Below are 70,334 nucleotides of genomic sequence, written 5' to 3' on the forward strand. Positions count from 1 at the left end.
TATTCTTTTAATGGCCATAGGGCTTAAAGGGTATTACTTGATATTGGGTAAGACCTTTAATGGATCAATTTGAATAGTTATTGGGGGAGCCAAGATTATGTGTCCCATACTGGTAGAAGAGATTGCCCACAATTGGTCAGGGAGTGCATTTAGGAACGGGGTGGCGGGGGAGAGGGGCGAGAGGGAGTGGGGGTGGGGGGGTGGGGGCAGTGGACTGACTGGGGGGTAGTGCTGGGCAGATCAGTTAGGAATTCTTAAGAGTGAGAAGGCAAATGTAACAGCACTTCATTTTTTTTTAGTCATAGGAAATATAGGCCTGATAAGCCTGCAAAAAATTTCTTCCTAACAAAAGTGCTGGAGGGTGATGTGCCTGGTTGGCTCAGTTGGTAGAGTAGTGACTCTTGATCTTAGGGTCCTGAGTTTGAACCCCACGTTGGGTATGGAGCTTACTTAAAAAATAAAAGAAAGTGCTGGCAATGAGGGTACCAACAAAAAAGAGTGGTTGCCTTGTTGAGTGCCAAGAATGAACTCTAGGGGTTGAGATAATGGGACAGTTGGTGGCTGATTAGGGACCCTGATCATGGTTAAGTGCTTTTGTATTCTTGAGGCAGGGGACTAGAAAATAGATCAGTGGTTGAGGATTGGAGGAGTTGCTCCAGTGTCTATAAGAATAAAACGTCTCGGAGGCGCCTGGGTGAGTCAGCATCCAACTCATGATTTTCATTCAGGTTGCCATCTTGGGGTGGTAGGACTGGGAGCAGAGTCTGCCTGTCCTTCCCCCACTGTTCCTCCCCCCGCTCACACTCTCTCTCTGAAATAAATTAATTAATCAAATTAAATCTTAAAAAAAAAAGAATAAAACCATCTTCACTCTGAATTGTTATGGGAGTTTCTCCATTGGGGTTTGCTAGGAGAAAGGGGGGAAAAAATCCCCATTTTGTCCTTGGAACATCTCTAATCTGATAGAGGAATTGGTTTTGAGATTTGTGTTTTTGTTTTTGAGAGAGAGAGAGAGTGCACACATGCATGCACATGTGAATGGGGTTGTGGGGGGTGGGGGGAGGGGAATGTGCAGAGGGAGAGGGAGAAAAAGAATCCTATGCAGGCTCCATGTCCAGCACGGAGCCAGACTCAGGTCTTGATCTCAGGACCCTGAGATCATGACCTGAGCCAAATTCAAGAGTCAGATGCTTAACTGACTGCAGCACCCAGGCGCTCCCAATTTTTTTTGTTCTTTTGGAGCCATCTTTTATATTTCAAGCATTCCTTTTTGAAAGGTCCAGGGTCCATGTCCAACGTGGGGCTTGAACTCATGACCCTGAGATCAAGAGTGGCTCACCCTACTGACTGAGCCAGCCAGGTACCCCTGTACAGGTTTTTGCAAAAGAAACAGGTTTTATCAGTTGAGTCAGATGTTTTAACTTATAACATGGATTTGGGGTTTGCCATTTGTAGAGCCGTAAGGTTAGCCATTTATTCTTTTTTTTTTTTTTTTAAGATTTTATTTATTTATTTGACAGATCACAAGCAGGCAGAGAGGCAGGCAGAGAGAGAGGAAGAAGCAGGCTCCCCGCTGAGCAGAGAGCCCGATGCAGAGCTCGATCCCAGAACCCTGGGATCATGACCTGAGCCGAAGGCAGAGGCTTCACCTACTGAGCCACCCAGGCGCCTCTAGCCATTTATTCTTTAAAAATCATCTTTGCCAATCATGCTAGCTCATGAGAAGTTTTGGTCTCCCGGCCAGGGTCACGTTGCCTGACCAGAGTTAGGACTGAATAAAGGAGGTCCTCTAAAAAGTTGGATTAAAATAATTTGATCCTTTATCCAATTTAAGAGTTCCAGAATTTTGGAGAAAAACGTTTTCAAAGCCATCAAAGAATTGTAAAACAAGTTCTTCCTTTTTTTGTTTTGTTTTGTTTTGTACTGCCTTCTAATTTATTTGAGGTGCCCACATATGGGGAATCATTTTGACTAAATTTGCAGCTGTATTAGAAGCTTTTTTCTAGGGCCTCATTATGGGGAAGTTCAAAATCCTGTACGGGGTCTTCCTACCCAGCTTTATTCATCCATTCTTGGTCCTGTATAGGTCCCACAAGCATGCATACTAGTTGGTAAAGGTCAGAAGGGTCTGGATTAAGGGCACTGATAGTCCAAATTAGTTGTCAGGTGAACTCTTTTGAATTTTCTTTTGGGTTAGGAAAGTCTTTTGCAAGATTAAGTTCTGTTTAGGACCAGGAGGTGAAAGAAAGGACCTGATTGTTGGGATTAGGGCTAGTAAAGGTGCTTTGGTGTTAGTTTTGGGAGGATGGATGGTGGCAGGACTGGGAAGGGAGAAATTTCAGAGGAGAAAGAGAAAGTTTGGAAAGATCTGCAAATAACAGAAAAAATAGAAGGCATGCAGTGGGGGACAGAGAACTGGAAATGGAAGATGTGGAATTATTTTTGATTCAGTGTTGAGTTGTTCTAATTGTTTTCATCTTTGACTTTTGAATTTTTTCCTTTTACAGCGGCTATGACCGAGTCGTTTCTTTTGAGGGTTTATAACCACCAACTGAAACAGGCTTCCACTGATTTTGTGAAGTATGATAGCTTTACCTTCCCAACGGTGTTCTTAAATACACCAATTTAGGGATGTCAAAGGTGCCCCAACGAGGCCAGTGATGTTTTAAATGATATTTAGTGATCTGAACCCAGGTTGAGGAAACTTACAGCTCCCCAGGCCATGGGTGTTTTTGTTTTTGTTTTGTTTTGTTTTTTTTAAAGATTTCACTTATCTGTTTAGAGAGCCAGTGAGCAGGAACGATGGAGGGCAGAGGGAGCGGGAGGGTAGCAGACTCCCCACTGAAGGAGGAGCCTGAGGCAGAGTTCCATCTGACAATCCTGAGATCATGATCTGAGCAGAAATCAGATCATTAGCCACCCCCATGTCCATGGGCCATAGTTTTTATCTGTACAATCAGCAGGCTGATCATCAAAAGCTGTTCCTGAGAGACTGGTACCCATTCTGTATCGGAGGAACCCTCCCCTGAAGGGCTAACAGTTCTGAAACGAGGAAATCTCCCCCCAGAAAGTCTCAGGGTGCCAGACTGGCTCAGTCCGTGGAGCACGAGATGCTTGATCTCAGGGTCCTGAGTTCGAGCCCCACCTTGGGGATATAGAGTATTTAAAAATAAAATCTTGGGGGCGCCTGGGTGGCTCAGTGGGTTAAGCCTCTGCCTTGGGCTCAGGTCATGATCCCGGGGTCCTGGGGTCGAGCCCCAAGTCAGCTCTCTACTCAGTAGGGAGCCTGCTTCCCCTTCCCCCTCTGCCTGCCCCTCTACCTATTTGATCTCTCTGTCAAATAAATAAATAAAATCTTTAAAAAAAATAAATAAAATCTTAAGGTGGGGGAGGAAAGAAAGAAAAGTCTCCTGAGCCCTACCGAGGTGGAACTCCCCCCCACCCCCCCGTAACCCCAATTGTAGGAGCTGCCCTAAGAGAGGCGACACGGGGCTGCGGTGCTCACTTCGGCAGGTCCAGACGTCCGCAGGAGGTGCTCAGGTGGTTTCACACTTTCTCCGCCGCTGCTCCACACTGTTAAGGGAAAAACCTCTGGAGCGAGCCTATGAGCGAGGAAAAAGGAGACAAGTCTTTATTGAGGTTTGCAAAGGGCGAAGCACCATCCAACTCAGTTGGTGTGCCCGACCCTGGAGGGGTTTTTAAAGCTTGTTTACCCCAGCGAGGGAAAAATTTCAGCTGGTATGGGTTTGCCCGGTGATCAGTTGCCCTCTTTTGCTCAAGGCTGCAGACGGAGGGAACCTTCCAGGGATTCAAACCTCAGCATGAGGGGCTGCTCTTCGGAGAACTCCACAAAATGGTGGCTGATGCAAGATGGAGTCAGGGTTGTCAACCCTTCCCTGACCCTTTTTCTTCTTCAGTGGGAACCAGCACACGCATTCTCTGAAGACACCAGCGTATAATCCGATTCCCAAAGTGAGTCTTGAGAATTGACAGTCCCGCCGCGTGGACAGATCCCTTCGCTACGGAGGGCGAGTCTGCTCCTCCCAGACGACTAACCGCACATTCGATAATCTTTCAACTCAATCGTCCAATCAAGCAATTTCTGTCGTCATGCAAAAAATTAGAAAAACGGAAAACTCCTTCTCTTCGGCGATGATATACCCTCGAGGCTCAATACACGTGGATTAAGTTTCTTAAAAGTAAAAAAAAAAGAAAAAAAAAAGAAAGAAAAAATATACACATTGCTTGTGGCGAATCTGCTTCTTCCAATATAAAGGTCTGTTCGGGCAAGCGCGAGGAATCTCCCGGCGCTTCGAGTCCGTGGAGTCTGCTGGCTTCCGTGCGAAGGGAAGCCGGAGCCTTGCTGAGGTGAGTGGGAGCGGCCTGGCGGCTGTAGGGCCCACTCCGACGGGAAGGACGAGGGAATTGGACCCGGACCTTGCGTCCACTCGTGGAGGGGCCGCCATGTTGAAGCCTGGCAAAGTCGGGGGAAGCCGTTCTGGGGTTGTGTTGACGAAAGCGGGGGCGATAGCTCGGGTGGAAGAAGGGCCCCTTCTCCCACTCAGAGGGTGAGAGATTGGGGGCTTTGGCGGGGGGGCAGCCTCGAGGGCCAGCGGTCAGGACTGAGGTGCGGCGGGGCTACTAGGAGTATAGGCTTTCCCACCCAGACTTCCGCATTCGCGGCCGCGGCGCCACTGGGCATGCGCGGGAGGGCTCCGTGGGTCCCGCTTCAGTTTTGTTTCGCGCTTGGATGCAAAGCGCGGGAATATTCTAAACTCGGGGGATTTAGAAAGGGGAAGCACACTTTTCCACGCTTTATTGGACGGTTTCGTAATAACTGATCTTCATAATGATTTCTAACTATAAAGCACATTCACGGACACTGTCCTAGCTAATCTTCACCATAACCTAGTGAAGTGGCATGTAGCTACGTTTTTCAGAGGATTTAAACTTTGGACGGACTAGGTCTTAAACCTGATGTTCTGTCTCAGGATCCCGTGTTCTTGTTCCCTTTCCACTCTTTTGTCTTTAATGATTAATTTCCCCATCTACCTTCATCCCCCGCCACTCATTGCTCGCATCTCATTTGAGATTTATGAATGTTTATGAAATGGTGACATTTACCTAAAAATCCAAAGAAATTGGAAATCTCAACATAATGCAGCGGAGGAGGGGATATTCCCAGGAAAATGGATGAGAAATCGTGAAGCTAGCTGCTCTCTTGGTACTTGGTTTTAGTTTTCTTCCTCTCCTCTCCTCTCCTCCCCTGCCCTCCTCTCCCCTCCCTTCCTTTCTTTTTCGTGCCACTTAGTATTTTTTAAAAGATTTTATTTATTTAAGAGAGAGAGAGAAAACTAGCAGGGGGGTAAGGGGCAGACTCCTCACTGAGCAGGGACCCCCATGTGAGGCTCCATCCCTGGTCCCTGAGAGGGTGACCTAGTCAAAGGCAGAGGCCTAATGGACTTAGCTACCCAGGCACCCTGGCATTTAGTAATGATAGAAGTATACCCATGAAGGAGAAACAAAATTCAGACTATCCCTTTGTAATTCTCTTCAGATTTTAATTTGAAGAATGATGTGGGAAACAAAGGCAGAAGAAAAAATTATTAAATTTCCTTACTACCTACAACTCACTGACAAGTCCTGGAAACAGGCAGGGTGACATTCCTCTAGGGACCCAGCTGCCTTGATGCTGATACTTTGCTAAGGGCAAGAGGCAATCTTAGCCCAAACCCCAGGATCCTGTGAGTCTACTTTAACATATAAAAATTCCTTTGGAAACTCCCTTTACCTCTGTCCCCTCAAGATCCGTGTTGGCAGTCATCCCCCAAGCATATGACCCACCGATATACATCAAGGATCTCATGACTAAGGTTTTATTGGACAGTAATACATGACCTTTTCCCAAAAATAGCCAGCCCCCTGAAGGTCCTGGAAACCTTGTTTCCAAAATTCCTAGAGACTTACACGATCCCTAACCCCCTTCCAACTTGAAAGTTGGGAGGGTGCAGCTCTTTTTGCCCTCAGGTCCTGTCCCCGTGCTTTAATAAAACCACCTTTTGGCGCCGAAACGTCTCAAGAATTCTTTCTTGACTGTAGGCTTTGAACCCTAATGTCTTTCATACATTAAAGAATTCTTAAGGCTTTGAACAGGAGTTCAATGGAGAATAATATCAGTTTTATTTGATGGATCTTTTATGACCTTTCTTCTTGGTTGGGGAAGGGATTCTTCCTCAGCCTCAAAAACACAGAATCCTCTTGGTTTTCGTTGTTGTTTTTGGTATCCCCACCTTCAAAGTTTTCTATTTTATGACAGCCATCTAAGGAAATACTAAGAGCTCAAGTCCAGCTCTTGAGTGGTAAAAGCCCTTGAATGTAACTCCCTGGCAAAGCTACTTCTTGGCCTTGTGATTTGGGGCAAAAGAAAGCTTTTTGTGTGTCTCTGTCTCACCTGAAATGGCACTAATAGTAGAACCTATGTCCTGACAGTGTTGGGAGGGGAGGGGAATTAATTGCTTAGCATGGTGCCTGGCACCTCCTAAGTCTTCGATACGAGTTAACTCTAATAAGTATGGTCCGTGTGTGTGTGTGTGTGTGTGTTTGTCTGTCTGTCTGTCTGCAACCCTGTGATGGAGGATAGGGAGTGTGGTCTAGAACGACAGGGCCAGTAGAATGGAATTGTTAAGAGACTAGAGCAGGGAGAGAGTCAGACAACATAGTGCTCTCTCTTACTTTCTTCTTTTTTTCATATGGAGAAGTTCCAGCCACAAGAGAGGAGAGAGACAATGAGTTAGAGGCAGCCCCCAGAGGGACTGAAATCCTCTCGTCTCGCCACTCCAGCTGTTTTTTTAATCCTTTTACGGATAAGGATACCAGAGCTGCCTTCTCCAAAGTTGCTGGTTAACGATGATGGGCATATATACTCTCCTTTTATACTGTGGTGGCAGACAGCATAAGGTGGTTTTGCCTCTCAGTTCGTAGTCCTCATCAGGAAGTATTCTAGAAGGGAGATAAAGTAAAGCATACACTAGACTAAAGAGTATTTGCTGTGCTTTCGGGGAAAATGTGCTTGGTATTACAGAAGAGGTGCCCTGAGCTGTGGGACAGATGAATTTGCTTCCTGCGGAAGAGGTTGGAAGCTGGGCTTGGAAGGACCAATAGAGTTTCTGTAAGTGGAGATGTGGAAGGGAAGACACTTCCCAGGAGAGGAAATTGCACAGAGGAGGACCTGGAGCTGGGGAATAGGATGCATTTAAGGAATGAGGAGCAGTCCTGGGTGAAATAGATCTTGCAGTGGGCTGTGGTGAAACGATAAGTGACAGTCAGAGGTCTTGAGTGCAGTGCCATTGATTGTGGATTTTATTCTGTGTTCGGTCTTCTTACTGGGAAAATAATCCCATAGTGCACCCTCCCTCCATGACCCATCAAATGAAGAAGAAGAAAAGTAAAAAGCTCCCTGAGGAAAATACAAGTAAGAGGGGAGAAATTATGGATATTTTAATAAATATCATGGAAAGATGTTATGAATAAGATTACTCTATCAATTTGACACAGCCCTCGTTTGTTTGTTTGTAAAAGTCAGCTCTGCACCCAACATGGGGCTGGAACTCATGACCCCTAGGTCGGGGGTCACATGCTCTGCTCATTGAGCCGGCCAAGCACCTGGAGTCCTGGTTTTAAGGTAACGAATCTCAGTAATGGCTCTCAAGTTTTACAGAGGCAGTCACGTGAGCAGTAGCAGTGTCTGAAATGTTGGCAAACTGTATTATTCCAGCAAATTCCCCAGAATGAAAAAAAAAAAAATTCCCCAGAATGTGTATCAGTTACCGTGTCAGCAGCCTCTCCTCTCAACTTAAACTTTCCCATCCTCTTTAAAAAAAAAAAATGCTCCTGTATCAGAATGAATCACAGTTGCAGTATGCTTGCGGGGCTAAAATTACCTTTGCAATCAGTTCCCAGGCCTTCAGGCATGAACAGATTATCAGCCAGGGGATTGGGAAGAAAGCCCATGTTGCTTTTGAACCGGAGTCGGTTGCTGCTGGGTTGCTGTAATTTCGGCTTTGCTACCTGTTGCAAAATACCACATCCAAAGCACCGTTTTCTCTTGTAGTTTTGCGTTTTACTAACAGTCCTTCCCTTTCTTATCTTTTAATGACGCATACCGAAACATTCATAGAAGAGCATGTAGGATCTAGAATTTCTTTGAGAGTCATCTAGGAGTGGGGATATAAGTGAGGCACAGATGAAGTAAGACTGGCCCTGTGTTGGTCAGAGTCAGGTGATGAGTTTGTGGAGGGCTAATGCCATTCTCTATGTGGGTACATGTTTGAAATACTTGACAGTAAAGGGCTTTTAAAAACACTATTTTTCGGGGCGCCTGGGTGGCTCAGTGGGTTAAGCCTCTGCCTTCGGCTCAGGTCATGATCTCTCAGGGTCCTGGGATCGAGCCCCGCATCGGGCTCTCTGCTCAGCAGGGAGCCTGCTTCTCCCTCTCTCTCTGCCTGTCTCTTTGCCTACTTGTGATCTCTCTCTCTCTGTCAAATAAAATCTTTAAAAAAAATAAAAAATAAAAACACCATTTTCCATAGCCGTTCCCAGGCTGGTTTTCCTATGACCATTTTAGTCTGAAAGGCAAGCCTGGATTTTGATCTGCGTTGCCATGTTGTAATGTAGTTGGTGAGTGTCCTGATGTGAGTAAATTGGATGGTTCATGGATGGTTCAAACTCAAGCACGTTGCCCTTTGCTTCTTCCTGGGATGGAGTATGGAGCAGCGGGTGACCACGTCTCGGAGCCCCACTGTCTGGCTTTTTTTTTTTTTTTAAGATTTTTATTTATTTATTTATTTGACAGACAGAGATCACAAATAGGCAGAGAGGCAGGCAGAGAGAGAGGAGGAAGCAGGCTCCCTGCCGAGCAGAGAGCCCGATGCGGGGCTCGATCCCAGGACCCTGGGATCATGACCTGAGCCGAAAGCAGAGGCTTTAACCCACTGAGCCACCCAGGCGCCCCCCACTGTCTGGCTTTGATACTGTTCCATCCGCGCTGTGACTGGGAGGCCTCTGGCTCTGGGTCCTGCTTCCTTCCCTACTGAAGGAGGGAATAACAGTATCTACTTCATGGGGATGTTCGTTGTAAGGATGAAATGAGTAGGTCATAGTAGGTGCTCCATAAAGGCTTGCTGTGATCCCTCCTAGAACATGAACGACTGGATGCCCATTGCCAAGGAGTATGACCCGCTTAAAGCAGGCAGCATTGATGGCACTGATGAAGACCCGCACGATCGCGCCGTCTGGAGGGCAATGTTGGCACGATACACCCCCAACAAAGGCGTCACAGGAGACCCCCTCCTCACCCTTTTTGTGGCAAGACTAAACTTGCAGACGAAGGAGGAGAAGTTGAAGGAAGTATTTTCCCGCTATGGGGACATCCGGCGGCTTAGGCTGGTGAGGGATTTGGTCACGGGCTTTTCCAAGGGCTATGCCTTCATTGAATACAAGGAGGAGCGTTCTCTGATCAAAGCCTACCGAGATGCGGACGGCCTGGTTATTGACCAGCATGAGATATTTGTTGACTACGAGCTGGAAAGGACCCTCAAAGGCTGGATCCCTCGGCGACTTGGAGGGGGCCTAGGGGGGAAAAAGGAATCCGGGCAATTGAGGTTTGGGGGACGTGATCGGCCTTTTCGAAAACCCATTAATTTGCCGATTGTTAAAAATGACCAATACAGAGAGGGAAAAAGGGAAAAGCGGGAGCGATCTCGGTCTCGAGAAAGACACTGGGACTCTCGGACAAGGGACCGAGACCACGACCGTGGCCGGGAGAGGAGATGGCAGGACAGAGAGTCAGCCAGGGTGTGGCCAGAAAGTGACTGGGAGAGAGAGAGGGACTTCAGAGATGACAGAGCCAAGGGGAGGGAGAAGAGGGACCGAAGTAAATAGAGGCTCACCACCACCACCACCAGAACCCAGACGAAGACACAGCATGAACAGAAGCACAGAGAGATCTGTGTTGCTTTTATATGGTGTGTATGTCCAGTGCGTGAATAAAACTTGCTGATGGTGATGGAATCTGGAGTAAGTTTTCTTTCCAATCTGGAACTGTGGTTTAAGCTGGACATGCTGATATTATGAAATTTCATCTTCTTGTTCCAGGGACCCATTATTTAATAAACCTGAGAAACAGTTTTGTCCTCACCAGCACTATAGAGAAGGGCATGTAGCAGTGGAGAACTCTCTCTTAATTTGGCAGTAGAGAATTTGTTTTTGTGACTATTTCTCCTTTCTGTTGGAATTGACTGTTTTGGGGGCTTGGCAAAAAAAAGGTGATGACCAAAAATCATTTGCATTGCTCTCAGACTCCTGGGAACCCAAATCTGGTCAGAGTACGTTGTATCTTTTCCATCTTTATGTCTATAGTCGAGCTGAAGTAAAGAAGGGATAGAAAAGTGAATTCAGGGAGAATGTCCAGAGCTGCCTAGCAAAGCCAGTGTGAGCAGTGGCCTAGGTCGGTAATCAGCTACTCTTGAACAAACGTAACTCCATTCTGGAGGCGAATGCTGACTGCCTTTCTCTCTTCCCTGTTTTGGGCAGGGAGGCTGGCGTTTAAAATGAAAAGCCCAAGTTGCAAGCCTCTGGGGCTCTGGTTTGTGAAGCTCCAAAGAAGAGAGTGTGATGGTTAAACATCTGCCTTTGGCTCGGGTCAAGATCCCAGGGTCTTGGGATCGAGCCCACATTGGGCTCCTGGTTCAGCAGGGAGCCTGCTTTTGCCTCTCCCCCTGCTCATGCTCTCTCTCTATCTCTCTGTCTCAAATGGATAGATAGAAACTTAAAAAAAAAAAAAAAAGCATGCAGTGGAAGTGAAATCAATGAAAGGCTGCTGTCTGGTTCTGATTGATTTGACTTCTCCCTCTTGGACATCCAGTCTCCCATCTGTTTGGGGGCTGGATATATTGACCTCAGTTTCTGAGGGCTTTGAAAATTACCATGCTCTTCACAGGACTTTCACAAAAGTGACACTTAGCATTTTTGTTTTACCCATGGCTGTATCTTTGAAAGCTCAGGTTCTTAAAAGTCAAGATGCTTCATGCAAAGTAAAGGACGACTAGGTTTTTGCATTCAGATTATGAATCTCGTTGTTACGCAGGGAACCTGCTCTATCTTAAAAGTGCTGTTAGGGGGCGCCTGGGTGGCTCCGTGGGTTAAGCCTCTGCCTTCAGCTCAGGTCATGGTCTCAGGGTCCTGGGATAGAGCCCCACATCAGGCTTTCTGCTCAGCGGGGAGCCTGCTTCCCCCCCCCCCCACCCCGTCTCTGCCTGCCTCTCTGCCTACTTGTGATCTCTCTGTGTCAGATAAATAAATAAAATCTAAAAAAAAAAAAAAAAAGTGCAGTTAGCTGTTTGAACAGTTTTCAAAAAATAGACTCTTTCCTTTGTAAATTTCCAGTGCAGAATTTTACCGTCTCCATCTCAAAAAACAGCCGGGCAGGGACACCCTTCTGATTTCACTACGGTTTCACAAAGCGCTCCCTCTTACGGCACCAGAAGTGTTTTATGGGCTAGAGTTGGTAGGTCCTTCAGCTAAAAAGAGCGGTCCACATCAAGAAAGCACGTGTGGTGAGACAGCATCAGAAGAAAGAAATCCACTCACGGAGTTTATGTCGTCCAAGCCAGCAGTTATCAACCCTGGGTGCCAGAACATGGATGGATTAAACAAATATGCCCACTCAGACCCTATCCTATTCAGGGTTCATCTCGTAGGGGTTCTGATAACTAAAAACAAAAAATTTGGTAGAGGCCCCACAAGCAGGGACCTTAGCAGTAGCCACGTGACAAAGGCATACACCTATCACCTAGCAAGTAATTCTTCTAGTTTATTCTGCAGACTGACGTACATGTATGAAAGTGTGTGGTACTGTTTTAGGCAGTAAAAGATTGGAAGGAAACTCCCTGTCCGTCGCTGGGGCATGGGCAAACGTGAACAAATTACGCATCCACATGGTAGACCAGGGGTCCTTCCATCTTGCACGATTACATGTGGTGCTTGAAGATTCTTTGTTGTGGGGTGCTGTCCTGACCAGTGTAGGGCGTGGAGCAGAATCCCTAGAGCTACACCCTGAATGACAGTAGGAGTTGTGACAACCAAAACACCGAAATCAACTCCAGACATTGTTAAATGTCCCTGGGGGACACTGAGACCCACGTCTTAGTACCGATGTGGAGTCATCTCCAGGGTATTCTAAGAAAAGAAAGGTACGGAATAGCACATATATATAGTTTGCTGCCATTTATGTTTAAAAAAAAAAAAGAAAAAATATATTTTGTTACATAACCGCATGTATATTTATAAGCTCTTTCAAGAAAGACACTCAAGAAACGGGCAACACTGGCTACTCCTGGGGAAAGGGCAACTAAAGGTGGCCTGGGGGAGGGGGTTCCTCCATCGCCTGCTTTTATACTCAGAATCAACTGATAAATCTCGTGGCCAATCAGATTTGAGAACCACCGTGCAAAAGTCACATTATCCTGTCTGATCGTTATTTTCAGCAGTCTGGAAAGTTCCCATCGACTCTGTAAACCAAACTGATGGTTTCTTAGCAATGTGTAGATTGCGGACCTGTCCGATGTACTTGTGTTCTGTTAGCAAATGTTATCTCTCTCAGTCTGTCAGCACCCAGCCTGTGCCCTGGGTCCTCTGTGGGTAGGAGAAAAACAGTGCTATTTGGGCAAAACCCCAGCTCACCAGATGCAGGCTTCTAGCTCTCTGTCTGCCACCCCAGCCCCATGAGTCAGCCCGACATGTGGTCCCCAAGCAATCGCTTCACCCACCGCCCTCGCACTGGCGAGCCTCCCCCCTTCCCCCCAAGTCCTGTATCCCCTAGGCACCTCCAACCCATTCCAAATCCACTCCGGCACACTTGTCTTCTTTATAGGAGACCAAGTGTTTGATACATGGAAGGCTACAAGGAAGAAAGAAGCCAAGGGGAAAAAAAATACAAATGAGAAGTGAGAAAGGTTGCAATGTCTCATCCTTAGCAACTTTGTTTGGTTAGTACTGCATAACTCAGCTGATTCCAAGGCACTCGCTACATGCTCTAGGCTGTGTCAGTAACAAGGTGTGAAAAGAGAACCCCTGGCTCTCTCTTGCAAGTCATCTCCAGTTTCTGGGCGGGACTGTCGTCCCTATTTTCTGTTGCTTTGCATCTAAGTGGGGCCAGCTCGCCTGGTGACTTCAGAGGCCCCGCTTATCTGACGGACGCATCCTATCTATTATGCTACCACCATGACAACTTCCTGAATGATCTAATGAGAATCTACCACTTCTCTGCCTCCCACTCGAGCATGACAAATGTGTTAATAAAACCTCTACACACAGAATTTCATACAAAGCAAGTCAAACAGCAGTTACAGTGCATGTGATGTATTTGGCTTAAAGAAGCTTGTGTTACTGAAGTTAATGCAAAAGTCTGGCCTCTGCTCATGGTATTATTAAATATATATCCTAAGGGATCAGTCATCTATTATAAACGGTGAGAGCCCTGGGTATAAATAAACATGTCTTTCGAGTTTGGCATCAGTTTTTCAGTGTGCTTCCTCAAAGCAGACAGTCTGTTTGAGGGATCAGTTCTGAGGGTGCTTCTGAACCCAGAGGTGTGCAAGGTCGAGACACCTGGGGCTGTCGGGTTCCGCTGCGGGCGCTGGCGGGGGACAGTTCCGGTCCGAAGGCGTGGGGGTGGGGGGAGGCGGGGGCTGCGGTCACAGGTGCTGCAGGGCTTCCTGTCCTTGCTCCGTGTAACCGTCATCACGGTGGGAGTTTGCCCACTGGCCGAAGGACTCCTGGATGTGCACGTTCCTCTGCGCGTTGGCCAGACGCTTCTTGTCTCGGGAGAAGAAGCTAAACCTTTAGGGAAGAGAAAGAACGAAATGAGAGCCCAGCCTTGGTTGTGCACTGTAGAGAGTTTTTGCCATGCCAGGAACATAGAGCAGCAAATGTGGAAGGAAGCAAATCAGTTCAAGGTGGGAAAGACAAAGTGGGGGCGCGGGTCAAAGTTATTTGAGAAAGCAGCAGGGTGATTCTGCCTGTCACTGTCCCCGAACCTGGGAGGTGACACAGTGTGAATGCGGCATGCACCTAGGTGATGTGTGATGTGTCTCCTCTCTTGCTTAAGCACTGCTGACGGTCTCTTCCCATTACCGGTGGAAATAAACAACGACTAGAAACAGACACCTGGAGTTTCTTTACCCTAATGATGCGGAGAAGGTAGTAACTGAAAGCCACATAGAGTTTAAGAGGATCCTGACATAAAGAGACGAATGTTTTTAAGTTGTTACGTAACATGACTCAGGAAAAGTACATATGCAGCACACCAAAGCCTGGATTTCGTGGATATTACTGCTAGAGAGGAGTCGGAAGTAGGTTACTTTAGAAAAATGACACAATTGAGAAATGAGTGAGAGTACACATGGTTCTGTCATTGGATCAACACTGTGACTATTGTATGCGAATGTAACTGGGGAAAACACCAACTTACAGTGTCAAAAACCAACTTAAGGGCGAAAGCCTTTAGAAGTTAGCACCATAACTTGCTACATGGCAGCAGCTGATGTAGACAAAGAGGGCTTTTTAAAACAGCTCTGATTCCTGGGGCACCTGAGTGGCTCAGGTCATGATCTCAGAATCGTGAGATCAAGCCCTGTGTTGGGCTCTGCTGGGCATAGAGCCTGCTTAAGAGTCTGTCTCTCCCTCTCCTTCTGCCCGCCTACCCCCACGCTCTCTAAAAAACCAAAAACCAAAACAAAACAAAAACCCTGAAAACAAAACCAGCTATGACAACTGATCGTTGATCAAAGTGAACCATCTGATGCCTCAAAGATGAAAGAAGAAATCACAAGCATAAAGCTTATACACTGGCCCATTAAAAAACTTTTTTTTTCTTTCTAAATTTTCCTTTAGGCTCCATACCCAATGTGGGGCTTGAACTCACAACCCTGAGATTAAGAGTCACATGCTCAGGGCGCCTATGGGGCTCAGTCAGTTAAGCGTCTGGTTCTTGATTCAGTTTAGGTCACGATCTCACGATCTTGAGAGATTCTCTCTCCCTCTGCCCGCCCCCTCCCCACCACCTTGCTGGCACTCCCTCTTAAAAAAAAAGTCACATGCTGTATGGATTGAGCCAGGCAGGACCCCTAAACTGGCCCACTTATTTTTTGAGAGAGAGAGAGAGAGAGAGAGAGAGAGAATCTTAAGCAGACCCCATGCCCAGTGTGGAACCCAATGTTGGGGCGCTCAGTCCCACAACCCTGAGATCACGACTTGAGCTGAGATCCGGAGTCGGCACATTCAACCCGGGACAGGAGCCACCCAGGCGCCCCAACACTGGCCCATTTCAAACAAGGCCGGCTTTGGCTCCACCTCCACGAAGACCAGGACCAAACCTGAGGTAGCCTGCCTTGAATTTCTGCTACTTTTGAATTTTGGTTTCTGACCTTGGTAGGACAGATAATAGCTATGTCGTGTTTCCCGGGGGGCAGGCAGGAACAGGGATGCACGGCTGAGAAACTAAAGCTTCCCATCAACTCGTTTTAGTTCTCTCTGCTCACCTATTAGCCTTTTTTTTTTTTCTTTTAAGTGTTGTGGCCCATCCAGTTCAGTTTTGGGTGAAAATGATTTTACTCTTCTGCAGTTACTGGACCCTATGATTACCTCCTACCAGGAATGAAGTGGTCTTTCTTTGAAACCTGGGGCCAGCCGAGGATATCTGGAGAAATTCTCCCTCCCGGCTCAAGTGTCTTTTCTCTACAGCAGACATGTACACTGACGAGCGAAGGCACAATGGTCCTCCTGGGTTACTTGCGAGCTCCTCCCATGGTGTCATTGGGGCAGTCAGTGAGCCCAAAACACAGCGGCAACACGTCACTGTTACTTTTCTCCTCTACCTGAGTCAAGCGAGAAAGCCACGTGCCACTCCCTGTCCAAGGGGACACAGAGAGAAACAAAGCATGGGTCCCCTCCTCTGCTCTTCCTCTTTTAAGGACAGCCACATGGCTTTCTGACGGCGGCTTGGCAAACAAAAGCGGTTTAGAAAGCTAGGGTGTGAAGGTCGGAAACACAGCATTAGTGTCACTCGGGGGGCGGGGGTCACAGTGGGTGTTGACTACTGACCCGTCACTTAAAGGACCTTCTTTACTGCATCATGGATAAGGTGGTTTTTAGAATGGAGACAGAAAGAAAGAAAAAAAAAAGACAAAAAGAATTATCGGTGACAGGGCCGAGAACACCACGGCTTCGCTCGTGCAGGTCGAGAGCCTCATGAGGGCACGTCTGAAATCACACTCGACACCCACTTCCGATGGGAACACGCAGGTGACGGCCATGCAGCTAAAGTGGCCAAGGAAGGCGGGCCAGCCTCAGCAGAGCCGCAGCACACACTGCAAAGGCACAGCTCCAAACGAACCCACAAAAACCCAGTGCCTACAATGGAAACAAGTCTTCGGATGGGCTGCAGCGTGGGGTCGTCTAAGATCAGTCCAGCTGCTACCATGGGCATTACGGCTGTAAAGATCCTGGTTAGAGAAGTACACATAGACACAGAGAAGATAAAAACAGGGAGGCATGAAAAATAAACACACCGCACACGCTGACAGGCCGAAGGGTTTGCCTACGGGAGATGTCGCGGGTGGAACTGTGTCCCCCTCCCCAAAACTCACGGTGCAGGTCCTAACCCCCAGTAGCTCAGAAAGCGACTCTTTGGAGATAGGATCCTTGTAGAGGTGGCCCGTTAAGACAGTTATACTGGAGAAGAGTGGAGCTTTTTAAAAGGGGGAAATCTGGACAGAGACGCGCCCCCCCAGAGGACCGCAAGGTGAAGGTGAAGGCTGGGGTCCAGGCGATGCCTCTGCGTGCCGGCAAAGGCCGAAGATGGCCAGCAAGCCCCCGAAGCTGGGAGAGGCACGAGCTGTTCTCCCTCACAGGCCTCACAAGGAACTGCCCCTGGCGACACCTGGGTCTGGGGCTCCTCGCCTCCAGAGGCACGCGAGACAAAGCGTTTGGCTTGTGGTAGCCCTGACTGCAGCGGCCCCGAGGGAAGACAGGGTGGCCCTCGGGGCTGAGAGGCAGGTCTGGGGTCTGGAAGGAAGGGGTCAAACCCACTGCGGGTGAGCGGCGATACCCGCGGGTGTCGTCCAGCGCATCTCCCCCGACTGCCACACGCTGCAGGCTGCGGGTCCCCGAAGAAGGTGGCCAGGGGGCGTGCAGGAGAGAAGATGAGGTGGCCCGGCTGGGCTGGGCAGGAGAATGGAGCAGAGAGCCTGCAGAAGCCACCCCCCTGCGGAAGTCAGAGCTGACAGTGACTATGAAGGAGACACTCCAGCCAAGCCACCAGAGCTGATTTTGAACAACTTTGATTTTTTTTTTTTTTTTTTTTTAGATGCTGGGAAGAGAGAGGCATGACTGTCTCAGATGAGGCTGGGGATTATCTGTTTGGATTTACCGCCGACACACTTCACAGAGTAGCTGGGAGCTGGCATCTTGGCAGAACCCACATGGATTATCTTCTCACGGCGACGGAAGAGGGGATACCTTTTGTCATACGAGTGGGCCCAATCCCCCGAGGCCAGGCTGTCAGGGGCTCCAAGCCACATGGTTCTGCACCGACCTCTGCCAGGACCCCTTTTAGCCTAGCAGCAGCCCCGGGAGACACAGTCATCGTGCAGGATGGCCCCAGACCCAGGGTGACAGGTTTGTCTGCCTTCATCTGGGGTCTCATCAGGGGTCAGGCCGGTGCCCAGGGCCTTGGGACACCTGGAGGGTTCTGGCCGAGTGACTGTATGTGTTGCTGGACGCACGGCCCCCTTCCTTCCCTATTCCAGGTGCCTCCCTGCAGGCACCCCGTCCTCTAGAGGGACAGCCCCTTCCGTGAAAAAAGGCTGACTTGTTTCGGGTTGAACATTTATGTCCCGGATATGGTGTAGCTGGTTTTACCTACTCCCTCCCCACTGGCGATTTCTAGAAAACTCAATCCAGATGAAGCTGCGGCAGTGGCATTTCAGGCGGTGCAACGCGCGGCTGTGAGGGAGCTATTTCTGGGCTGAAGCGAGGAGGGCGGTGGGTAGGAGGACAGGGACAGAATGCACTGTTGCCACGACTGTCTGAGGCTTCGGGGCCGCCTACTCCGAAGGCCACCCTTGCTGGCGTGTGTGACCAGCTGTTCTGCTCCTTAGCTTCCGTGGCCGTCCCTGTGTCCCCGCTGCCTGCCTCCTGCCTCCCGGCTCTGCAGAAAGCGCTGTGTGTGTGTGTGTGTGTGTGTGTGTGTGTGTGTGTCTGTCTGTCTGCAGGACTGTGGCCGAGAGTCGCAGGCCACACAAAGGGGGCGCTGGTGCCTGGTGGCCCCTGGGGACAACGCTGGAGTCACTCCGCGCTCCCTCGTGACCTTCCCAGGCGGTGCCAACCTGGACTCTCCGGCCAGCAGCTGCTGGGTCACAAGCTATTCTTGGACCGTCTTCTGGGTACAATTTTGACTGGCGGCAGGAGTGTCTGTTTCCCTTCACCAGTTCAGCCCAGAAACGTAGACGCTGACGTCCCTGGCTCGTGGTGCACTTGTGAGATAAGGAACTGGGCAGTCCGCCCGCAGCTGGTGACTTGGCGTGGGGTGAGGAAATGGGGGTGGGGTGGGGCGGGAGGCAGAAGGCATGGGTTCAAATCCCGAACTTTGACCCTTCTCAATGGTCTGATCTAAAGGAACGCAGTGGGCTTCTCCGAGCCCGTGACGCATCTAAGAAGTGGGGCTAATCGTCCCAGCTCTGAGCTTCTGATGGGGTGGAAGATACCTTAGTTCAGGTGGTGTGAGCTGACGAAGCCCCTTCAAACCTCCATGGTAGTTACTGCTCACTTGTTGGTGGACGGGGGAAACTGGTCAAGGGCAGCAAAGCAGCCATGACCTCTACTAGAGAAGCCGTGTGATTAACATTCTACAAAAGCAAGCCTGAAGGGACAAGTAGACCCCCAAGGGGTGCCAGAGGTGTGAGGGATGGAAGGGGAGGAGGGCATGGAACCGTCTGGAGAACTGCCATGCCCTGCCCCCAGCCCCCAGGGAAGATTCGTCCCTGCCCCTGGCTCTGGGCTCCTGGGCCACACTGATGTGGCTCCCAGTCAGCAGCCGAGGTGGACAAAGGCAACCACTGTCCTGCCTGGGCTGGTCAAAAGCCTTTTGTGCCAGCCTGATCTTCTAGTCATCCTCTAGAAGCTGGGGTGGCCACGGGACTGGCCACCTGCACCCTCCGGACGGGGGGATCCTGCTCTCTCTCCCTCTCTGTCTGTTTCTCTCTCCCTGACTCTCCAACGCCAGCTGCTTCTCCTGCCAGGCTCAGAGCCCTGGGTCTTGCTGAGCAGACGGAGGCCACACTAAAGGAGAGAAGGGCCGAGCATCCTTTGTGGGACAATCCAGAAAGGAGGATTTGACACCACAGCCTCTTCAGGTGTGGGTAGAAGAACCAGTGGGAAGAAGATTGCTGGCTAATTCTGATCACTTTCCTCTGGCTTTTACCCAGTTTGGGATTTGCAAAAGCCAACTCTTAATTGCCTTTCTGCAGGGAAAGGGGGCTGGAGCAGAAAACCACAAAATCAGGACAGCCCGGCTTTGGAAGGCAGGCTTAGAAACGCATATGTCTTAGAAGTCCAGTCCTGGCAGTGGTGCGTGCAGCACACGTGAAGATGCTAAAAAGACCAAAGAAAGTAGAAGCCTGAGGTGATGTCGGCCATGCTGCCACCCTCAGGGACAGCATCCAAGAACACAGCCCACCTATAGGAAAACCAAGCCAGACGTGGAGGGAATGAGGAAGAGGTCTGATGACAAGGCCTGGATCCAGCTGAGCCTGAAAGCCAGTCTGACCTGGGAATTTTGGGTTCCTTAGCCAACAGATTTCCTTGAGTTACTCCGAGTTGAATTTCAACGGCCAATTTTGGATTATTAACTAACAGGTGGCCAAATGGTGTTGGGATTCAGAGGAAGCCTTTCTGGTTCCAAGCTTCACTCCTAGTAAGTGCCAACCCCTAACCAGAACTGGGGACTCCACACAGAGATCGAAGACCAAGCAAACAAGCAACGTAGCCGGCGAGAGAGGCTGGGGAAGGAGCCACGCGTTCCTGGGCGCACTCTAGAGGGCAGCTACCCCCTCCCAAGAGGAGAGGCTCAGAGAGTCACAAGGCTGCACACATTCTCCACTGCCCTTCCCGTCACTTCACAGGGTCAGAGCTAGCCAAGAACTTCCCAATGTAACCGGTTTGTAAAGGTCGAGGCACCCAGGTAACATCCCAGTCGCTCTCCCCACATGCTCCTGGTGGCCTTCCAACCCACGCCACGCGCTTCCACAAAGCTCCTGCCAGAGTTTGGGAGAAAGAGAGGCCTCTTCTGTAATAAGGCATGGGTACAGCTGGAAGGCCAAGAGCCAGGAAGACCCTCTTGGAGGAGATAACAAGGCGACAAGACAAGAGCGTGAGTGTGCGCACCCGGCAGAGTCTGAAACGTGGGCTGTGGGGCCGGGCTGCCTAGGTTTGACCCCAGGCTCTGCCTCTTAATAGCTGAATGTCCTTAGGGAGCTGCCTCAGTTTCCTTAACTATAAAATGGGGATGACAGGGCCTCTACCTCCCAGGAGTATCGTGGGGACTCGAGGATATGGTACCTGGCCCACAGCAGGCTCTGAGTAGACACTAGCCGCCCACACCAGAGGTTTTCATCCTTTATCTGAAGGCCTGCAGGGGTCAGCACACCAGAAACTGTATGCATAGCTATACGTGAGGCTCTTCCTCCCCAGGGAGAGGGTCCACAAACTCCGAATCTCATGGGGGTCTTTGAGAACCACTCAAGTAGCTTCAAGTCTGGTTGAAGGCAATTCTGAGTTCTTTCTTATGTGTTCCCCACAGCAACCAGGGCCTGACTCTGCATGCATTATGTAGGAATAAATACTTCCTTACGGAAGGGTGGGGGGTCATCACAGAAATGCACAGATGGGGTGGACCAGGGGCCATTCCAGACCTTTGCCGGCTGGGGCTGCAGGCCCTTTGGGTGTGTGAAATCGCCTCCATCAGCCTTATTTGCTGCCCAGAGACACGCCCCCACCTGATACACTCAAGCCCTGAGCCTCAGCCCCAGGCCCCACCCCCTTAGCCTTACCCAAACCTCTCTGCCTGCGGACCCCCAGCTGGAACGTAGCGTTCAGAAGCAGAGATGAACTCAAACTCAAGGGCTAAGGCCCCACGTGCTCCGTGGTTAAGCCTGTCTCAGCAGGAGGGGGTTAGTGACAAGCCCGGCCCTGGAGCAGGTGCCCAGATGTGAAAGAGCCCGCGTGAACCACCAGGTCAGCTGTGCGCGAGCAGCCCCGCACTCTCGAAGCATATCACTTACAGTCGCTTGATCCCGGACTCTGGCTGGGGGGATATTCTCGGGTGGACCACCGCTGGAGGTTGGGGTATTCGATTTTCCTCTTCTATTTCTTCACTGGAAGGATTTGAGAGGCGTGAAATAAGAGAGTCAAAAATTCTGTGAGAGCTGGAATATTCCAGAAGGATATTGTCTGATGGTCTGGGTGGAGTTATACTGGGAATATGGGGGACCCAGGAAGATGGCAGAAGTGGCCTGTACCCCAACAGTCTCTTTGCTTGCGGCACTGGCCTCTTAGCAATGGGCACGGCCAGCTAAGAGAAGGGGTCAGCCCTGGAGGCAGTGAACGTGGGTGCCTGTGGTCTCTTTGGTCCAGTTGGTCAAATGTGAAGAATTTCAGGAAAGGAACTCACGTCTCAAAAAGGCAATTTTCAGTTTCCTTTGAGGAATCTAGCCACACAGAACTACTTCCTCTCTCCTTTCCTTACCAAATGCTGTCTCCATACCTTGTAGTTTCTTCCATCTGCAATATTCCTGAACATCTCCCATACCTGAACAGTACCCTATCCTTTAAAGAAAGCCCAGTTCAAAGGCCACCCCCTACACAAAGCCTTCCTGATTTCTACCCCACCCCTGAGAAGTGATCTTTCCCTTTGAACAGCCAGTGCACATAGTATCAGTAAAATTTTCTTATGTGCCAGGCATATAGGGGATTTTCAATAAAAATATGTGGCACTGTATTTTCTGTGCCTCTCTTATTTTCCCTACTGGATCAGGGACCACTTCTGGTGCATCTGTCCTCCCTTCTGGCTTTCCACTCAAGAAGTATTTGTTGCACATCTACTCACGCTAAGCCCCATTCTAAGACTAGGAAACCTAGCCACGAACAAGACAAATGTTTTCTGGTCTCCTGTTGTCATAGTCTGTTATGGAAACAGACAATAAAATATGTCCATAGGATCAAAGTAAGATGGTGAAGGGCCTTGAAAAAAGTAAAGCCAAGGGAAGTGACAGTGGCTAGAACTGGGCATTCCTTTGCATGAGTAGTAATGGGGAGGGAAAGCTCTCTGAGGAGGTGACCTCTGACCTGAACCCTGATGACCAGGGAGTCAACCATGGGAAGAGCCAAGGGGAACATATTCCCAGCAGCAGGACCAGCATAGGCAAAGGTCCTGAGGTAGAAACAAGTGGGGATGGTGTTTTTTTGTTTGTTTGTTTTTTTAAAGTAGGGACTGTTTTAAGAAACCCATAGAGGGGCAGTGTGTATGAAGCTGAACGAGCATGTGGCGGGCACACCCGAGGAACTGGATTTTAACTTTTATTTTAGCTCACTGAAATGTGAGCAGCCACACAGCTTGTGGCTACCTAGTGTCTGGCATACCAGACAGTGCAGCTCTGATAAATGCAAGTTCACTGGCCGTGGGCTGAATGAACAAATACTTAGGCCGTATGGCTCTACCATCTCTGATCTGCAATTCTAAAATCCAAAAAGCTCTAAAAATGAAAATTCATTTTTTGGTCCTTCATGTGGTGGCAGAATGTGACATGAGCCCTCATGAGCCTGATTATCATGGTTGTTTGTCCCATTTAGTATGCACATTCGCATCTTCCTCTGCGAAAACATTATTAACGTGTGTGATTTTGGGGAGCTGCCCTAGATGCTGGTGGTGTACGTTACGTATACACAGTCTGTGGACTACTCCTTTCTAACAGCTGGGAAGTTCTGAATTATACAATGCACCCGGGCCCCAGAGTTTCAAAAAGGGCTTGTGAGCGTGGCTGTAAGTCCTTCAGAACAGACAGGGACCCCAGAATGGAGACGGGGGCAATCCTTGTCTTTCCAAGACCTCCTGCAGCCCCAAAAAAGCAGCCCGCCAGGGCGCGCCCGGGGCCGCTCACCTCTTGTAGTACGCCAGCTCCTCCTGCAACAGAAACACTTTGGACTTGAGTTCGTTCCTCTCGTGGAGCACGTCCCGCAGCTCCTGCAGCGTGAACCGGGGGCGGTTGGGGTCCTTGAGATCCATGGCCACCTTTTCCGCCTCCGAGACGCACTCCTCCCCGCCCGGCTCTGTCTGGAGGAGGCAGAGATGCCGCTAATGAATTCCTGGCGGCCGCCCGCAGCTCCCACTCCACATCCTGCCAGAGCCCGAGTTTCCCACCCTCCCGGGGCCTTTGCAGCTATTTTAGGAACTTGCGGGCGGCCTGTGCTCACGTTCAGTGCAGTCAGCGTCCCTCTGGAGATGAAAGCCGGCGGCCACCTGTTCATTGTTCGCCTTCTCAATAGCTAGACCTGCCGTCCTGGCGCCTCCCCACCTGACTCAGGGTCTTATTACAAATAACATTAGAAGGAGTCCAAGGACAAGAAACAGCACGACTCCAATGCTGCCACCCTCCCTCATCAATCTGCTTTCCTTTTCCCACATCCTCTCCTCACATTCTTACTAAGACCATTGCTAATAAGACCACTGCTAATTTGGCCAAAACTGTCAGAGCTTGTGCACAATTTTCTCTTCTTTATCCATCAGGCATTAAGTCACATACGTTTTCCCATGTGTTACTGGCCTTCTGCTCAGGCCCTCAGCCTCCTCTGCTGTGTGCTGGAGGTCAGTGGAAGACGGGAGGGGGAGGGGCAGGGGAGATGGATCCTACCATGCTAAGTCACCAGCCTCAGGCCAGATCCAAGCCCTGTACTCCCTCTTTCTCACAGCAAGGGTTTTTGCTTCGGAAACAAAACTGTGGTAATATACACTTAACAGAGAACCGACCATTTAAAAATATACAATTCCGTGGCGTTTAGTACATCCACAACGGTGTGCAATCACCACCTCTGTCTACTTCTGGAACATTTTCATCCCCCCTCGAGGAAACTCCATACCCATTAACAGCCATTCCCTAGTTCCCCACCCCCACCCCCGCCCACCAGCCCCTGGTGGCCACCATCTGCCTTCTGTCTCTACGGATTTGCCTTTTCTGGACATTTCAAACGAATGGAATAGTACAGCATGTTTCCTTTCCTGCCTGGCTTCTTTTGGTTTCTGTGTTTTCACGGTTTATCCACGCTGTAGCGAGTCAGGCCTCTGTTCCTTTCGATGGCTGAATGCTAGTCCCACGTACAGATACGCCACGTTTTGTTCATCCTTTGTCCTCTGATGGGCATTTGGGCCGTTTCCACCGTTTGGCTAGTGTGAATGGTGCTGCCACGAACACCCATGTATGAGGATTTGTCCGAACACCTGTTCCCAGTTCTTCCGGGTGGGTTCCCGGGGGTGGAGCTGCTCGGTCATGTGGTGACTGTGTGTGTGACTCTGAGGAACCGCCAAACTGCCTCCCACCGGGCCGCCCCACCTGTCACTCTGCCGGAAGCACAGGAGGGGTCCACCTTCTCCACATCCTCGCCAACACTTGTGTTTTATTTTCCATTTTTTGAAAGCAAGGAAGTTTTTGCAAGCTGCCCCCAAGTCAGCTGGCCAGATCTGCAGGTGCCCCAAATTCCCCCCCACGTTCCTGAAACCCTTGGACCGCCAGTATCCCATCATCCACCGGAAGGAGTGGACACAAGTTCAGGACGACAACGGGGATGCTCTGGAATGGGGGGAAATGGGCTTGAAATAGAGACCTTCTGTGGCACCTGGGGGGGCTCCGTCGGTTAAGCATCTGCCTTTGGCTCAGGTCATGATCCCAGGGTCCTGGGATCGAGCCCTGCATGGGGCTCCTTGCTCGGCAGGGAGCCTGCTTCTCCCTCTCCGTCTGCCCCTCCCCCTGCTTGTGTGCGCTCTCTCTCTCTAATAAATAAAATCTTACAAAAAAAAAAAAAAAAGAAAGAAAGAAATTGAGACCTTCCCCTACCCAAACCCTCAGAGCAGCACAGGGAGAAAGGCACTTTGACCCAGATGGTGACGCAAGGCCAGGCTGTTGAAGGACCCAGGAAGGCAGAGCCGAGATGCCTGTGTCCTGGGAGAGGCAGGACAGGCTGTTCTGGGAAAGGACACTTGAAAGGAGACACCACCCTCCAGAGCAGGTCAAGTGACAGAAGAGTCACCCAGCAGGCACAGGCCGGGGGAGGGGGTCTGACCAGGAGTCACACGGAGCAGCAGGCAGTAGGGGAGGCGTGTGGCTGCAGCAGAAAATGGACACAGGACAGATGCCCCCTGCCCCAAGCCGTCTCTGAGCAGCGGAGTGGGGCTTCCCCCTACCTGAGAAGTAGGGGAGGAGGAAATGTTGGGTGATTTAACTTCCCAAGATGCTACTGTAGGCATCTGCTGATGCCACACCTTCAGGGGGTGCTATGTGCTCAGGGTCCATCTTCAGCGTCTGTCTCCTACAGGGCCACATGCCTGGACGGGGTCCTCTACCCAACATCGCGCATGGCAAGTGGCTGGTATACAGCTGGCACTCACTAGCACCGGTTCTCTTCTCTTCCCCTGCCCAGGTGAACCACAGAGCATCCCTGAAGGTCTATAATAAATATTCAATAAGTAAATGGCCGTCTCAGTAAATATCGGATGTCTCGATAAACATTCAACATTCACTGCGCATCAACTCTGTGCCTCCTGGGCCCCGAGCTGGTGAGATGAATCAGGTGGGAGTGGAGGGAAGAGACACACAGAGGGAAACCTACAGGGTCGTGTGGCAAGAGAGGAGCAAGGACATCAAACTCTAACTGGGAAGGATCACAGTAGACGTTACTGCAGATCTGGTCTCTGTGCATGGGGTCTTGACGACTGCGTAGGAGTTTCCCAGGAAGTCTGGGGCCCTCCCAAACTCCTCCCCCTGACATTTTGTTTGGCCTTCACGGTGTTCTAAAACTCTGGAATTAGTTCCCAACAGTTTTATATTGGGAGATTTCACACTCAAGTTTGGGTCTTGGGCTTCCTTTTGGAAAGAAAATTGGAGGATTGGGTCACACTGGATCTACATGCTTACACTGGCCTGGTCCTATGTGGCAGCTGTTGCCTTTTACGTGTTTTTTCCATGCCTGCTCAGCCCCTATCCCCTTTTCCTTCTACGTCTGGACCCCACAGGCCCCGGCAGCCCAGGCTGTGGGCCCAAATCTCAGGCTCACACACTCCCTCCAGACACAGCAGGTTCCTGCTCACCCCCACGGGTTGTGAGCACCCGAGACACCCAAGGGCTTCCTCAGGCCTGAGGTCTTTTTCTCTGGAGGAGGGATGGACGGCTCTTTCATCGGGGTAGCAACCCGATGCCCTCGAGCTTGGGGGATTCCCAGACAGGTTTGCAAACAAAGCCCCGACTTCCGGGACCATGGCCTGGAAATCCAGAAGAGGGAAGCTTGGGGCTCCGGCTTTCCTGAAAGCCAGCAGGCACTAATGCAGCACCCTTGGATGGGGCTGCCCTGGGGGAGAGGCTGAAAAAGCTCTTTCCAGCATGGAAATCAGGCCCATCGGCAGTAGGTCTTCTAGGCTTACTCCACAAGAGACCTCGGAGGTGGCTGGGGGTTATCGAGGATTGTCTGCTGGTCCCTGGAGGCACTTTGGGTACACAGGGAGCTGACCTGAGGTCCCAGGTGCTTCCCAGGGAGGCCCAAGAGGCCCACTGACAAGTCGGCAGGACCAGAGTGGCCGAAGGGAGGCAACATCCTCCACCAGGCCCTGCGTCCTGAGGCCTGGCCTCCTGAGCCCACTCCCCCTCGGCCTGGGCACAGCACGGCCACATGTTCCCGCAGCCCCTTGAACATACTTCTGAACAGCCCCAGGCCCAGCAAAGGGGAGAGTGACTGTGTCCTGGCCACCCCCGGTAACTCCTAGGCCCACCACGCACACATTCAGCCAAAAAACCCGGCCTCACACGCCAGCCATCGGGGCCTGTCTTATTTACAGCAACACACACACACTTATTAAGATACCAGAATTTGTAAGGCAGAGAGATCAAGTAGTAACTATTAATGTTAGTTTCCTTACTGATTTTATACGAAGTCCTTTAAACAGAGAGCCCACCATATCATTGTCTTAGGGGTTTCTACGCCTACCTGAGAAAGGCAGGGAGCTTCCAGTGAAAACATGAGGAGGGAAATGAGCAAGAAAACACAGAGTGAAGAAGGCGTTCAAGGACCACATGTCGCACGACTCCGTTTCCCTAAAATGTCCACAACAGGCATATCCGTAGAGGCAGAAAAATAGATTTCGTGGTGGCCAGGGGCTGGGGGAGGCAGAGATGGGGAGTGGCTCTTCGTGGGCACGGCGCTTCTTTTTGGGGTGATAGAAATGTTCTAGATGCTGGTGTTGGTTGTAAGACAGAGTGAATATACTAAAACCTGTCACATTGTATACATTAAGTAGTTAAATTGTATCTCAATAACTATGTTATAAAGATATATCAGAAGCTTTGTTTGCTGGACGTCACAGTGAAAGGACAGTGACATAGCTCAGAAAGGATCGTGTGAATTGGAGTCATCAAGGCATGATGAGAATGGACTCCTCCCCAGTTCCGGATCCCTCCATAGCTCCCATTTCCTCTTCCCAATCTTGTGCCAGGAGGAGCCCACCACCCCAGCTGCACCTGCTCATTCTCCAGTCTGGCTCGTGTCCTTCCTCCTGTCTGGAGCGGCCTACCCCACAGTCCACCCCAGACCTCCTACCCATCCCGTAAGACTCATCTCAATGATTTGAAAACCTGCACCACTCTCGCTTCGCACTGGGAATTCACTGTGTGCCCTCCTCTGATCCCAGGCCCTCTATCCCAGCCACACTATTTGATCTACTGAACCAAAGTCAAGCTCCTTCCCCTCATTTGTCCGATAGGAAACTGAGCACCAAAGTGATACATGAACCCCAGGTCACACTGCAGCACGTGGAAAGCCACCGCACCCTGCGGCTTCCCTATGTGAGTGACAAGCATCTTGAACTCCACCTAGCTCCGAGGGAGGGAGTCCAACCCAGCAAAGGTGTCCTGAGTTTGGGAACAGACTCTGCAAAACAGCTCAGGGGGTTAGTTATAACTGCGACCTGACTTTACTCTGTTTCTGTCCCACCCCCCTGGTGCCAGCAAGAGAAACTGAAACGGACAGGCAGGTGGGCCAAGGAAGTGTGACACGTCCCTGTCCTCGCAGCTGAAGAGATCTGGAGCAGGGCTGGAGTCTTGTGGCTGGGGTGGCGTCCTTAGGACCTGGGTTTGGACTGAGCCCTACCCGTCCAGGAGGAGACAGGCCTGAGCCCTCATGGGGCACGGGAGGCGAGAACGGGTACACCAAGGGACCGGGGGTAACAGCGCCAAGCTTCGCCTAGTGGCTGTTTTTGGCATCTGCCTCATCCCCTTCATCCCACTGCCACCGATTTGGTCCAGCCCTCACCTTTCTTGCCTGGATTATCTCACGGGGCTCCCACAGCCATGTTCTGCCATCAGCTCCCTCCTTGTTCAAACTGTCCTCCATAAACTCAGAGCTGATGCCATCACTCCCCTGCTGAAGCCTGTGAGGGATCCACACACCCCACTGCTCAGAGCTCTGTGTGTGGCATTCCTGGCACCAAAGATGACAGCTGCTGTCTCTGTCTGCCCTGCATCTGTTTCTGTACTTCTTGGGGCTGAGTCCTGGCAGTTGTCCTCTGGAGAAGCTCCCCTGGCCGCACTTCCAGCGCATGCGGCATGGACGGGCACCACGAGAGGTAGCCATGGGACTTGGGAACGGACACCATGCATATTTTAGACTTTGGGCCACAGTGACTGGTTCTGTGACGGGATGAGGAGAGGGTTGCCTGAGACTTGCTGGGAATTTGGGAAGGAGGCAACTTCTTTTCACTGGGGTTGCAAAGCTGAGAGAGTCCCAGTGGCCACTATATGGCATAGCCCACCTGAGAATACCACCAACATACAGGAAAGCAAAGCTGAGACATTGGAGAGCATCATTTGGGCACCTGGAACCAGCTATACCTGAAGCCAACATTAACACAAAGCTTTTAGCTATACAACCAAAAATTATTTTTTTAAATCCTTAAAGCCTTTTAACTCAGGTTTCTGTCACTTTGGGCCAAAAGCAAGCCCTAACCTCTCCCTTTTAAGACTTCTTTCCCTTACCTCCCTACCTGTATCCCAGATTCCTGCCCTTCAGAGAACCTAGAAGTATCTGGCCTGAAAGATGCTTAATGACTGTGCTGGCACTTGGGCCAACCTGATGGTGAGCTCATCTGTCTTACCTCCCCGACCTGTAACCCAGGAAACTAGCACAGTGTCTACAAACCAGAAACAGTCAGTAAATATTTGCTGGAAGAAAGAGTAAGCTCCGAGCTTTTCCCTAAGGGTCCACTATGCTGTCCTGAAGCAGCATAACCATCATCTTCATCCACCTATCAAAATCTTAGCATTGTGAACACTGACATCCAGCCAAAGGGACAGGTCTTCCATGAAACTGCACGCCACCACCTTCAGGATTAACTGTGCGTTGCTCGCACCCACACCCCCGGGGGACACAGTCGTGGGAGACACACCTCTAGCCCCCCGAGTCGCAGCCCTGGGCCCATCTGGATTTTCGCTGCAACTGTGGTGTGGTCCCGGCCACGTGATGGGGCCCCACCTCAAGCACACACTGCATGCCTTCCCACTCGGTCCTGAGCTCTGCTCTGTAAGTTCTGCCCAGGAATGTCAAGGAGGATTATAATACCCCCGGGAGTCACCCTTAGCCAACTGGGGGCAGGTGCGTGTGGATAAACGTTCCAAGCCTTTCTCCTCCAGAAAGATGGTTCTGGGACATGGTCTGTGGGCTTCTCAGAGGTCCCAGCAGGACTGAGCTCCCACCGCAGCCTCAGTAACACACATTCAAATTCACTTTTCCTTCGTCCCTGTCTCACGCCTCAGATCTTTGGGATCACAGCCCACATAAACCTCCTGCCCATTTTCCTTTTCTCAATTTCTGCTTCGAGGGAACCCAAAGACAATCTCTTACCGCAAAGACAATCCCCTTCCACCTTAAGTGCAACACCACTTGGAGGTGGCCAAGTCTGTCTCCCACACTAGATTGTAAGCTCTTTGAAGCTCCATAGTCCCCAGCACAGTGCTCCCAGGTAGAAGACCAAACTCTACTCTGTGGCTTACCTGGCCTGCAGGAGTGGCCCTTACCTATCTCTCTGACCTCACTCAGACCTTCTTCCTGCCCTTCATACTGCATACCAGCCACCCTCGCCTTCTTATCCTTTTGACTGCACTGCAATTTCTCCTGCCACAGGGCCTTTGCATGCGCCACTCCCCTGCCTGGAACCTACTCTCCATTTACTTGCTTATTCTCATTCTTTTAGTCACCTCTTTGAAAAGCTTTTTTGACTCTTCCAGATGATCATGGTAATTACAGGCAGCACTTTAAATGAACTAACTCATTTAATTCTCATAATAATCTGGCACCAAGTACTATTATCATTCCCATTTTAGACTCAAGGAAAACAGCCACAGAAAGGTTAAATAATTTATCCAAGGTCATGTAGGTAAGAACAGGCTAGATCTGAACGGAAGCAGACCAGCTCTAGCATCCATGCAGTTAACTACACAACATAGCTCCTCCCAGGTTCCTCCCACTCTCCCAAGTGTAATGGGGAAAACAAGACAGCCTTGCCCACCATGAGCCAGCTTACAGACCTACCTTCCCATTTTCTTCAGTGGCTGGTTTCCCACTTACCTCAGGCTCCTCCTCTCCGTTCTGGCTGAGTTCGCCCTGCAGCCTCTCTCGCAGCTTCCCAAGCTCTGCCCGCAGGCTGCCCATCTCCTGTTCCTTGGTTTGCAGATCTGCCTCTAGTTCCACCTTCTGTTCAATCAGGGCCTTCCCTTGGGCCTCTACCACTGTCACACGGTGGCGGAGGTCATGGTTGATCTTCATCAACCGGGTCTGCTGCTGCTGCAGCTGAAGAAAGAGGAAGGCCATTTATGGGGCTGCCACATACAGTAGCTCACGTTGTGCACTGCACAAGGGCAAATCTGCTACACGCGTGCCATCATACTGGAGACATTCTGACTCGTTTGAAGTTTGTTCATATTCTTACAACTGTTGATGCCAGAGATGGACAATTTATATATTTACTGTAATAATTTTAGGACAGATGGAAGGTAAGTGTTTCGTCAGTATAGTATGATGATTTCCCAACAGATGGAAGTAACATGCCTTGAGAAGGGGGTGTCTTTCTAATTTAGGTGGAGACACTGTATGGGGTTCTGGAGCAGCCTGGACCATGCTGGCCTACTCACAGAGGGGCACGAAGAGGGTGATTTGGAGGAAGCCTCGGGGTCAGAACGAAGCCAGGCTGGGCCTCGGCACCTCCCCAGGGTGTGGGAGCAGCAGGTCACCTGGCAGTGCCATGCTCCCTCCTGCTGTGACCATGCAGACCCAGCTGAGGGTCCTCCCCGTGGCCTCAGCGTCGGAGCTGCCGGGCCTCGGGCAGGACCCCTGCCCCACCGAGCCCACAGCATGAGGCCAAGGGAGAGAAGGGGAACCACCTGTGGGGAGGAGCCCGTTTCCCCTCGTTATCTGCTGGCAGGGAGGGTGGACATGGGGTCGGGGCTCCTCACTTACAGCTTCCACATCCTCATTCTTCAGACCGAGCTCCCTGTCCTTGGCGCGAATCTCGTCGCGCTGCTTGTCCACCACCTCCTTCAGCTTCTTCATCACTTGCCGCTCCCGCTCCGACATGCCTGGGGAGGGTGGGCGAGACCGGCCCGGTGAGCCCCTCCCCGCCCCCCCCACCCCCGTTGCCCCGGTCTGACCCACCCACCCCTTCCTCTGGAGATGCCCGACTCTGGGCCTTCTCCACGCCCCATTGCGCCCCATTCCGGGAGCCAGCACCTGCGTCCTGTCCCCGGGTCCCTCCGAACTCATCCCCACCTCAGGCCACGGGGCCGGCATTTCCCTTCCTTCCGACATCCCTGGGGCTCGCTCCCCTCGTTGTTCAGGCCTCAGTTCAACCGTCCCCTCCCCACAGAGGCCCTTCCTTCCCGGCCCCTCTAAGGGAACCCTGCCCCCCTCCCGTCTACTACCTTCATGGCACTTTTTACAACTGCCGTCTCATAGGTCTTATCATCCAACAAAAGACCATTCAGAGCAGAGGCTCTGAGCGCACACACCGGCTCTCCCATTTACGGCTGGTGTGGCTTGGGACCAGCCTCTCTGTGCCTCAGTTTCCACATCTACAAGACGGGAGTAACAGTACCTACCCCACACAGCTGTTGTGAGGATTAATTTAGTGCGCACACGAGAAGCACATGGAAGATGATGCCTGGCCCACAGCAGGGAGTGGTGCCTGTTAGTTGTTCATCGTGTGTGCCTCCTGCCCCTGGACCCCCAAGTATCCTGTCGGCCCAGGGGGCAGGGCCTTCACTGACCTATTCACTGTGTACTGCCTTGGCTAGCACAGTGCCCGGCACACAGTAGGTGCTTGCTGAGTGTGCCCGACACACAGTAGGTGCTTAAGTGATCTGGTGAGTTAACAAACCGTGCCAGTTTCACGTGCCTGCTGTAACAAATGGCCAACCAAATCTGATAGCTTCATGTCCCAGAAATATATTTTCTCATAGTTCTGGAAGCCAGAAGTTTAAAATCAGTCCTAAGTCAAGATGTCGCCAGAGCTGTGCTCCCTCCAGAGGTTTTAGGGGAGAATGAGCCCCTTCCCTCTTCTGGCCTCTGGTGGCTGCTATCGTTCTTTGGCTTCGGGCCTTATCACTCCAGTCCCTGCCTCCGTGGTCCCATGGCCTCCTCCTCCTCTGTCTGTCAGACCTCTCGTGGCCCCCTCTTTTAAGGACACTATGATGGCCTTTAGGACCTGACTAATGCAGGATAGCCTCCCCATCTCAAGATCTTAACTGACTGAGCCACCCAGGTGCCCCCACCTCAAGTTCCCTTTTTTTGGATTATTTATTTACTCATTTATTTGACAGAGAGAGACACAGCGAAAGAGGGAACACAAGCAGGGAGAGTGGGAGAGGGAGAAACAGGCTCCCCACTGAGCAGGGAGCCTGATGTGGGGCTCGATCCCAGGACCTTGGAATCATGACCTGAGCTGAAGGCAGATGCTTAATGACTGAGCCGCCCAAGCGCCCCCCCCCACCAATCTCAAGATCTTAAATGAAAACACATCTGTAAGGATTTTATCATACAAGGTAACATCCACAGGTTTGAGGGATTAGGGCCGGATATTTTCGGGGACCATTAGCCTCCTCCAGGCACTGGGGCGGACAGCTAATCCTTGCTTCTCAGGAGCACCGGGAACCACAGACTCGCTTGGTTCTCCTGCGCTCGGGGTGGGGCATGTGCCGACGTAGTAGGCGTCTGGGAAGAGCCTCTCTGTGTGAGTCCTCGGCTGTTGTCCCAACACGACTCCCTCGTCCAAGGTGCTCCATTGCATCTGAACCTTTCCCCTCTCCTGTCCTGGACATCTCCAAGCAGGTGGTCACCACCAAGAACAAGCATTTGTGTGTCCAAAACGGTGTGTAATGTTGCCGGGGCCACAAACGCAGACAGGACATGGGTCCCGCCCTTGAAGAGTCTGAGCCTTTGTGTGACAGGCACAAATCTGGATGTTCCACAGGGCGGCTGTCCCACCACAACTGTCCGTACGCTAGGGCTGCCCACAGGGGAGACACGCCAGGCTGATGGAGCAGGGACTGACTCCCCCCCAGACACAGACTTTCCCAAAGCATAGCTCGCTCCTGTTAACCCCACGAAGTACAAAGTACTTTGTATCCTTGACCCGATTTCAGTGTCGTTTCCAGCCCCTGGGAATGGGTATTATTACTGTTGGTTCCTAACACCAGTCCCATCTTACAGACACAGAAAACTGAGGCCCAGAGACAGACTTGTTCCAAGACGTACAGCCAAGTGCTATCAGAGCTGGGACTCCAACCCCGGTTTTCGGGCTCTGAAGTCCCATGTCCTTTCCATGATGCCACGCCACCTTCCCACTGCAGGACAAGACTCAGAGGCTCCACTAAGGGTACTGAAAGTGTCACCATGGGGCAGACTCTAGTCCATACTTTCTCTGACAGGGCCACCTACTTGGGGTACCCTCACATCTTTGTGCACGTACACACACGCACATAGGCATACACAACCATGCACACACACGGTGTTTATGGAGTGTCTGCCGTGTACCTGACACTGGGCTAAGAGTCACTGGGGTGTGGATGGTCAACAGATGCAACCCAATTTTGCTCTCACTAACTTACAGACACCAGACGGAGACGATGTCATTAGAGACCATGATAAGTGACACGGCAGATGCAATGGGGCCTGAGAGCATCATGAGGGGACCCGCTGTAGACTGTGGGAGCAGAAAATCCTCTTGCAAGAGCCTTTACACTGAGATCTGAAGGACCAAGGGGTGGGCAGGTGACGACGACAAACATCACAGGCTAGCATCAGCAGGTGCAAAGGCCCTGGGGGCAGAGACTGCACATCTGGAGAGCTGAAGGGCAACACTGGTGGCCAAAGCTAGTGGCCGCAGCACAGCGGGCAAGAGGAGGCCGAAGCTTGAGCTGTGAGCAAGCCTAGACCATGTGGGGCCTCAATGGCCAGGAAGGGGGTTGGATTTTCGCCTAAAGGGGCAATAAGAGCCTCACAAGCAGGAGGAAGGTCAGGCCAAGGAGACCAAGGAGGGGGGAGCCAGAGAAGAAAGGTTGCAGAGGGCAGGTGTACACTATGCAAATGAGACAGGTCAGAGGGAAAGGAACTATAATGAAGACACTGATGGGGTGATGGGGTGATGGGGAGGCTCCAGAGAGTCAGAGAAAGATGACCTGGAACATGCAGGTTCCAACATGGCACACAGCTTATGGCTTCTGAAGCAACATCAACCCCTTGGAGCCCTCCCGTGTTCACCTGCGCGTTTTCTACCTTCCTACCTCTCCAACAAGGCTGTGCAAAGTACAGACGGAACTCATACAAGCCCACGAAACAGAATTCTTCCCAACAGGCAGGCCTAGAACCGAGGCCACCACTCAGCTTCCTCCTTGACCTGCCGGGGAGCCAGGGCAGGCGGGGGTGGGGGGGGGGCGTGTCCTAAGCAATGCGGCTGAGAGATGCAGAGACGCCAGGGCGGGCTGGGGCTGGGGAGGGGAGGCAGGGGCAGAAAGAAGAGGCAGGGATCCCGAAGGAACTGCTAGGACGGAAAGTCCTGAGTGTGGAGTGCTGGGGAGAAGGCGGGGCCGCGGGACCACGCAAGCGTCTCTGCTTGGAGCTGCTTTGGGACACGGGGGTCCTTCCGTCTCTCCACATAGGCAGCCACCTCCCGGGCACACCCCCAACAGGTGCAGGGTGGCTCTGTAAGCAGCCGCCCAACCAGACGCGACGAGGCTGATTAGAAGACTGAGACATACTGGTGAGTGGAGAAGGCAGGTGGCTACCTGCACAGCACAAGACGCGGACAAACACATTCACAGGAGCTTTATTCTTACCAGCCCCAGTCTGGAAACAACGGAAATGCCCACTAACAGCAGGACAGAGAGAGAAAGCAGGGTACTTTCTTGTGGCACCGCGTGAAGAACAAGCCAGGCGCTCCACTTGGAGCTCACAAAGTTGGTCACTTGTCCAGCTGTCCTCCTCCTTCAGCGCAGAGTGAGCCCAGAGGCTGCAGGGCCCCCCGGACCTCTGCTGGGGTACCACAAGGCCGCCTGGAGGTCCTGGGCACTGGGCTCAGGTCCCTGCTAACATCCCTCAACCACTGCTGCAAGGCAGGGCCGGGGCTCTGCCAGTGGGACAAGAGGACACCACTACCATCTCCCAAAAAGGCAAGGCTGACACACGGTGTGCCCGTGCACATGTGTGTGCACCTGTGTGTGCACGCGTGCTGGGGCTGAAATCAGGTGGCAGCGGAATCTGAAAAAGCCACACACACATTTGCTGTTTGCTCTCTGGGCACCTGTCCTGTTTACAGGCTCCAGGCCAGGGTGTCAAGAGCTGAGCTCATTTCATTCTTGGTGGTGGCGGCAGGGGGGACAGATTTGGCTCCTGGAGGAATCGGGCGGAGAGAATGGTGTGGCGGATGGCGGCGTGTCGATCCAGAAGAAAGAAACCTGGATCCGTAACCCAGCTACCTTGTTCACCTCTGGGGGAACCTCTGGCTTTAACTCAAGATGGGAGAAGAAAGTGGACAAGAGCTTGGGGTCTGAAGCCAGATTTCCTGGACTCATTCTCCGCTTTGCTGTTTATCTGCCATTGACCTTGGGCCCGTTTTCTCACCTGCAAGACGGGATCAAAGGCGGGTGGGGGTGCTCTTGTGAGGTTAGAGGGGTTAACCTACGGGAAGTGTTCTCAGCAGGACTCAGCGTTAGCTGCCCTTTTATCCACAAAACTTAAATGCTAGTCCTCCCTGTTCCAAAGGCTGCAACTCAGATAAAGTCCAAGAGTCATTACAAAAACTTTGAGAAGTTAAAAGAAGGTGGTATGTTTTCAACAGACCCACGGGCCTCGTTGAGAGCTGGAAGAGCGCTGAGCTAACGCAGCCACCTGGCAGCTCAGGGTCCTGGGTCTAGATGTAAAGGTGCATTTGAGCAAATGCAGGAAGAAGCAAGTCCAAGGTTGGTCACGGGAGCAAAGAAACCTCAACTGACCAGGAGCTTCCTTCCACACCGGGAGACAGCACGGAGAGGCGGGCAGAAGGCTGAGATACAACGGTGAAGTCAAAAAGGCAAGTGACAGTCACAGCAGCACGATTTACAGCGGCCCAAAGGTAGAGCCCGAATGTCCATCAAGGGCTGAATGGATAAATCAATTGGGGTCTATCCGCACGAGGGAATATTAACCCCCATACAGAGGAACGCAGGACAGACACCTGCTACAATGTGATTCACCTTGAAAACACGAAGCTAAGCGGGAGAAGGCAGACATAAAAGGCCACACGGTGTATGAGTCCCTTTACAGGACACGGCCAGAATACAGACGGAGAGCAGACCGGCGGTTGCCGGAGGCCGGGGGGACGGACAGGCGGGTGGACTGGAGACTGACCCCTGATGGGCGCGAGGTCTCCTTCGGGGGCGGCACAAATGTACGGGAACCAAACAGAGGTGATGGTTGCCTAACTGTGTGAGTGAATTATGTACTAAACGCTGCTAAGCTGTATTAAAACTGTTCCTCTGATGTTACGTGAATTTCACCTCAATTAAAAAAAAGGGCAACCCAAAGAACACAATTTTAATTTGTGTAAAAAAAAAAAAGCAAGTGACCAAAAACACACAAAAAACCAAAATCCATTTAATTTGAAAAACTAAATACACGTTTCCCTGCCATGTCCACATCAGAGCAGCTTTGGCTCATCAAAAAACAAAACAGGCATGGAATCGGTACGTAGACGCGTCTAAAGGGAGGGTTTTACCTCTGCTAAGTGCAGTGAGAAGGGGGCGGAGGGAATTCTCATAGGTTTCCTGAGTTTTGTTACAATCTTTCACAATATTGATACACACATTAGATTTTTTTTGAAGACCAAACCACCACCACCCACATACGGACACGGTCGGCACCCTTGATCGCTAAAGACAAAAATGTCCTCAAGAGACCGAGTCACTTGCTCTAGACTTCACTGCCCGTCAGTAGCCACGTGGGAGCTGCGATCCAGGTGTCCTGAATCCGGGCCAATGCGCTCTTCACCCCATCAGAACCAAAAAGCTGCTTTCTATATGGGATGAGGATGAGGAGGACAGCTAACATTTACCAATCACCTGCCGGGGGCAGTGATGAGGCTGAGAGATTGTGGTGGGGGACAATGCTGGCACACAGACGCCCTCAGGTCCCTGTGTCTGTCTGCACCCCTCTTCAATGTGCCTTTTTTCTTTTTTCTTTTATTTTTTTTTAAAGATTTTTCTTTATTTATTTGATAGACAGAGATCACAAGTAGGCAGAGAGGCAGGCAGAGAGAGGAGAAAGCAGGCTCTCCATGGAGCGGAGAGCCCGATGCAGGGCTCAATCCCAGGACCCTGGGATCATGACCCGAGCCGAAGGCAGAGGCTTTAACCCACTGAGCCACCCACGTGCCCCCCTTTTTTCTTTTTTAAAAAAAGATTTTATTTATTTATGTCAGAGAAAGAAAGAGAACACAAGCAGGGCTAGTGACAGCGGGGAGCCCGATGCGGGGCTCGATCCCAGGACCCTGAAATCATGAACGGAGCTGAAGGCAGATGCTTAACCGACTGAGCCACCCAGGTGCCCCTCAGTGTGCTCTTGCCACTGACCAGGCACTGGGGTCCACTAGGCTGGCAGGCTCTAAGGGCGGGAAACAGGGCCACTCACACTCCAGAGCTCACAGTCCTCCGAGGGCTCAGCCCAAGTCCCACCCTTGCTTCTGCCCCCTTCCCTGTCCTGCTTCCTCGATGCCTCAACGGTCTCCTCTGAGGGTGCTCCCTTCGTAAGTCACCTGCACAGGAATCCTCATGTCAGAGTCCCCTTCTGGAAAAATCTGATCTAAACTGCGCTCAGCTCCTTTTATCCTCGGAATGCCTTCTGGAGTGGGACTCCTGTTGTCCCCATTTTGGAACCAAAGCTACCTGAGGTATACAGTGCCTGGTAGACTCACGCCCAGCCACACGGCTGATTAGTGGCGCTCCCGTGACTCAAACTCAGGCAGTTTTGGCTGCAGAGCACCCGCACTCTTGCAAACCATGCCAATAGGCCGGCCTCCCATGGCCTCTGAGCCTCACGTTATCAGTGAGTGGACTGCGTAGAACAGCAGCCCCCCGAACTCATGTCCTCCCGGACGTGATCTTGTGTGCAAGAGGGGTCTTTGTAGTGAAGACGGAGTCATGCTGCACAAAGGTGGGTTCTGACTCCCAACACTGGTGTCCTCATGACAGAAAGGAGAGGGGGCTTCAGAACGGACCGAGGCCGCCACGTGATGGTGTGTGACTGTGACAGAGGCGATGCTGGAGGGACACAGCCATAAGCCAGGGAACCCAGGCTGTCCTAGCAGCTGGACGAGGCAAGGCGGGACCCTCCCCTAGAGCCTTTGGACGGTGTGCAGGGCTGTGGACATCTTGGTTTTGGACGTCTGACCTCCAGATCTGTGAGCAAGCACATTTCTGAGGCTTTAAGCCCCCCAGTCTGGGGTGCTTTGTTGCAGCAGCCCGAGGAAACTAATCCAGGCAGCTTATGGAGAAAGGCCCGGCGAGGGTGCACCGCCGGCTTTGTACTGAGCTAAAATGCATACCGGTCACTCCTGGCTTCCGTGGACGGTTCAGTGGGGAGGACAAAATCAGCATCACTGCCCTCAGGGACATCTTTTACTGGACAGCTGCGAGGCTGGTGCTGTATCTACTTCTTTCTCCACAATCCCCGGAGGCCAGAGTGGCCGTTCCCATGTCACAGGTGAGGAACTGGAGGATGGGAACGGTCGGTCCCCTTCCCCAGCTGACCCCCCTGGGAAGGGCGGGGCGGGGACTTGAACTCAGATGCGCCTCACTCCACCGCATATTCTCCTTCCAAAGGGCTGCTCCGTCGAGTCTCCGAGAACACACTGCCTTGTGTTTTTCGGGACACGGCTGTGCCAGGCTGCCCTTCAGAACGTGGCTGTGGGGTCAGTCGTCCCCCTCTCCCGGTGACAGAGTTGCTTGTCCGGAGCCCGAGAATTGTTCCAGACCCTTTTGAGCGCATCCCTACGCCTCCGTGTTCCCGGTCCCATGGGTTCGATGCCCGTGATTCATCTCCGAGGGCACCGACCCGGAGTGTTTCTCGTTGCCCTCCGGCTGACAAGACGGAGTTCCAAAAACAAGGGACAGAGATGGGCTTTTTAATCTGGAGACTTCCAGGGAGCGGGCGGTAGCAGTGTGCCCGTGGCCCGTATTGGTCTGTTCAACCCCACTGCAGGTAGGGTCGGCTCCCCGGAACGGGCTCTCCCGGCCCGCTCACCCCACACCTCACAACGGCACCCCTGCATCTGCAGCCGGCCCCAGGCCTTGCCACGCTGCTCACGGTGGTGCCTGGCAGACGGTCTAACTTCGCGGGCTGCACCTCCCCGCAGGGCCTCCTCTGCCCAACGTCTGTTCCTCCCGCAGGTGGAAGACGTGCTTTGTCCTTGCTGGGTTCCCATGGTTTCCCGTGCAAAATAAAAATAACCGTGAAAGGCATGCCTGGCATCTGCCCGGTCTCTCCACTGGGGGTGTGGGGGGAGGGATGGGGAGGGCTGGTGCAGACTGGAAAGCCCAGGCCTCCCCGGGCTAACCCTTTGGGAGCCAAACCCACGTGAGATGTCAATTAAATGTGTCTCAGATGGGGCCCGTGTGGGCTGCTTCACGGCAAGCCAGCAGGGATCTGGGAGCCGAGGCGAAGCTCTCCCACGCGGAGTGCGCCGCACACACACGGAAGCCACGAGCCGAGGAGGAGCCCTGGGCGGTCAGGGCCGCGGCCGATGGCCCCCGAGGCTTCTGCGGCTGCCGGGGGCGGCAAGGGCTTCCCCGGTCACCCTCAGAGGCCTCACGGGGCCCGGCAGAAGCAACACACACAGAACGACGGCTGTGGCCTCTTGGACAAGTTCAACGTGGTTCCCACATGACCCAGCCATTGCACTCCCAGGTCCACACCCCAAAGCCCCGAAAACACGCATCTGCACAAAAGCTTGGAATGTTCACCGCAGCACTATTTACAATAGCCAGATGCTGGAAACAACCCAAGTGTCCACCGACCGATGAATGGGTAAGTAAAACACGTGGCCTGTCCGCACAAGGGGGTGTCATTCGGCCACAAAAAGGAATGAGCCCCTGACACCTGCCACAATGCAGACGGGCCTTGAGGACACCGCACTCCGTGGAAGACACAACACAGAAGACCACGTTGATCGATTCCGTGCACGCAAAATGTCCAGAACAGGCCAATCTCTGGAGGTGGAGAGGCGGTCAGAGGGTGCTTGTGGCTGGGGGTGGGACGGAAGTGGGAGGGACTGGGCAGTGGCAGTTAATATGCTGTCTCGGGGCACCTGGGTGGCTCAGACGGTTAAAGCCTCTGCCTTCAGCTCAGGTCATGATCTCAGGGTCCTGGGATCGAGCCCCGCATCGGGCTCTCTGCTCAGCGGGGAGCCTGCTTCCCCCTCTCTCTGCCTGCCTCTCTGCCTACTTGTGTTCTCTCTCTCTCTCTGTCAAATAAATAAATAAAAAAAGAAACTTAAAAAAAAAAGAAATTAATCAGTCAATTAATTTATTTAGAGAGAGTGCACACACAAGTGGGGGAGGGGCAGAGGGAGCGGGAGAGAGAGGATACTAAGCCGACTCCATGCCCAGCACTGAGCCTGATGCAGCTTGATTTCAGGACCCTGAGATCATGACCTGAGCTGAAATCCAGGGTGGGACACTCAACCGAATGAGCCACGAGCCCGGCCTTACTGTTCCTAAAAGAAAGAAACAGATCTATACGGACGGGGAAATTCTGCAAGACACAGTAAGTGAAAAAAATCACGGTGTGCTCTATCCCATGTGGCATCCCGGACTGGATCAGAACAGAAAAAAGGACATTCCCCTAAAATCTGGTACGATCCAGATAAAGTCTGTGAGTTGGTTAATAGTAACACGCCAACGGGGGTTCCTCAGCTGTGACCCATGACCGTGGTAACATGAGATGTCTTTATTAGGAGATACTGCGAGGGGCATTGTGGGAACTCTCTGTACTATCTTTGCAACTTTTCTGTAAATCTAAAATTATTCCACGATAAAAAGGTATCTTAAAACAGCAAAACAAAACAAAAAACCCAACCACCAAGGTGCCGGACAGTCCAAAATATGTTACCATTTGTGAGGAGGTAGAAAAGGAGGTTCTCCTCCTGCATTTGTGTAAAAATGCACATTTGAACGTGCACAGAAGATCTACAGCAAGAGAGTAAGGGGTCTCCTGTAACAGCAATCAGGAGTGGAAGGAAGACCAAGTTGTTCACCATAAACACGGTGCCACTGTCTGATTTAGAAAAAAAAAAATAGGGGCGCCTGGGTGGCTCAGTGGGTTAAGCCTCTGCCTTCGGCTCGGGTCATGATCTCAGGGTCCTGGAATCGAGCCCCACTTCGGGCTCTCTCCTCTCTCTCCGCCTGCCGCTCTGCCTACTTGTGATCCCTCTCTCTGTGTCAAATAAATAAGTAAATAATCTTAAAAAAAAAAATGTGTGCCATTTTTTTTAACTTGGGAAAATTATTTTTCTTCCTTTCTTTTTTTTTTTCCTAGAATGTGAAACATTGGAAAATGTCCTGTGTCCTCAAGTCTTGAGGCTGGACACTGGGGCTTTAGCTATAGAACTCCTCAGGCTCAAGATCCCCTTGGACAGGGAATGTTAACCAAGATGTCCAAGTGATTTTCTGCTACTCGGCTTTCCAGCTGTGTGCCATTTTTTGAGGGAGGAAACTCAGATTCTGCACGCCCCCCCCAGATGTCCCGTGTGATCAACCATTCTCACCTGCTTAGGTCCACCTGCTGGAGCAGGTGTATCCCTCCAGACCACCCGTCTGCCCTGCACTTCCCCGAGCTCACCGGGCCAGGAGCCGCGGGGCTGGGGCTGGCTTCTCCTTCCCTCCCACGTGGACATGACTTTACTAATCTACTGACCACATTCTAGATATTTACTGGGTTGTTTGTTTTTGTGTTTTTTTTTTTTTTTTTGCTTTATTCTATGAATCACTAAGAGAGTCATGTTGAAATCTCCCACTGTGATTGTGGGTGTGTTTTTCTTTTTATTTCTGTCCAGTTTTTAAATTATATTTGAAGTGTACAATTTGGTGGTTTTTAATATGTTCACAAAATTGTGCAGCCGTCAGCCCCACGTTTTCATGCCCCCCCCCCAAAAGAAACCTCATACCCGTTAGCAACCATTTCTCCTTCCTGACCTCCTGCCAGCCCCTGGCACCCACTAATTTTCTTTCTCTCTGTAGATCTGTCTACTCTGGACATATTTCTGTTCATGTCTGCTTTGTAAACTTTGAGGCTAAGTTATTAGGTGTGCAGAAATTGCAAATCATCTTTTCCTGATGAACTGAACTTTTTATCATTACAGAGTGATCTTGCCCTTAAAGTCCATTTTGCCTTTTTTTAAAAAAAGATGTTATTTATTTATTTCTGAGAGAGAAAGAGAGAGAGAGTGTGCGCGTGCACACAAGCAGGGGGAGCAGCAGGCAGAGGGAGAAGCAGGCTCCCCGCTGAGCAGGGAGCCCAATGCAGGACTCATCCCAGGACCCCGGGATCATGACCAGAGCCGAAGGCAGACTCTTAACCGACTGAGCCACCCAGGCGTCCCAAAAGTCCATGTTGTCTTCCATTCATATAACTACACCAGCTTTCTTTTGGTTAGTGTTTGCACCGTCTATCTTTCCTCAGCCTCTTACTTGCAACCTTTAAGAGAGAGGTCTCTAGAAACAACACAGGGTTGAATTTTTAAAATCGTTTTCGACAGTCTTTATCTAGAACTTTTGGTGCATTTGCATCTAGTATGGCCTCCCGTATAACTGATTTCAATCTCCCATCCTATAATCTACTCCTTTTCTGCTTTGTTTTATTTGCTCTTTTTGTTTTTCCTTCATGCAAGGGATGGTGTGCGCACCATTCTGCCATTGCGATATTGCAATATAACAAGAAATATATTTATATATAACATAATTGAACCTATATAATACATATATTTTGGTCTTTGACCTCCAATCTTGGCAGAGTTCCTAAAACTTGCGATTTCCCAACGGAGGTGAGAAGAGTGTCTTCTGTTGTCATAACAAGCCCCTTTCCACCGGTATCTGAGTTTATGATAAGGAACTTGGTGATTCCCCCAGGCAGCTTCAGGATGGCGTCAGGTTGCCAGAGGAACCAACCATGTGATTCGTGATTAGAGGGTTAGAACTTTCAGCCCTAAATCCTCACCTCTGGGGAAGGGAGAGGGGCTGGAGCTTGAGCCAACCCTCAATGGCCAATGATTTAATCATTCGTGCCTACATAACAGAACCTCCATCTGTCTCTGGGGTTCAGACAGCTTCCAGGTGGATGAAGAAATATATCCATGTGCACAAAAGGCGGTGCACCCCAACTCCTCTGGGACCGAAATCTCTGACCTTGGAACCTTCTAGAGACCTCACCCTATGTACCTTTCTTCATCCGGCCGTTCATCTATATTCTTTATAATATCCTCTGTATCCTTTATAAGCCAGTAATTGCATTTCTCTGAGTTTTTCGAGCCATTCCAGAAAGTATTGAGCTTGTTGCAGGGGGGTAGGGGGGCGGGGTAGTGGGAACCTCTGACTTTGTAGCGAAGTCAGGCAGAAGTGAGTATCCTGGAGACCCGTTACCTGCAACTGACACCTTAAGTCAGGGCAGTCTCATCGGAACGGTCCCCTAACCGGCGGAATCGGAGGCTAACTCTGGGGTAAGACAGTGTCATAACTGAATTAAATTATTGGTGCCTGGAGAGCTGGAAAATCGGTTGGTGTGGAGGGAAAAAAAAACCTGCACACAGTTGGTATTGGCGTGCTGTAATCAGAAAAATAGTTTCCCCGGGGCGCCTGGGTGGCTCACTGGGTTAAAGCCTCTGCCTTCGGCTCAGGTCATGATCCCAGGGTCCTGGGATCGAGCCCCGCATCAGGCTCTCTGCTCAGCAGGGAGCCTGCTTCCTCCTCTCTCTCTCTCTCTGCCTGTCTCTCTGCCTGCTTGTGATCTGTCAAATAAATAAATAAAACCTTTAAAAAAAAACAAGAAAAAGAAAAATAGTTTTCCCTTAGCCAAGTTCTTCTGCCATTCCAGAAGGGAGATTCAGGTCTCAGCCTGTGCCTCTCGGCCTCCAAGCTGGCAGTCCGAGCGCCAGGCAGAGAGCGGGCACGTCCACGATGAATGACTTTACAAAGGGTCAATGAATGAGCAGTGTCCTGCCTGGAATCATTAGCTTTTGGGCACTAGACTATCACGGTGGCCCCAGGTCAAGGGGTCCCAGACTGATACAAGCCTTCCTTCAGGGGGCTGATGTCAGCCGACCTGAGCGCCAGTCCTGACTTTGCCACTAGCTTGCTGGGTGACCCTGGGCACCTCACTGTGCCTCCCTCAGCCTCCTACTTTCTCATCTGTTCAATGAGGAGGCTGGACTAGACAACCAAAACCTCGGTAGTAATAGCTACCACCTGCTGCCTGAGGCACCAGGTACTATTCTAAGCGATCTGCAGGTGTTAATTCAACGAACCCTTACCACAACCTTATGTGTGATATATGGTTATTTCTCCCGTTTTTAGCCGGGGAGCAACTTAGGCACAAAGGTCAAGTGACTTGGTCGAGGTCACTCAGGAGTTAAGTATTGGGTTAGGATTCACACCTGGGCAGTCCGGCTCTGGAGCCAATGCTGACAGCCACTAAGACTTTTGCATCCATCGCACAGATCACATGCCAACAAAGGAAAGCCAGGGAAAATAGAATTCCAGCACCTGGATCAAAATTTCCTCTTCTTGGGCCCTACAGTCCTTATCCGTGTGCTACTTTAGTCTCACAGAGGTGTAAGTACGGTTCTGAACTTCAGCGTCCGTGTAAGCCCATCTCTCACCCCATCCAGTGGGAGGAGGGGGCCTGTGTGGTGACCCAGGGAGTTTCTTCAAAGACAAGAGAGAGGGACAACGGGCCGCTTCCCGGGACAACGGGCCGCTTCTGACAGGGAAGGAGGCTGTGGGGGACAACAGGGCTGATGCAGCCCACAGGGCCCACGCAAGATCCCATGTCCATCTTTGCTTGCCGAAAAACCAACAGAGGGCATGCAGTGAATGTTCTAGATCCGTTTGCAGGAGGAATGACATTTTGGGGGCTTCGGTGCCATTCCGATCTGGTTTACCACCCTGGGTTGCTCCTTGTTCAACGCATGCCTCTGTTAGGAGTCCGATCTCTTCCCAGCACACTTAGGATAAACTCTAAACATTTGTCTCTAAGGGGTATGTGACCTGACCCCTGCTGACCCTTTTGACCTCATCTATAACCACCTTTGGCCTCGATCATCTTCTCCTGCTACACTGACCTTCCTGGCTTTCTATAAAACTCATGCCCCGGGGCCTTTGCACTTGCTTCTCTCCCAAGCTATGTGCATGGCTCACTCCATCACTTCATTAGGGCTCAAACATCACCTAGTCAGAGAGGCCTTCCTTGATCACTGCATCTAAAGAGCCCCCCCACCAAGTCACCTCCATCATCTTCACTAGTCTGGGTGCTTCCAAGCACTGGTCACTATTGGGAACCATGCCACCTATTTGTTACGTATCTGTCGTCCAGCTCCTCCATGCTAGAACCCAAGCTTCACGAGGGCGAGGGCTTTGTCTTGTCCACTGTGTGCCCCCAACACCCCCCTGCCCCATGCCTATGATCACAGCAGGAGCAGCCTTTTCCCCCCGACCTCCTGGGCCGGCCCTTCCCCTTACCTTCGTGCTTCTGGAATTCCTCCTCGGAGAAGTTGGCATCTTTGTGCGAGAGGTTGGTCATGAGCTGCTTGTTCTCCTCCTGCAGCTGGGCGATCTGAGAAAGGAGGTCCTGTGCCTCCCCCCGCCACACGTCCTCCACCAGCTCCAGCTCCTGTGAAGGCAACGGGCCGGTGTGGGGGTCATAGACTGCCCAGGGCAGCGGCCTCACCCCCGCACACCCTCCCTGACCCTTGGGAGCGGCCTGCCAGGGCTTCGGGGGCCTTCCTGTCCCCCCGAGGGCGGGCACACTGAGAACAAGGCCACCACAAGTCCATGCGGCAACTGTGCAAGAAATAGAAGGGGCCGCCTCCTCCGGGCAAGGCTTGCACTTGTGTTTTAGGACGCGGCCAGGTTAGAACTGTCTCAAGAGCCATAACTGTGTCTCTTAACCAGAGAGAGAGAGAGAGAGAGTGCGTGGATGAGCAGCCCTGTACCACGGGGCCCCTGAGATTCCCAACCTCTCCGGGGAGGTCACGGCCCTGATCTGTGCATAGACCCGAGTCGGGACCCACCTGTCTCCAAGGGAGAAGGGGGCTGTGAAGACCCCGGGGATGCCACCTGGCCCAGGGCTCCTTGTATGTCTGATGCTGGCGCGTCTTCAAGGGGGCTTGGGCAACCAATGCACTTAGCAACTCTGAGCCTCAGTTTCCCTTAGCCGGGGAGCCACAATATAGAGATGCACAGGACTGTGTGGGTAACTAAGGTCAGTCCATTGAAATCATTTTGCGGATGGCTACGATCAAAGAAACAGACGCAAGCGTTGACAAGGACATGAAAAAGTTGGAAGCCTCCGGCCTGGCGGGTCAGGGTGTAAAATGGTACAGCCGCCGTGGGAAAGAGCCCGGCAGCCCCTTAATAAGTTAAACCCTTTCCACGTGACCGGAAATTCCAATCCAAGGAGCTGCCCCGGAGAAACGAAAACCCACATCCCCACAAACACCTGTATGTGAATGTTCACAGCAGCCTGACTCACAACCGCCAACATGGAGAAACCAGATGTCCACCAACCGATGGACAACGTGATCAGCCTTGAGAACAAGGTGCTAAGTGGTGCAGTGAGGCCACACAGTGTGGGACTCCACTGATGGGAAATGCACCAATGGGAAATGCCCGGAACAGGTACATCCACAAACAGAAAGCAGACCGGCACTTGTCTAGGGCTGGAGGGTTGGTGGGGGGAATGAGGAGTGTCTGCTCACTGGGGATGGGTTTTCTTTCCAAAGTAATGAAAATGTCTAAAATTGATTCTGGAGGGGTGCCTGGGTGGCTCAGTGGGTTAAAGCCTCTGCTTTCGGCTCAGGTCATGATCCCAGGGTCCTGGGATCGAGCCCTGCATCGGGCTCTCTGCTCCGCGGGGAGCCTGCTTCCCCTCCTCTCTCTCTGCCTGCCTCTCTGCCTACTTGTGATTTCTGTCGGTCAAGTAAATAAATAAAATCTTTAAAAAAATAAAATAAAATAAAATTGACTCTGAGGGCACCGGGGTGGCTCAGCTGGTTAAACATCTGCCTTTGGTTCAGGTCACCGTCCCAAGGTCCTGGGATCGAGCCCGGTGTTGGGCTCCCTACTCGGCGGGGAGCCTGCTTTTCCCTCTCCCCCGCCCCTATTCTCTCTTTCTCACTCTCTCTCTCTCTCTCTAATAAATAAATAAAATCTTTTAAAAAGCCTAATAATGATTTTGGTGGAAGTTACACAACTCTGTTTGAATAGACCAAAACCCACTGAATTAGACACTTTAAATGGGTGAACTACACGGTATGTGAATTATAGTCAATAAAGCTGGTACCAAAAAAAAAAAAAAAAAAAGATCTTTTGTAAAACCAGAAACTAAACATAGGACAATCGCTGTGGTGAGGACGAATGCTGGTTGAAAAGGCAAAAGGTCGAATGGAGCCTGTCGACCCAAGTTTGAATCCCGTCTCTGCCACTTATCAGCTGATCCCGGGGTTATTCAATCTTTGGGTGCCTTGGCAATATGGCAAATAGTGTGCTCTCTACCTCCGAGGGCTGTCACGAGGCTTATGTCAATATCTGGCATAGTGCCCAGCCCCCAGAAAATGCTAAAGATGTGTTTGCTGGTTTCTGTTCCTCCTACAGCCTGTCACAAGCCGGCCCAGGTGGCCGGATAAACAGGGCCTCCGTTCATCTTTTAAATACATTCCCAAATCCCCATCTCCTTTGTCAGGAAGCCTGCCGCAGCGGGAAATGAGGGGTAATAACAGTATCTGGCCAGCTGGTTCAAGGTCACCAGGCGAGGTCAAGGACGGGGCCAGAGGGCAGAATGATGGAGCAGGCATGTGGCCTTCCCGTGCGCAGGTGTGGGCTGCAAGCAGAGGCGGGTGCTCCCGTGCCTTCCTTTCTGTTTCCACCCGGCACAGGCTGAGCACGGAGGAACCCAGGGGGCAACGGTCAAGTGTAACTGACTGCATAGCCCACTCCCCGAGATGGGGAGAGTCTCCTGGGTTATCCAGGTGGGCCCCATGTAATCACAAGGGTCCTCCTCCGTGAAAGAGGGAGGCAGAGGGGTCAGAGCTCGAGAGGATGGGGGACAGAGATCTGAAGACAGTAGTCGGCAGGCTGTGACAATGGAGGAAGGGTCCAAAACCCGAGGCGTGCAGGTGGCCTCCAGAAGCTGGAAAAGGCAAGGAAGTGGATTTTCCCCTAGAGCTGCCAGAAGGAATGAATTTCCTGACATCTTGATTTTAACCCAAAACCTATGTGTGGTTTTTTGACCTCCAGAATTGTATGCGGTATTATCCATACTGACATGAACCATAAATATCCAACACCGTATTATCATAATAAATTTGTGTTACTTTTTTTTTTTTTTTTTTTTTTTTAAATTTGTGTTACTTCTAGCCAGTAAGTTGCGGTAACTTGTTAGGGTCGTAATAGGAGATGAATACAGACTTTAACCATCAGGGATTTTTTCCCCCTCCTTTCTCTAAAAGGGGGCGGAAAGGGGTGTAGTTCTTGCCTTGAGCTGACCACAGTGAATTTAATCTAGCCTCCATACCAGCTAAAGGCTCCTCCAGGAAGTCACCCCTGATTGATTACTTCCTTTGCCGTCTTCAAATTCCGTACGCTGGCCTACAGGCTCCAGTATACTCAGACCCCTGAATCTTCCTGATCTCGCCTCCCACCTCTATTCCTTACTCACTCTGTTGTGGGCCTTTGTGGGTTTTTTTGTTTGTTTTGTTTTGTTTTGTTTTGTTTTGTTTGACAGAGAGAGAGAGAGAGAGAGAGAGCAAGTGAGCACAAGCAGGGGGAGCGGCAGAAGGAGAAGCAGGCTCCTTGCTGAACAGGGAACATGATGCAGGACTCATCCCAGGACCCTGAGATCATGACCTGAGCTGAAGGCAGACGCTTAACAGACTGAGCCAGCCAGTCCTTGAACACCCCCATTCCTGCCTCAGGGCCTTTGCACTTGCAGAGGCATCTGCCTAGAATGCCCCACTCCCAGCTCTCTCTGTGGAGGATACCCACACTTGATGCAGATCTCAGCTCAGATGTCACCTCCTCAGGGAAGCCTTCCCGACTGCCCACCTATTAGACCCCCATCCTGGCCAGTCTCTTTCATATCTCCCTATTTTATTTTTTTCATGTCCCTTATCTTAAGCTGAAACTTTTTAAAAAAATCTATTTCCTCACACTAGAATTGCACCATCCAACAGGGTGGCCACAAACCACATGTGGTTGCGGAGCACTTGAGACGTGGCCAGGCTGAACGGGCATGTGCAGTAAGGGTTAAATAGGCACCAGATTTCAAAGACATAGGAAAAAAAAATGCAAAATATCTCTTTAATAATTTTTTGGGTAATTATGTGAGATGATAGATGGTAACTAAGTTTACAGTGATGATCACTTCACAATATACACATATATCAAATCATGATGCTATATGCCTAAAATTAATACAATGTTACATTTCAATCATATCTTCATGAGAAATAATTTTTTATGTTGATTACAGTTGGAAATAATAGTTTGTATCAACGGGGTTTGAGACGTTATTAAAATTAACCTCTCGGGGCACCTGGGTGGCTCAGTGGGTTAAAGCCTCTGCCTTCGGCTCAGGTCATGATCTCAGGGTCCTGGGATCGAGCCCCGCATCAGGCTCTCTGCTCAGCGGGGAGCCTGCTTCCCTTCCTCTCTCTCTCTGCCTGCCTCTCTGCCTACTTGTGATCTCTGTCAAATAAATAAAAAATCTTAAAAAAAAAAAAATTAACCTCTCCTGTATCTTTTCATTAATGGGACAAGCCACATAATTTTTCTACAGGATACCACTGCACTAGAAAGTCAGGCCCATGAGGGCAAAAACCTCATCTGTTGTGGTCTCCACTGTCTCCCCAGTGCCCAGAACAGTGCCTGGTCCATAACAGGCGCTCAAGAAATACATGTGTTGCATGAATAAGTGAACAACATATACTGTTATGTTACAGACATTATAGACAACTGTACCTACACAGTCAACACTTTCTAAGCCTATTTGTATTTTTCCTGTCTTCCCAGTTACCCACCCACTGCCTGAGATGAGGATCCAGCTTCCCTTGCTTGTCTCTGCCCTGCCCATGTCACCCAGGAGGACACCTTGCATGTCCTGGCCCATCAACAGGGTTGCAGACTGAGTAACCCGATAGAACATGTTAAGACTGTGCCCTGAGGGATGTCTGGGTGGCTCAGTTGGTTAAGCAGCTGCCTTCGGCTCAGGTCATGATCTCAGAGTCCTGGGATTGAGCCCCGCATGGGGCTCCCTGCTCAGTGGGGAGCCTGCTTCTTCCTCTGCCTGCTGCTCCCCCTGCTTGCATCCGCACGTGCTCTCTCTCTCTCTCTAATAAATAAAATCTCGGGGGTGGGGGGAAGACTGTGGCCTGAGTCTGTGTGATGAGCAGAACTGACTGAGTCTGGGGGTGTCCTCAGGGAGGGGATGGTGGAAGACAGGGTGAATGCTTTACCGGAGCCACGTGTGCTGAGAGAGAGTGGGGGGGGGGCAGAGAAAGTAAGGAGGAATGAACAGACAAACTGATAAGACCAAGGACATGCTCAGATTTTTGTGGAAATAACACTGTGAAAAGCCTTTGAGACTACAAGGAAAAAAAAAAATCAGATGAGTCTCTCTTGATCGTAAGAATACAGAGAAAAGGGAACCAGGGCTGGGATGGGAAAAGGGTTTTGTCCTCTGGTTTAAGATCATCCTCCGTGTTTACAAACAAGCCCCAGCTCAGAACACGCTGGGGTTTACTTCCTGGCTGATAGCGTTCCAGGAGTGACAAGTGCAGCTGCTTGGGAATTCCATCTGAATCCAGGCCTAGTGGCCTCTGATGGCTCCCAGGGATGTCTCCCAACCCAGCTGCTGCAGAACTCAAATGCCGAGGGTGGGGACACAGGTGCCGGGACTTCTGAGTGACCTGGGCTAAGTCCCTTGGCCCCGGTTAATAAGAGACAGCCACGGGAGAGGATTTCAAAGATCCCTTCCCCGAACTCTCTTAAGAGTTAACCAACCCTTTCCACCACAACCCCAGCAGACGTGTGCTATTACCATCCCCTTTTTACAGGTGAGGAAACTGAGGCACAGAAAAGCGAGGTGACTTCCCCAAGATCAAACTGCGGCAGGGTCTGAAACCAGGCCGTCTAGCTCCAAAGTCCCCTCTCTGGGGAACCTGACATTAATTACAGGGCTGGGGCATTTTCAAGCTCTCAGTGTGATCTTGGAAAGGTTGCCCAACACTCGGGAGCTTGAGTTTCCTTCCTGACCTCCGGGCATGGGGACCTGTGAGGACAAACACTGTCAAACCCTGCAAACACCAGGGCTCTTAACCACTCACAGCTCTGCCCCCAGGTTAAGACATAGGCACCGCTGGGGCTATTTTCCTTGAAACACAATAGCTTATGGCCTGCCAGGGAGGTTCAGAGAGGCCAAGTGTATTTCCTGAGGCCACACAGCAAGCCAGGGCCCACTCAGGCACCTTGATTCCTCCAAGGAAAGGCGTTTCCTCCTATTCTCTGTCCAAAGAGTCTGACAGAATCTTCTAGGGCTGAGGTTGAGGCAGGAAACCACACATCTCCCACTTCCTTTTCCCCACGCACCTTGTCTACACTCCCAGCCCAGTAGGGAGGTCCTAATTCATGTGCTCAGAGGGATTCTTGTTCACAGGGTAGAGGCTTAGCTTTAAAGCTGCCCAGAACCAAGTCCATCCCTCCAATCAGGGGAGAAGCACTAGAGTTACCTCCACTGGGGCTGGGATTCTCTCAGCACTAAAGTGGGACAAATTCCCCCCTTCCCCCCCCAATTGTCTTCCTCTATAAAATGAAGATAGTTCCTGCCTCACAGAGTTCTGTGAAGATTAAAGATAAAAGCAAGGAGGGGAAAGCACCTCAGGTTAATAAACTAGAAGCCCTGGGAAATAATTTGTAAATAGAAACCTAGAGACTTGTGTGTCTGCGCGGGGGGTGGGGTGGGGGGATGGGGGGGTAGGGGGGGTGTGGTCAATGAGCTCCGTGGCTGGAGGTCACATCCCCTTTGCTCTGGGGGGTTTGGGGGTAAGAAGAATGGGGATTGAAGCACATCTTCTTGGGTAACACTGAAGGGCAGAGGGCTTATTTCATTGCTAGAAAATAACAGTATCTAAGCACTTTAGATATATCATACTTAATTCTGATAAGGTGGATCTTACTTCTATCACTATTTGATATGGGAGGAAATAAAGCACAGAGAGGTTGAGTAACTTAACCAAGGTCACACAGCTATTGCATGGTAAAGGTGGGACTGGAACTCAGGTCTGACTCCACAGAACTACCCTTAATCTCCGAAGCGGTATATGCCAGGTGGTGCGGGCTGGACAAAAGAGGACCAGGGGCCTCCCTCCCTCCGACTTTCATCCTTTCGGGTCCCTTCTCACCTAGTCCCTCCATACACATACGCGTGCACCTACAGGGGCCGGATGCTGAAGGCCCCTTAGGTCCCAGCGGCCCCATTCCCCGGATGGGCAGACTGGGGCCGCTCGCTGCTCACCTTCTGGTGCTTGCGCTCCTTCTCGATGCGGTCCATCCTCTCCAGGCGCAGACGGTCCAGCTCCAGGCGCAGCTCGTCCAGCTCGGGCGCGACATGGTGGCGGCTGACCAGCACCTCCAGGATCTCCAGGACACGCACGACCTTGGGCATGAGGCGCGCGATGGCCTCGCAGCCGTGCTGGTCGATGACCCGCTCGAACTCGTGGCCCACGAGCGACGCGATGTCGTACACGTCCATGACGGTCAGCTCCGCCACGTTCTTCTCCAGCGCCGACTCGGCCGCCAGCGACGACCCCCGGTCCTCCTCCATGGCCCCTCGGCCGGCCTCTCCCCCACCCCGCAAACTAGTGCAACTCCCAAACTTGCCGCTGTCGAGGGCAGCGCCGGGCCGGGCCCACCTCGCGCCGCCGCCGGCGGTCCGCGCTCAGCTGGCCCTCGGGCGAGGGCGCACCGGGCGGCCGGCCGGCGTCCGCATGGGCGGGGGCGGCGGACCGCGAGCCGGAGGGCGGCGCGCGGGGGGCGAGTCTCGGCGCGCGGCTCGGCCCGGAGCCTGCTCCCCGGCGGGAGGAGGAGGAGGAGGCGGCGGCAGCGGCGGCGGCGGCGGCGGCGAGGAAGGCGCGCGTGCGCAGGCCCGCGGCGCCTCCCAAGTTGGGAATCCGAGTTGGGCGCAATGGAGGCGCGGGATCTAGCTGGAGAGGGGGCCCCGTCGCCCTCGGAAACAGTTCTCGCCCGAGGGTCGCCCCCAAGCTCGGGGCCGGGGAAGGAAGGGCGGCCGCGGCTCCTCCGGGAAACTTTGGTGGCGGCGGCGAGACCGGGTGACCGGCTCCCCCCGCGGGGATGCCGCGCGCCCCGCCCCGATCCCGGCCTGGCGAGGGGCGCGCCCGGCTTCCGCCGCCCGAGGGCGCCCGGGTCCCCGCGGGCCCAGCACCGCGACCCGCCGGCCAGGCAGCACCCCGACCCCCACCACCTCGATCCCCTCTCCGCCCGCAGGTCCTTCCTCCTCGCCGCCCCCCGCGCCTCGGGCGCGCCGCCCCCTCCTCCGGCGGGTCCTGGCTCCTCCTCTCCCTCCCGCCGGGGAGGGGTCGAGGCTAGCGGGGAGGAGAGGGGGCGGAGGCCGTGGAAGCCGTGGAGGCGGGGTGGGGGGACGCCGGGCTCCGGACGCTTCGCGGAGCGGAGCAGCACCGTCTGCGTTGGAGAGGAATGGAGGGTCGCGAGGTGGACTCGGGGATGGGGCCCGTGCTGGGGAGAGCGCGAGGACACCCCCCCCCCACCGCTCCCTCCCCCACCGCAGACCCAGTCACAGGCGGACCTGGTGGCGCCGGGCCCTGCGCTCCAGTACAGGCGCCCGAGAGGGGCACAAGAAAGGGTGGAGGGGTCCCCTGCCCCGAAGCCGCCGGACTGCCCCGCCCGCAGAGCCACGTCCATTAGCAGTTCCTTGTGACATAAACACCGCTTCACAGAGGAGGTGAGGCCGGGGTTTGGATCTAGGCACCGCGAGGGTTTTTTTTTTGTCCAAGCCCCTGTCCTTTTGACCTGGCTAAATCCCCTAGTCCATGCGACACCCCGGCCCCAGCAGAGTCTTTCCAGAACCCACCAAGCCCTCCCACCCTTCCCATCCTCCACGCAGGGCTTAGGGACCCTCCTCTGCATTCCCATAGCCGGCCGCCTCCTCCCATAGAACCGCTCACACGCTGAGTTTTAACCGTGTGGATTACACAGGCGCCTCCCCCGTGAGACGAGCTCCTTGAAGGCATAAAAAAAACTTTAACGCCCTTATAGCCGCAAAGCTCCCACCAGCCTAGCAGATATGGACTTAAAAAAAAAAATTAAGTTGAAAATGGACTGCACAGCTATTTCATATTTAATTCTAAGAGCTTTGCAAAAAAAAAAAATTGCCTCATTTAATCTGTACTCCATCAGTCTTCAGAGTTTGGCCTAATGACCACGGGGGGGGGGGTCCCTAATACCCAAAGGGTCTCTGTGAGGTTGTCCCTTGTGCCAGCTTTGTATCAATATGAGGCAAGTTGCTCCTGGCATATTTAACACGGAACAGCATCTCACAATAAGACAACATCAGAAGCAGTTGTGAGAATCCTGCTGTCTTCCAACGAGCTAGACATTAAGGGGATTTGCAGAGATGTGAAACGCCACTGTCCTTAGTGTTTTGTTTGTTGGGAAGCATAGTTACTTTTATTAAAAACATATATAGGGGCGCCTGGGTGACTCAGTGGGTTAAAGCCTCTGCCTTGGGCTTTGGTCATGGTCTCAGGTTCCTGGGATCGAGCCCGGTGTCAGACTCTCCACTCAGCGGGGAGCCTGCTTCCCCCTCTCTCTGTCTGCCTGTCTCTCTGCCTGCTTGTGATCTCTGTCTGTCAAACAAATAAAATCTTTTTTAAAAAATGCATGTTAAAATGTATCTGCTTTTGAATTAATATTTTAAGAAATATCGGTTTAGATTCCTGCTTACAGTCAATAGTCATAGATAGAACCCACTTGATTGAATCTCTTTATAGAGTCTTCAGTGGGTTTTGAGAGTGCCCTTGGAAAAGGGTCTCTGAGACCAGAAGGTTTGAGAACAGCTGCGTCTCCACATCCTAAGAAGTAACATTATCCCAATTTTACAAATGAGGAAACTGAGTCACAGAGCAGCTGGTAAGTGCTAAGACCAGAGGTCAGATCCGTGCCCAGCAACCCAGTGAGGTGGACATGTGATTATCCCTGTCTTAAATCAAGGGCAGGGAGAAATAGAGAGGAGCATTCCCTTCCCGTAGCTAATATACCAAGTGGCCACAAACTCGGTGACTTAAAACAATAGGAACTTATTCTCTGACAGTTCGGGAGGCCGGATGTCTGGAATCAAGGTGTTTGGCAGGACTGGGCTCGTTCTAAAGACTCTTGGGAGGATTCTGACTTGTCTCGTCCAGCCTCGGGCATCCTTAGTTTGTGGCCACATCACTCCAGGCTCTGCCTCCGTCTTCAGGTGACCCTCTCCATGTGTGTCTGTCTTCTCTTCTGTCTCCTGTTAAGAACCACCTGTCATTGGATCTAAGCCCATCTGCACAATTCAGGATGATCTCATCTCAAAATCTTCAACTTAATTACATCGCAAAGACTTTTTTCCAAATGAGGTCTCCAGTTCTGGGACTGGGACAGGGACGTATCTTTTGCGGCAGTGTGGCACCATTTTACCCACAGCAGGAGGTTAAGTAACTTGCTTAAGTTCCTGCAGCGGGGAGGGATAGAGCTGAACCCGGTGGGTGCCCATGTTGAACGAAGGACTAAATAATGAATGCCCAGACTGGGGCAGATATGCCCTCAAGGCAGCAAAGATATACTTAGCATAGTTGGCTGAGAGGGACAAGGACCTAGGAACTGGAGAACCATCCTGCAGCCTGACCTTAAGACCAGGGCAGGAAAGGGAGGGGAAGAGGGAGGTGAGGCAGAAGCCTGAGGTGACCCCAAACGGTGAGCCGGGTGCTTAGGGGAATGGCTAGTCTTTTTTTTTTTTTTTTAAGATTTTGTTTATTTATTTGAGAGAGAGAGAGCATGAGAGGGGGGAGGGTCAGAGGGAGAAGCAGACTCCCCATGAGCAGGGGGATCCTGGGATTCCAGGATCACGACCTGAGCCGAAGGCAGTTGCCTAACCAACTGAGCCACCCAGGCACCCCGGGAATGGCTAGTCTTAAGTAAGTAGAGGCAGTCAAGCCTGGTGGGTAAACTTTCAAAGCCTCTCTGTGCTCTAACCCTGGTGCAGTCACTGACCAGGTGTGTGACCTTGGACAAGCCACATGACCTTTCCCGGCCTCCGCTTCCCATACCGCTAAGTGGGATCACAGAGAGTAATTGTTATTATTAAATGAATCAGCATGTGTGCTGGCCTCAGCCTGTGCCGCAGAACAGTTAGTTTCTGTCATCATTACCATCATCGTTGAAGATAACCAGAGGAGATATCCGGGCTGGGTGTAGACGTCGTTGTCTAGTTGACAACTGGATATGTGGACCAGGACTCAGGACCAGAGCAGTGATAAGACCCGTATTGACATTCATTCATTCAATAAGCATTTAGCTCTTAATATATGCCAAGTACTATGTTAACCCTGTGGGGTGTGGCTATGTGCAAGAGACAGGAGACAAGTAAAACCCCAAATAAACTAATTTCAGATAGAGCAAGACAGGGTTGAAAAGGGAGAGGAGCATCAAGAAATTAGTGTGTCCCAGAAACCAGGTGTGTTTGCACAACTCAGTTGGAAAAAGAGTCCCACACACTGTATTTTTTCAACTGTAAATATTTTCATCTGTATTTCTGAAACATACCGAAACCATGTACCCATAGTAGCATCACCCCGAGAAAGCTAATAATTTCTTCATATCAAATATCCAGTGTTCAAACTGTCAACTGTCTCATCCCTTTATTTCTTTACAGTTTTTGTTTAACACAAGATCCAAATATTATCCACATATTGCAATTAGTTGAAATGTCTCTTATTCCTGCTCTTTTTAAAGACTTTATTTATTTATTGGAGAGAGAGAGAGAGAGAGAGAGAGAGAGAGAGAATGAGTGGGGGAGGGGCAGAGGGAGAAGCAGGCTCCCTGCTGAGCAGGGAGCCCAGTGCCGGGCTGGATCCCAGGACCCCAAGATCATGACCTGAGCCTAAGGCAGACGCTTAACCAACTGAGCCACCTGGGTGCCCTCTCTTACTCTCTTTCAATTCTTCATCTCTTGTTTTTTTCCTTCCCCTGACATTTCTTTCTTTCTTTCTTTTTTAAGATATATTTATTTTATGGCACCTGGGTGGTTCAGTCGTTTAGTGTCTGTCTTCAGCTTGGGCCATGATCCCAGGGTCCTGAGATCGAACACCACATCGGGCTCCCTGCTCGGCAGGAAGCTTGCTTTTCCTCTCCCACTCCCCCTGCTTGTGTTCCTGCTCTGGCTGTCTCTCCGTCTGTCAAATAAACAAATAAAATTTTTTTAAAAAGAAGACTTATTTATTTTAGAGAGAGAGAGGGTCAGAGGGACTCATTTTTAATGTTTATTTATATATGAATCACATGCAATAATGTTCACCTTTTTTGATGTGTACAATCCAGTGGTTCTTAGTGTGTTTACAGGGATCTGTAGCCTTTGCCGCTCTCTAATTTCAGAATATTTTCACCAACCTTCCCCCCAAACCTTGTTCTCATTAGCAGTAGCTCTCCGTTCCCTCCTGTCCCTGGCCCCTGGCAGCCACTCGTCTGCTTTCTGGGTCCATAGATGTGTCTGTTCTGAACATTTCATATACTGTGTGGCCTTTCGTGCCTGGCTTCTTTCACTCAGCATAATGTTTTTAAGGTTTATCCGTGTTGTGGCCAGAAGTAATTCCCCTTCATAGCCTAATCATCTCCCATTGTACGGATGGACTGTGTTCTGCGTGTCCGTTCATCCACTGGCCGACTTTTGGGGCGTTTCTACCTTCCCTGTTGTTTTGCCCGTGGGAAAACGGTGATTTTCTTCTGGAAGCTCGGATCACCTTGTAGAAAGGGTTCCTCCTCACAGAACTTGTTCCTGGGAGATGAACCGGGCTCCAGAGGACGGTTGGAAGGAACAGGGCAAAGGGCTTTATCTAGTCTGGGAGCTCTTTCTTTCTTTTTTAAAGACATTATTTATTTATTTGACAGAGAGAGAGATCACAAGTAGGCAGAGAGAGAAGGGGGAAGCAGGCTCCCTGCCGAGCAGAGAGCCCGATGCGGGGCTTGATCCCAGGACCCTGAGACCATGACCTGAGCCGAAGGCAGAGGCTTAACCCACGGAGCCACGCAGGTGCCCCCCGTGGACACTTCCCGAGGGCCAGCTGAGGCGGGCAGCCCTACACGGCCCAAAGCCTGCTTTCTGCTGTGGATTTGCTTATTCTGGACATTTCAGATCAGTGGAATCATACACTATGTGAGGGAAGAAGAGAAAGCCACAAACCGTGTGTGGGAGGCCCAGGGGAAGAGCGGGCTCTGCTGGGGTGAGTCAGCAGACGGACACGGGACTGGATGGGGAACGGTGTGGGATGCCGTTGAAGAGGGCACCAGGGATCGACCGCGGGGGCCAGTTCCTATCGGACGTGGTGGGGATGTTATGGGACATCTGGCGAGTCCTTGCTTCTGACTCTTTGTCTCAGTTATTTCATCAGTAAAATGAGAATAATCTCGATCACACCTCCCTCCGGATGTTTGGGGAGATTAAGTGAGCGGAGATATGTAAAATGTGTAGAACAGAGGCTGCCTCGCAGTAAGGGCTACGCTAACATTAGCCGTTGCCGTCCTTATTGTCCCGGTGGTGTTACTATTGTTACCGCGACGGCATCCCGTTTGGAACAAGGGCATCATAAAACCAACCCTGCTGTCTGACTGGGTGTGAGGCACTATTGGAAGAATTAGGAATTAGGGCCACCAAGTCCCCTCAATTCTTTTTTAAAAGATTTTATTTATTTATTTTAGAACGACAGAGAGCGGGGAGTTGGTAAGGGAAGAGGAAGAGAGAGAATCCCAAGCAGGTTCCATGCTTAGCCTAGCATGCAGCCGGATTCGGGGCTCGATCTCACGACCTTGAGATCACGACCTGAGCGGAAATCAACAGTCGGATGCTCAACCAACGGAGCCACTCAGGCGCCCCTCTTCTCCCTTCTAACCTATTTTCTGCACAGCAGAAATTTCGCATAGCCAGTAAGTTTGTACGTGCTTGCATTTTATCCCGCCAGGTGTCAATGCCAGGTTACGATAAAACCCAGAGCCCTTACCTTGGCCGACCCAGACTTTGGTAGTCTGATCTATGTCTACTTCTCCATCTCCATCTCCCAGCTATTCCTGCCGGTCTCCTGTGCGCCACAGCGCACATCCAAACTCGAATGCCTGGTGAGAGCACCCGCACGGACGAGATGGTATCCCAGCCCGTGCCCGGAGATCAGGGAAAGCAAGCATTTAAACTTGTCAGCTCCTGTAGAAGGAACAGCATTGTACTTTCACCAGGAGTCACACGGGGATGGACCGCCCTGCCCAGACTAGGAAAGGCAGCTCAGATACTGAGCAGGAAACAACACATGACTCTCGCTGAGGCAGGGGTGCGAACGCAGGCCAGAGCTGGATGGCTGGGAAACTCCAGGGCATTCCAGATCATTCGAGGGCCCTTTCCTCTGTCCATCTGCTCAGCTCCCAGATCCCCTTGCAATGACTCAGAATTTAAAGACTGTGGGCTAGTTGGACTCTCTATGAATAAAATGATACGATGTCTGTGAATTGCTCTTAAATAACCCACTAGGAGTGTGGAAAATGGTTGGGAGTGTGGATGCAATGAAGACTGTCCTTTCTGTTAATAATTGTTGGAGCCGGGGGGCACCTCGGTGGTTCAGTGGGTTAAGCCTCTGCCTTCGGCTCAGGTCATGATCTCAGGGTCCTGGGATCGAGCCCCACATCGGGCTCTCTGCTCAGCGGGGAGCCTGCTTCCTCCTCTCTCTCTGCCTGCCTCTCTGCCTACTTGTGATCTCTGTCTGTCAAATAAATAAATAAAATCTTAAAAAAAAATTGCTGAAGCCGGGCCATGGGTACATGGAAGTTCATTATACATTCTCCCTCCTTCTTTATTATTAGAGAATTTTTATAATAAAACAGCTTTTAAAAGAAAGCAGACTGGGGACTAAAAGGAGTGGCAAAATGGGGTGCCCACTTGGCTCAGCCAGTAAAGCACGTGACTCTTGATCTTGGGGTTGTGAGGTCAAGGCCCACCTAAGGCAAAGAGCCTACTTTAAAAAATACAATAACAGGGCACCTGGGTGGCTCAGTGGATTAAGCCTCTGCCTTTCGCTCAGGTCATGATCTCAGGGTTCTGGGATCGAGTCCCACATCGGGCTCTCTGCTCAGCAGGGAGCCCGCTTCCCCTCTCTCTCTGCCTACTTGTGATCTCTCTCTCTCTGTCAAATAAATAAATAAAATCTTTTTAAAAAAATAAATAAATAAAAATAAAAAATACAATAACAAAAAAATAAGAGGAATAGTAAAGTCTTAGCTTGCCTGTGATCGCCATACCTCTTGCTTCAGCCATAGGTGGGACAGGAGATATCTGATGCCACTAAGAGGAACAGAAGATCTGGAGTGGGGAGAGAGGCAAGGGAGCGCTGGGGACCGCCCACACGCAGGGGCAGACGTTTCCTCTCTCTGTGGGTCTGCTGGGCTGGGCACATGGCAGAGAGCAGCAGTGATTATGTGCAAGGAGAAGTCACTGCTTCCTGGAAAATCAGGCCACAGGGGCCTGAGAAACCACACTAGGGCTCGAGAGGCAACTTGGGGACACTTGAATATAGCTTCCCTGTCCTGTTGTCATAGACGATGCAAGGGACTGAATGCCTGTGTCCTTCCAACTTTCTGTGTTGAAATCCTGCCCCCCGAGGTGATGGTATTAAGAGGTATTATTTGTTCCTTTAAAAAAGAGGCCTGCGCGCTCCCTTGTCCTAACACCTTGTGAGATCCGTGAACCAGGGAAGGGGGTTCTCAGCCGATACCAAATCTGCCAGCATCTTAATCTTGGACTTCCAGACTTTGGAACTGTGAGAAATAAACTATTTCTGTTGTTGTCGAAGAGCCCAGTCCATGGCACTTTTGTTATAACAACCCACTAGTGTTTTATGAGCATTCCTGTTTTCCGGGAGTCTGAGTGGTCCCTCACACAACTCGTTTACTTGCCCTGTTCCTTGAGCTCGATCCCAAGGGATGAAACCTGACCGAGCTTCACACCCCCTCCTCCACCCGCACCGCCGTCCAGACTTCCGTGGTTGCCGTTCTGGCTTCCCATCCCTCCTTCTTCTCCTGCTTCTTTGGCGGACTTGAGGTAATCATGGACAATTCCGATGTCATCATTGTATCTAAACCCTGGTGACATCACGTGAGACTCATGGTCTCTTCTGCTTTGATTTTGTTTGATAGTCGACCTCCCTCATTGGATGGAAGTTTACACTCAGGCTCCCCAGATCCATCTTGGAAAACAGGATGATCAAACCCTAGCAACGAGATTCTCTTAAGTACATTGTGCACCGTCTCTGAATTTCAGTGCCTGCTTCTACCTGAAGGGAGGTTGCCTGGAAATGCTAGTCTGGGTAGATTTTCCATCATGTTAAATTGACCTGGTAGTGTTTCTCTACTCCAAGGGTCTCATCCAATGCTTGGGCTCCTTTTTCTTTCTTTCTTTTTTTTTTTTAAAGATTTTATTTGTTTATTTGACACACAGAGATCACAAGTAGGCAGAGAGGCAGGCAGAGAGAGAGGAGGAAGCAGGCTCCCTGCGGGGCAGAGAGCCCGATGTGGGGCTCGATCCCAGGACCCTGGGATCATGACCTGAGCCAAAGGCAGAGGCTTTAACCCACTGAGCCACCCAGGCACCCCAGTGCTTGGGCTCTTAATTAAAGAAAATGTTGGAGTGGCTGGGTGGCTTAGTCAGTGAAGCATACTGTCTTCCACATTGACTGGACCAGTCTGCATTCCTACCAACAGTGCATGGGTATTCCTTTTTCTCCACATCCTCAACAACACCTGTTATTTCTTGTGTTTTGATTTTGGCCATTCCTCATTCTTTTTTTTTTTTTATAGATAATATCTGCTTCATTTTTTAAAAATGATTGTATAGTTTTTTGGTTTATGGATGTACTGTAATTTACCTGATCATTTCTCCCTTGATAGATATTGGCAGGGTTTTCTGGTCTGTGCTCTTTTAAATGACGTTGCTGGGCAAATGGACAGAATTTTTGGTGTTTCCAACTTTACAAGAAGTGAGTGGCCAAAACATGTTACATCCTCATTTGCTCATCACTTCCATTCCTGCCTATAAAGTGAGCTCCTTTAAGGAGGCCTCATCTAAGGAGGGAGACTGGAGGCCACAGGTCACCAATGCAGACAGCAAAACCGCAGGGCACGTGGTGTGCGCTAAATGCCATTTTGCCTGTGCCATTTTCTGACTTAAATCTTTTGCATGATTTCCGTTGTTCTTTGGGGGCTGGAGCAAGGAACGCCTAGCCCTTCTTTATCCTCTACATTTCTTTCTTTTTTTTTTTTAAGACTTTATTTATTCATTTGAGAGAGAGAGAGAGAGAGCAAGTGGGGGGGGCAGAAAGACAAGCAGACTCCCTGCTGAGCACAGAGCACCATTCCAGGACCCTGAGATCATGACCTGAGCCGAAGTCAGATGCTTAACTATCTGAGCCACCAGGCGCCCCTTTATTCTCCACTTTCCAAGGATACAAGCCCTTTTCCAGGTTTCAGATTTGCCAAGATCAAACCCCTCCAACAATGCTGTTAGGAGTATTTGCAGAAATCACTCTGAAAAAGGGGCAGAAGGTACTAAAACTGAACAGACACTTGCCCCGTGACCCAGCAGCTCATGTCTAGGTTTACGGCCACAGAAATGTCCATATTCTCCACTCAAAATCATCCGTCACAGCATGGAAGCTGGGTGCATTTTTGGGGGTCCAGCTTCTTTCCTCAGCATAATAGTTTTTTTTTTTAAGATTTTATTTATTTATTTGACAGACAGAGATCACAAGCAGGCACAGAGGCAGGCAGAGAGGAGGAAGCAGGCTCCCTGCTGAGCAGAGACACCCCCCCATAGGGTACTCGATCCCAGGACCCTGAGATCATGACCTGAGCCGAAGGCAGAGGCTTTAACCCACTGAGCCACCCAGGTGCCCCAGCATAATGGTTTTTTTTTTTTTTTAATATATTTATTTATTTATTTATTTGACAGAGAGAGAGAGATCACAAGTAGGCAGAGAGGCAGGCAGAGAAAGAGGAGGAAGCAGGCTCCCTGCTGAGCAGAGAGCCAGATGCGGGGCTCGATCCCAGGACCCCGGGATCATGACCCGAGCCGAAGGCAGAGGCTTTAACCCAGTGAGCCACCCAGGCGCCCCGCATAATGGTTTTAAAAGTCATTCAAACCGGTGTGTATAACTGGCTCATTCTTTTTATTGACAACTAATTCCACTCTATAGACACACCACATTTATTTTTCTATTTACCTGTTGTTGGACATTTGGGTCATTTCCAGTTTTTGCCTCATTCAAATATGCATGTTCATGTGTTAATCTTTCTGGACACGTGTGTTTCTTTCTCTGAGGTAAACACCTAGAAATGCAATAATGTCTGGGTAGCATGTCATATATATATATATGTATATGTATACATATACATATATATTTTTTAAAGACTTTATTTATTTGAGAGGGAGAGAGAGAGAGCAAGAGAGTACAAGATCAGGGAGAGGGAGAAGCAGACTCCCCACTCATCAGGAAGCCCTATGTGGGGCTCGATCCCGGGATGCTGGGATCATGACCTGAGCTGAAGGCAGATGCTTAACTGACTGAGCCACCCAGGCACACAGTTAAGTGTATGTTTAACTTTTTAAGAAATGCTTAACTGTTTTCCCAAATGATGGTGCCATTTCCCCTTCCTACCAGCCAGGATGAAGTAGGACAGGCTGGGCCTTTGTGATTTTACCCACGTCCCCAGGCGATTCTGCTGCTCACCCAAGTTGAGAACCATTGGCTTAGAGGATGATGGAATTGGGGGGGTGCTTTTTCTTCAGGAGGTGACATGGGACTGAGATCTGGCTAAAGTGATGGAGGAAGCCAAGAGAAAACTGGGGGGAAGGTGGTTTCAGGCAGAGAGAATGGGAAGTGCAGAGCCTCTGACTCAGGAGTGTGTCTGACACAGTGGAGGGCCAGCGAGGGGGTCTGCAGACTTGATTGGCTTTGCATGGGAGAGTGTCCTAATAGACAGCCAGAGCGGAGGGCAGACCCCTCAGGGAAGGCTAAGAGGTATGGACTTGATTCTGAACCATTTGGGGAGTCAGTGTAGGGTTTTTGAGCAGAAACATGACATGATTTTGTAGCAGAGGAAACCAAGGCTCAGAGAGGTGAATTAACTTGCCACAGGTCACACAGTAAGTGGCTGAACTGAGCTTCAGGCCAGGTCTGTCCACAGCCAGAGACCGTGTTATTGACCTCCGTGCTCCCTTTGAGCTGTCTTTGGTGTCAAATAAATGTATAAAAAGCAGATGTTTGGAAAATGTCAATGTCCTCCAGCCGAAGAGCGCTGGGAACACAGTAGTGGTTGAGCCAGTCGGACTGGATCCTGCAGCGCGGGAGAACGCAGGCCGTGGGGGATCCGTGGGACGTCTCAGTAAGAGAACCCCAGGGGGCTACAAAGAACCGTATGTAGGGTTTGGGCTTTGGTTGGGTGATTCTGGGGAGAAATTCAGGATCGAGGAGCTTTGCTGTAGAGTGCGTACTCTCGGGAGGCAGGGATCATTCTGGGACTGGAGCCCTTACGTCTTCCCTAGACAGAGGACAGACTGGAGCCAGGCAGAGGGAGATGTTTGGGGTTTCATGGCCTGAATCATGCTGAAGTGTAGTCTTCTTCCCTCCTGTCACAAGGTGGCCTTTTCTGATGTTGACATTCTGTGAAACTTATTTACGGGAGAGCGGGAGAGCGCAGAGGCCCGCTGACCGTGCCAGGCCGGCTCCTGGGTGGCGGGTCCTCTTCTCCTCTCTCTCCGTGGCTTCTGGACAAAACACCTTGGAGGATGAAAACTTCCCGTGTGTTTGTTTGCCTTAAACAGCTTTATTGAGAGACAGTTCACACGTCATGAAAATCCACCCGTTTCTGGGGGAACAGTTCCATGATTTTCAGTATATTCACAGATACAAGAAACCGTCTCCCCTGTCAAGTTCCAGAACATTTTCATTGCTTCAAAGGGAAACCCCTTGAGCAGTGACTCCCCATTTCCTCCCTCCTCCACAGCAGAGCCGGAGGTAACCACTAATCTGGTCTCGGTGTCCGTGGACTTGAGTGTGCTGCATATTTCATGTACATATTTCATGTACATTACATTTCATGTGAATATTTCATATTCACAGAATATCTGGTCTTTCATGACCAGCTTGAGCCTCTTGTGTTCAACGTCCCTCCGCAGTTGTAGCAGGTGTCAGCCCTTTGGTCCTTTTGGTGGCTGAATCTTAGTCCGCTGGGTGCACGGACCACCTTTTGTTTGTCCCTTCAACAACTGAGGAACTTCTGAGTAGTTTCCTCCTTCTCGTTGTTTGGCCTGGGGTAAAAACCCTACTTCCCTCTGAAAGCTTGGATCCCTTCGTAGGAACCTCTGTCTCCTCACAGAGCTCCTCGTTTCTGGGAGGCGAAACCAGGCTCCAGAAGAGAGTGGGATGGGAAAGGGGAAAGGGCTTCATCCAGGCCGAGAAGCTCACGGCCCTTGAGAACCTGCTGTGCGCCAGGAGGAACTCTGGAAATGCAAAGAGAAATTAGGGCAGCAGTCCCTGCCCTCAATGAGCTCATAGCCCAGTGAGTGAAGACAATACACGTGTTGTTTCTCCCCACCAGGATCCAGCCCATTTTTTCTGGTCTTCTTCAGGGGAACCACCCCTCCCTTGCTCCCTGGTTCCTGGGAAGGAGAAACCCAGGCCTGACCAGTCTGCTATATCCAATCCGGGGGTCTAGTTGTTGACACATGGATGGACATTGGCCTGACAGTCCAGGGAGATTCCATGACACTTTTCCCGGACTTCTTACAAAAGGTAATTTTTGGTTGGGTCCGTTGTTTTTCCTATGAGGTTGCTGAGAAAGTGGGCCGGAAGCCTGGGGCTGCTGGTGGCCATACTGTGGTTGTCTGGGGAGAGCCAGCCTGCGAGAGAAGGCCAGAGAAGGAAAGCAGGGCTCAGACACGGGAGCCTACAAAGCAGAGAGCAAGCAGCCTTCCTGAGGTGATATTACTCCATTTTACAGGTGAGGAACCAAAGACACTCCCAGAAAGGAATTGAGTATGAGCTTCTTACTGAGTGACAGGGCTGAGAATTATATTCTCAGGTGTCTGGCTGGCTCGGTCCATAGAACATGTGACTCTTGACCTTAGGGCTTAAGTTCGAGCCTCATGTTGGGTGTAGAGATTACTTAAAAATAAAATCTTTGGGGCGCCTGGGTGGCTCGGTGAGTTAAAGCCTCTGCCTTCGTCTCAGGTCATGATCCCAGGGTCCTGGGATGGAGGTCCACATCGGGCTCTCTGCTCAGCAGGGAGCCTGCTTCCTCCTCTCTCTCTCTGCCTGCCTCTCTGCCTACTTGTGATCTCTGTCAAATAAACAAATAAAATCTTAAAAAAATAAATAAAATCTTAAAAAGAGAGAGAGAGAGAATTATATTTCTAGAACCTTATCTAGTCTTTGAAAACACAGTCGTTCCGTAGGTACTATTCAAAATGTTTAAACCATGCTGCCGATAATTGACCTAAATTATTTTAAAGCATTTATAGCATTGAGCCTGCTTATCATGGGCATCTCCAAACAGACAGGGGAAAGTTTCTATAGTTGTAATGCCTCTTGTCTAGAACCCCCAGAGTTAGTCAAAAAGTCTTCCACAACTGGGGCGCCTGGGTGGCTCAGCTGGTTGAGCGACTGCCTTCGGCTCAGGTCATGATCTGGACTTCCGGGATCGAGTCCCGCATCGGGCTCCCAGCTCCTTGGGGAGTCTGCTTCTCCCTCTGACCTTCTCCTCTCTCATGCTCTCTCTCACTCATTCTCTCTAAAATAAATAAATAAAATCTTAAAAAAAAAAGTCTTCCACAACTCAAACTGACTTATGCAAATAGTTCATAAATAGGAAATCCAGAATGTGGACTTCAGGCACAGCTGGATCCAGGGGCTTAGTGATAGCAATGTCATCTGACTTCTGTTGTTCTCTGCCCTTCAGCTTTGAGTTTGCATAATGTTGACATCACTTTCATGCAGGCTATCCACACATGGTGCCAAAGGTGGTCTCCAGGACCTGTAGGGCTACATCCTGCCAATAACTTCAGCAAATTCAATGAATTTTCATTGCATATCGTTGGCTCAGTTTGGGACACATAGCTACCCTTGGAACAATCACTGTACTTATGGGCACGTGGACATGAAAATTGCTGATTAGTCAAGCATAGAGCCAGAGGGTGGAGACAGTCCACCAGAGTGGTGTTGAATAAGACAGGAGGGAAAGGAATCCTCAATGACCTAGTGAAGTGCTCTTACAGAGGGGAGAATGGATGTTGAGCAGGGTCATATGGCCAAGCCTTAACATTCACTGGCAGCCTCACGTTTAGACTTGACTTTTCTTCTCTCTCTCTTTCTTATAATCTCTGTACCCAACATGGGGCTCAAACTCACGACCCTGAGATCAAGTTATCATATGCTCTACTGACTGAGCCAGCCAGGTGCCCCCAGACTTTTCATTTTAACAGATACTAATTTCACATTTGGTTTATAATTTAGGGCAGGAGTGTATCAGCCAGAAAACAGAACCCATTCTAGATCTTTCCAACAGAAAGGTTGGTTTGTTTTGTTTTGTTTCGTTTTAAGAGATTTTTACCTTTAAGTAATCTCTACACCCGATATGGGGCTCAAACTCACAACCCTGAGATCAAGAGTTGAGTGCTCTACCAACTAAACCAGTCACGTGCCCCTCCACAGAAAGGTTTTAATGTTGGAAATTGGTTCAACACATGCATTAGTTATGTATTGCTGTGTAATGAGTTACCCCAAAACTTTTTGAAAAAAGATTTTGTTTATATGACAGAGAGAGAGAGAGAGTGAGAGAGAGAGAGACAGAGTACATAAGCAGGAGGAGTGGTTGGCAGAGGGAGAGGGAGAAGCAGGCTCCCCGCTGAGCAGGGAGCCCAAAGTGGGGCTCGATCCCAGGACCCTGAGATCATGACCTGACCAAAGGCAGATGCTTAAGTGACTGAGCAACCGAGGCATACCTCAAGTTACCCTCAAATTTAGTGGCTTCTGACAACCGTCATTATCTTTCACAGTTTCTGCAGATCTGGAATTTGGGAGCAGCTTGGCCCCAGCAGTTCTGATACAGGGTCTCTCATGAGGTTGTAGTCAAGATATTGGCAAGGGCTGCTGTCATCTGAAGGCTTAACTGGGGCTGGAGGAGCCACTTCCAAGATGGCTCATTTGATAGCTGTTGGTGGGAGGCGTTAGTTCCTTTCCATGTAGGTCTCTCCTAGAGCCGCTCGAGTGTCCTTATGACATGATAGCTGGTTTCCCCACAGGAAGTGAGTCAAGAGAACAAGGTAGAAGCTATAATACCTTTTATGACATAGCTTCAGAAGGCACACACTGTCTCACCTGCTACATTCTCTTAGAAGTGAGTCCCTAAGTCAGTTCTACCTCCCAGTCCAGGAGAAGAGAATTAGGCTTCACCTTTTGAAGGGACGAGGGTCAAAGAATTTGTGGGTATATTTTGAAAGCATCACAACAGGGGCAGCAAGGAATAGTGGGACAACCCACAGATTAGCAATAGTAGAAAGACACTGTTCCAGTTAGGACTGGAGGGGAGGGTTGAACAACTCTGTGAATGCGCTGATTACCATTGGGCGGTGCACTTCAAAAGGGTAAGTCTGCTCTTCTCCTCCCTGACTGCTTGTGGCTCGGCCGCCATCGTGAACAACACACTAACTATCCAGACCAAGAAGTTCATGACCAACCGACTACTTCAACGGAAATAAATGGTCATTGGTGTTCTTTACCCTGGAAAGACAAGCGTACCTAAGACAGAAATTCGGGAAAAACT

The 70,334-nt window shown here is 51.0% G+C and overlaps 2 protein-coding genes across 4 annotated transcripts; one reads left to right on the forward strand and one right to left on the reverse strand.

Annotated features, from left to right (window-relative positions):
• Positions 1 to 4,269: 4,269 nt before the first annotated feature.
• Positions 4,270 to 11,342, forward strand: SNRNP35 (small nuclear ribonucleoprotein U11/U12 subunit 35). The gene is made up of 2 exons (XM_080821490.1): positions 4,270 to 4,368; positions 9,196 to 11,342. The coding sequence occupies exon 2, from the start codon at positions 9,199 to 9,201 to the stop codon at positions 9,937 to 9,939; it is 741 nt and encodes a 246-aa protein (XP_080677616.1). The 5' UTR covers positions 4,270 to 4,368; positions 9,196 to 9,198; the 3' UTR covers positions 9,940 to 11,342.
• A 2,058-nt stretch (positions 11,343 to 13,400) lies between these two features.
• Positions 13,401 to 54,284, reverse strand: RILPL1 (Rab interacting lysosomal protein like 1). 3 transcript variants are annotated; one of them, XM_080821487.1, is made up of 8 exons: positions 53,719 to 54,263; positions 46,671 to 46,821; positions 31,876 to 31,994; positions 30,988 to 31,209; positions 23,271 to 23,443; positions 21,396 to 21,488; positions 16,159 to 16,182; positions 13,401 to 13,896 (listed from the first exon to the last, which is right to left on the reverse strand). In XM_080821487.1, the coding sequence occupies exons 1-8, from the start codon at positions 54,025 to 54,027 to the stop codon at positions 13,752 to 13,754; spliced, it is 1,236 nt and encodes a 411-aa protein (XP_080677613.1). In that variant the 5' UTR covers positions 54,028 to 54,263; the 3' UTR covers positions 13,401 to 13,751. The 3 variants fall into 3 exon arrangements, with proteins under 3 accessions (XP_080677613.1, XP_080677615.1, XP_080677614.1); XM_080821489.1 differs by lacking the exon at positions 16,159 to 16,182 and adding an exon at positions 16,472 to 16,559 and having other exon boundaries at positions 53,719 to 54,262; XM_080821488.1 differs by lacking the exon at positions 16,159 to 16,182 and having other exon boundaries at positions 53,719 to 54,284.
• Positions 54,285 to 70,334: the final 16,050 nt, after the last annotated feature.

This window comes from Martes martes (genome assembly GCF_963455335.1).
Source record: "Martes martes genome assembly, chromosome: 13".
In the NCBI taxonomy this organism is placed as follows: Eukaryota; Metazoa; Chordata; class Mammalia; order Carnivora; family Mustelidae; genus Martes; species Martes martes.

Coding starts and splice junctions, on each gene's coding strand:
- SNRNP35 (XM_080821490.1), top strand. CDS start 9,199: ATGAACGACTGGATGCCCATTGCCAAGGAGTATGACCCGCTTAAAGCA.
- RILPL1 (XM_080821487.1), bottom strand. CDS start 54,027: ATGGAGGAGGACCGGGGGTCGTCGCTGGCGGCCGAGTCGGCGCTGGAG. Junction 31,995..46,670: donor GGAATTCCAGAAGCACGAAG/GTAAGGGGAAGG, acceptor CACCCTCCCCAG/GCATGTCGGAGCGGGAGCGG. Junction 21,489..23,270: donor GAGCTGGCGTACTACAAGAG/GTGAGCGGCCCC, acceptor AAATCCTTCCAG/TGAAGAAATAGAAGAGGAAA.